This window comes from Aythya ferina, assembly GCF_964211825.1.
Source record: "Aythya ferina genome assembly, chromosome: Z".
In the NCBI taxonomy this organism is placed as follows: Eukaryota; Metazoa; Chordata; class Aves; order Anseriformes; family Anatidae; genus Aythya; species Aythya ferina.
Window position 1 is genome coordinate 633,146 of NC_140299.1, and position 69,600 is coordinate 702,745.

At 55.0% G+C, this 69,600-nt stretch overlaps 2 protein-coding genes across 3 annotated transcripts; both read right to left on the reverse strand.

Moving 5' to 3' along the window:
- Nucleotides 1-6,251: 6,251 nt before the first annotated feature.
- LOC311427199 (one cut domain family member 2-like) lies at nt 6,252-23,866 on the reverse strand. Of its 2 annotated transcripts, none has more exons than XM_084504362.1 (2): nt 22,541-23,864; nt 6,252-7,545 (listed from the first exon to the last, which is right to left on the reverse strand). In XM_084504362.1, the coding sequence occupies exons 1-2, from the start codon at nt 23,733-23,735 to the stop codon at nt 7,259-7,261; spliced, it is 1,482 nt and encodes a 493-aa protein (XP_084360488.1). In that variant the 5' UTR covers nt 23,736-23,864; the 3' UTR covers nt 6,252-7,258. The 2 variants fall into 2 exon arrangements, with proteins under 2 accessions (XP_084360488.1, XP_084360487.1); XM_084504361.1 differs by lacking the exon at nt 6,252-7,545 and adding an exon at nt 21,152-21,576 and having other exon boundaries at nt 22,541-23,866.
- Nucleotides 23,867-32,752: 8,886 nt separating this feature from the next.
- On the reverse strand, nt 32,753-40,240 carry LOC311427790 (alpha-N-acetylneuraminate alpha-2,8-sialyltransferase ST8SIA3). The gene is made up of 4 exons (XM_084505361.1): nt 39,993-40,240; nt 39,173-39,295; nt 36,512-37,069; nt 32,753-35,753 (listed from the first exon to the last, which is right to left on the reverse strand). The coding sequence occupies exons 1-4, from the start codon at nt 40,169-40,171 to the stop codon at nt 35,471-35,473; spliced, it is 1,143 nt and encodes a 380-aa protein (XP_084361487.1). The 5' UTR covers nt 40,172-40,240; the 3' UTR covers nt 32,753-35,470.
- Nucleotides 40,241-69,600: the final 29,360 nt, after the last annotated feature.

The following is a 69,600-nucleotide window of genomic DNA, read 5'->3' on the forward strand; positions in this document are numbered from 1 at the left end:
GCAAAATCGTTGCTTTGGTTCAAGCAAGGCACTCGTCCCGTGGTAATGTCACACTTTGCAAGTGAAGCATGGGTCTGGTAAGAAATGCAATCGCTGTAGAGGAGCCTGCCAATTCTGAGTATTTTCTGTGCCCAGCCCGTCACCGATCCTTACGGCGGGGTGGCAGAGGGCACGGCGTGGGGGTGTCGAGCACAGGGAACCGCTCATCTCCACCACACCGAGAAGGCATCCTGAGAATCATTATAGCTTTTTACTGAAGGAATATATATAGAGAAAGATACAAAAAGCACACTTGTCAAGTCCCTATCTTTTCCAATACAGACTTAAAAAAAAAGTGAACTAGGAAACAAAAGGCAACATTTAATTAAAGCGGAGCTTTTGTGTTGAGCCCTGGGCAATTTGTCGGTGGGGGCCCAAACAGCGTTGCTCGTGCTGAGTGCTTGGTGAAGGGCTGGAGCCTCCCGCACGCCTGCCCTGCGCGGCCTCCCCTCCTCGCACAGCCCCGCTGCGCTGGGACAGAGCCAGGGGCTGCAGGCTGGCTTTACGTCTTAGCCAGAACCCTGTGCCCGGCACCTGGATGAGTCTTTTTTCTCCTTTTAGCCTATCTACTGGCCCGTGCAGACCTTCTCGCTGTCAGCGAGCAGCCGGCCGTGCCCGCAGGGAAAGGCTGTGTGAGGAAGGAGCCGCGTGGAAGCAGCCGCACCTCGCTCCCAGGGCGGCGCCTTCAATCCTATCAGCGGGATCAAGAAACACACAGCAAAGGGCACCGCTTACTCCCCCACAGCCAACTTTTAAGTAATCACTTAGGAACACGATACTAATGGAGCTTAATGTATCTTTGTTTCACGGCTACCTTGAGAAAAATAATTAATTGATTTTCATCTGAAAACTGCAAATGATGACAACAGCAACGTGCACAGGGGCAAGCGGCTGCTGCCATCTGCAGCGCCCCGGGGCTGGCCGGGAACCCGCTGCCTCCCCTCGGGCTGAGCCGGAGGCACCGCGGGGCCCAGGGCTGGTCGCAGCGCCCAGGCTGGGTGCAGGGAGGCAGGGAACCACCTCGGCACCAAGCCAAGGCACTGCCGACACGCACACAGCCAGGGAGAGGTGTGAGGAGGCCATGGCTGGGCAGAAGGGAGCCCGTGGGGTGTTCTGGGTGCCTTGTGTCACGGTGGGGCTGCTTTCCACATCCCTGCTCTGCGCTGAGGGACGACGATGTGCCCTTGGTAGCCTGAACGCAAGCATCCTCCCTCAGCATCCCCCCTCCCCAGCTGCTGGCACCTACAGGAGGTCAAAGGATGGACAGGAGCTGCTCCTCCCAGCGCCTGGGGCTCTCTGAGCACAGAAATGATGCTTATTTTCCAGCTGGCCAGAACTCGGTAGACAAATCCTACCCCTTTGGGCTGGCTGTGCACAGGGGCTTTGCTAGCCCGGGGGCTGCTGGACCAGCTGCTTGCGTTGCCTTCCAGCATCACATCAGCCCTGACCTCGTCCTGCTGCTGCTGCCAGAGCAGAGCCACGGGCACCCCAGCAGGACCTCTGTGCACAGCGGGCAGCAGCCTTTCACCAAGCACTCAGCTGCTGAACGCGACCCGATCCATCTCCAGGCCAACACAGTGCTCCGGCCACTGGGATTCGGTCAGAGGGGCAGGGCTGCGAGGGCTTCACGGCGCCCAGCCTGCTCCGCTCAGCCTCAGACGTTTTTGGCTGGCAGAAAGGCAGAAGGTAAACACAGAAAATTGCATCCTCAGAATTAGCAGCTTCCACGAGAAGTATTTCTTTGGGGTATCTGGGTTGCAGCTGTACATTACTGTATGTAGGAGAGAGAAGTTAAAACTATAAAAGAGCACAAGCAAAATGCAGACCGCACAGAGAAAGAAATCTTTGGTATCTTTGGTATCATCAACACGATTAAAATTACAAATGGAAAAAGTCAGTGAGGTAGCCTCTTTGGTTCTCACTAGAAATAGAAAGGTTTTTTCTTTTTTTCTTTTTTCCTTTTTTTTTCTTTTTTCTCTTTTTTACACACACAGAAGTTCATTCTTGGAAGCAGCTAGTTTAAGGGTTTCTCTCTTTTTGCTTGGCATGTATTATTTTTCCCCCAGCTTAAGGTTTAAGAAGCCACAAAGTTCAGGCAAAGTATCTCAGTGTCTTTTCTTCCTATTGTTTCTGAATGCACAGTTTCAGGTTGAATATTCATTGCTTGTCCTCAAAATTTGCTCTGTTTTCTGACAAAAAAAACCATCTGTAGTGCTTTAAAGGTAATTCTAATAAAAAATAAAAACTATACAAGGGCATCCTTAGATGATGATGAATAAGTTAAATAAATAAATTATATTACGAAGTCTTTATGTGCCATAATAAAGGTATGTTGCACTTTCTGATCACATGGGAAGAGATTAACTTAAATAATTTAAATTTTTATATTTAACAATTAAAATCAATTAAAAGAAGAAGCTAAAATTAAAATCCTGTTTTATGTAACTTGTCATTTTCCTCCTGTCTGTAACAGAACTTGGCTGCTTTATGAAGCAAAACTAATTTTTAAGTGTATTTACTAACATAGGCTTGCATCTCTGATGCGCTAAGACAGTAAAATGGATAAATAAGCAAAATTAACCCCAAATTAATGAATGGTTGAATTAAATAGTTTTGAATAACTAACATTTGACCCTGATCCTGTAGTCTGCTTTCAGGCAAAACTCCCATTGAACTTTAAAAATAAAATGAAACTCCGTGGGATTTAGACTGAACAGAGATTTCAGGACCTACTCTAAGGCTAAACTAAATAAATTACATTACTGATAGATAATATACTGGGTTAAAACCCACAAGTGTCTGGAAAAAAATAAAACCGTTTTAAACTTTGCATTTTAAAAAAATTAAACAATAAAAATTCCCCTTAATAAATATAAAGGAGGCCAAGTATAAAGTTTCCTCGTGTCTTAAAAATACGTACGTATTGTGACAAGCAAGAAAAACATTGTTTTGTTTTTTTCCAAAGCTAACACACCCTTTCCAATACCATGTCATTACCGTGTTTTGTTTTGGAAGAGGTGATCCCTATTCCCTCACGTAGGATTGAGAGTAGTTTGCTGGTTTAGTCCTTCTCAGGTCTTTGGATTTAGCTTTAGTTAAGAGAGATCCAGAATAAAGCTATTCAACCGAAGTAATCAAGCACATTCTTTGTTCCTTCACAGGTGATTAAATAATATCCAGGGTTTCTTGAAAGTTGAATTCATCTTGGATGTGCCCATGATAGTAACTCCAAGTTCACAGTAAGGAAGATGCTGGGATACTGTCTGTACAAATTAGTCTCTCATATCAGAATAAATAAAAGGAACAAGTTACATTACACAGCTATATAGATTCATAAATATACGGTATATAAACGCAACATATCTGAGTTTTGTGTTTGTTTTTTTTTTTAAGTATGAACAGAATATAGCATATATTGTATGTGTGTACATACAAATATATCTACCCACAGCATATTTTATCGACACTCCTCTTCTGAGTCAGCTGCTACATAAATGCCTACAATAGGTGACAGTGAAATGGAAGACAACATGGGGCCATGAAAGATGCAGGGATAAAAAATGCAACAGCATTTTCAGATGTTCAGATGAAAATGAATTTTGAGAAATATGAAGGAAACACGGGCAGCTATATTTGCAATCCCTAGCACAGAGAAGGCTCCCACACGTCACTAAACAAATACTGTCGCATGGGCAGTAACATCTTCCTCAGTACTACTCGGTCAGCACAGTTATGTTGCTTCCAGTGTGAGACTGCAGATCAACATTTGCAAGATCAAGGCAAGAATTTAAGTCATAATATTGCATAACAAGAACTTCCACAGTTTGGAGATAATTAATAATTTCATACTTTTTTTTTGTTATAATTCAGTATTTGATCTGTACTTTGTCACAGCTATTGGTACGAACTCTAAAATGAAATAAAAAGAACAGGTTTTTGTTCATAAACTCCATGAGAACAGGACACACTCCTCCTTGCCTCTAAGGCATGTGGTACTCGAGAGGCTAAATCTGCCAGCCTGTGGCTGTTCCTAATGCAAAGTGACCCCAAGTCCTGCTCCGTGGCAGGGACACCGGCTGGCAAGCACACTCCTGATGTGACGCCCCAGACTTGGCTCTTCCGAGATACACTTCTCTGCCTTGCAATTGCAGTGAGCTAAGGGAAGGTAGGGAACGGCGTTCTGGGTTTTTAACCCGTGCCGTGTCCATTCTTTGTATGGGTACAAAGGCGTTATGGAATGGAATGAGAGAAAAGCAATCCGAAAAACAGCATTGCACAAGGCTGCTACGAAATGCAGTAAAAAACTTTCAGAATGAGAAATTTCCCACGAGGTCAATGCCACGCTCACGATCTGTACGTAGAGGCCAGGAGGCATGGACCCCTGAGATGTGAACGAGGGAAAAAGTGAATCTGGCCACAGCCCCCGGCCGGGCCCTCGCTCTGCCGTGTGCTGACAAACTCACACGCCTGGAGGCGGCATGCACCAGCCCAGACCTGAACCGTCTTCTTTGCAACTTTATTCCATGCCTGACTAGGAGGCTTTTTGGAATCACATTCGATCAGTCTGGGAAATCTGTGTTTAAGGAAGTTTTAATTCCCAGAGCTGGTACGTGCTGTCAGTTTAGCTGCTGTGAGGATCCTGAATTTACTTCTCAAAACTTTCCTGTCCTGAGCAGGCACGGCTTATTATTATTATTTTTTTTTCAAAAGTAAAAAATGGAAAATGACTGCAGCAGTTTGGCAAAGCAGTTAAAAAAGGAACTTTCATTTAAATGTAGAGATGGAACAAAATAATACCCTGGGCAGAGCTCTGCTCCCGAATTTGGTTTGCATGTCATGATTTGCATCATCGTGACTGTGACAACACAATATGTCAAAACAAATTACTGATTTGCCACATGAATTGCTGAAACCTCAGTTACGGTTCAGATCAGGATCTGATCATAATAAGCCAGGCTGTAACGGTGCTCAGCACTTACAGTGAAATAAATCAGTACATATATTGCAAGTTTTATCCCTGGGAATGAGGAAGAGGGTATATAGGTATTTCAACTGTTTTCACATAAAGGAGGATGGGTGTTCAAAGCTCTAAACATACAAGAGATCAACTCTATCTGACAAAACAAGTAATATCCAACAGACACGCTTTTTGTACGTGGCTCCGGCTAGAGCAGATGTCCCAGTTTAGTATCCCAACATCTTACGCTTGGAGTTCATGCAACTCCTGGAGAGATTCCGTGTGGGGCAGAAACAGGAAAAACATAAATAAACCCACCCTTTGTGTTGCTCAAAGAAACAGAATTGATTACCTTTCCACAGATCAATGGTGCTACACGCATTTCAGTCGTGCAAGAGGAGATAATGAACTGAAAAAACAGTTGTGAGAATCCTCATCTTTGGTATTGTAGCTGTTGAGGTTTTGGTTGCTCTGTTCCTTGTTCTTTTGAAAAAAACTGCATAGGCACAAATTAAAGACAATCTTCAACTTTAAGATTACTGAGTTGTCAAATGAAGCAGCAATCATACTGGCTTTACTTTGTTTTTGTTCTTGTCAACCCTTCCTTTGAAATCTGCTTCCTAAAATGTCCAAGATGTCTGTCAAAACACAGTGTGTTACTTGTTCGCTTCCTGACGTGCTTCCTTGTTTTTTTTTTATTTTTATTTTATTTTTTAAATGGAACAGTTTGTTGCAGAAGAAGTAGGTGCAGAAAACGTTTCTTTGGTTTCGATTAAGTAGTACATAAAAAAAGTCTCAAGTGTCTCTAAAGAAGCATGACAGCGCTTGGCTTGCTTTCGAACCCCGGGCCGTGCTCCGAAGGGGCCGTTCACTGGTAAGGACGCACATCGAGTGACCGTGGCCGCTCCGGCCGCGAGGATCGCCTTCGCTACTCGACGACTGCCGTGGCTGCAGCGAGGCGGCTGTGACAGCTCCGCCGCGCCGCTCGGGACTTTGCTCACGTGTTTTTGTCAGCGCTCACTTTCTGCTCAATCGTACAGCGAATGACCGTGAGAGATTGAGGAACGGGCTGGCGTTTGCGAGGCTTTCTGGTCTCTAAAAGAACGACCACGCTAACGATGACGAAAAGAAAACGGCGAGTTACAAATATCTTTGGCTTGCAGAAATCCTGTCTCTTTGGTGTGCTGTGTTCTCGGCAGCTTCGACGGACTGGTGGACGAAAAGAACTTAAAATGTAATGGGCTTAGATGGCGTATTTAAGTCATACGTGGCACAGCTAACATGCTCAATGACGTTTGAAGGGCTTGTTTGTGTTTGTTTTTTTTTTTTTTCCTGCTTGAAAGTACCATAAAATTCCCATAAGGATTTTCAAAAAAATGAACAAAAATACACTGAACGCTAAATACTTCTCAGTAACAATGAGACTACAAAGGAGAAACTAGATTCCTGGTAACTGAAAAGGGCTTATTAATGACCTAAAAAAATCTAGATCTTTCAAAACGTTGTGTTTGCTCCATGTACTGTAGCAGTTAAATTGACCTCCTGAGTGTGCATCTGCATTATGTACAAACACAGAATTTGTGACAAACTGCAAACTGTGCTTGAGACTTGTGTAGTCACATACTTTTTCGCTATCACCTTTGTAAATTAGAATGCATCTCAAAATAACAGCTGTAGTGAGTCCAGGATCGTACCTATTTCTATAGCTATTGTCTTTGTGCTTGATACTTTGAGCTCAAGTGACTTGAATTTTTCTGATCCAAGATCAAGCTATACTCACTGATTAAATCAAAGAAATTAAAAAAAGAAAAAAAAAAGAAACCTGTAAATTTGATCTTTTTTTTTTTTTTTTCCCTAAAACACTTAACAAAACCATGCCTGAGATTTAAAAACAGGTTCTTGGACTCTTTAGCGTCTCCGTGTCAGACTTTGTGCTCCGTTCTCGCGCGGCGGTGCTGCAGGGCGGTGCGGCACCGTGCTGCGCAGCGCCCGCCAGCCGGGGCTCGGGGCTCAGGAGAAACTTGCCTCACGAACGGCTCTCTTCCTTCAGACCTGCTTAGCCTGTCCTGAGCATAGTATTACATAGAAAGAGGTTAGTTTTTCACTTGCGCCTTCTAAAACTGACTAAAAGCCGTAAAAAGTGTCCTCTGTTTGCAGCTAGGCTAGGACGAGTTTCCGGGAGGATTGTGCTTTAAGTCACCAGTGAAGGGCCCCGCCACGCATCCGCTCGCTCGGTGGCTCCGCCGCGCCGGCCGCTCCCGGTCACGCTTTGGTACAAGTGCTGGGGGCCGAGGAGGAGCCCCCGGTGCTCAGATCGTCCTGCCACTTCTCCAGGCTGCGCCGCCTCGCGTTCATGAAGAAGTTGCTGACGGTGGTGAGCTCCAGGCCCAGCTGCTGGGAGATGGTGATCTGCATTTCTTTGGACGGGCGCTTGTTCTCCTTGAAGATGGCGAAAAGCGTTCGGCGCTGGAGGTCAGTGAAAACCAGACGAGATTTCTTCTGGGAGTTGTTCCTTTCTTTGTTCGGCTCCTGCTCTTTGCGTTTGCATGCTTGGGGAGGGGGTGGCAGGAGACAGAGAGAAAGAAAGGGTCAGCACGTGCAAGATGCTGGCAAGCCCGACCCCCAGCACCGAGGAAGCCGAGCACCCGTGAGCCTTCCTGCACCCGCTGCAGGGCGGCCACAGACCTGGTCCCTGCAGATCATCCCTTGGGAGCATCACGCTCAGCTGCGAGCTGCACTCCAAGAGTGCTCTGCAAGTGGCACCAGGGGTGCAGAGCTGAATTTCAGAGGCAGCACACTCGTGCCTCTGCTCACACGCCTAAAACAAGGATTTGGGATGGGCACCTGACTGTGAGGCATTTGGGCACTGGTCTCCAGCCCCTGGCAGAGCTCACCCCTGCGTGCTTATCATCCACACACCCGACACAGCCCCCAAGATTCAGATTTCTGCACAGTGAGGAATTTTTTATTTTTTCCACACTCTTTATGAAGCAAAAATCTGAGAAATGCACGGCAATGTTAGGATAAAAAAAAATAATTTCTCTGAATTCAATCTAGGAAGGAAAACACAAAGCACATCCTTTTCTTTTCACAACAGCTATGAAAAAGATCAATTATCTGGGGATACTTCCCTTGTACCACAGCATGTAACAACTCCGGATAATTATTTCTTAAGGAAACTGTACAGGCCTCCGTTCCACAAGGCGAGCTGCACCACCCGGGGAATTTCTACGGCAGACACTGAGGCAATACCACGGGAAGTCGCTGCTGGCGCATTCAGGATGAACATTTTGTCCCTGTTTTGGGACAATCAGTGCATCCATCTCCTCCACCTACAGAAGGAGGCCTGGATCCCCTCCACAACAATGAGGTTTAGCGCTCTGAAGGGGTTCCTATTTCTTTGCACAGCCCAGAGCACGCCCCAGTTGAAGCTCTCAGGGCAGCAGCTTGCGGTGACCACAGCTGGGGGAAACCCACAGGCAGCACAAATCCTGCCGCCCACCCAGCCGGGCCTTTTGTTTGTTTGTTGCCTCCAGGAGCAGACCTCTGCGGCTACTTTTTAATCCTTTACGATGTGTCTGTTGTTTTCTCCCCGACTGCAGCTGCTGTGTGCAGGAGAGCTGCTGAGGCAGGCGGCGTGCCGGGGCCGTGCATCGTGCACCGAGGCCCCGTCTCTTTTACCTCTTTGTTCACTAATCTGAAAAGTGCTCTGACTGCCAGCAGCGAGCTCCACCTTTAATGGTGAATTAGCACAGGTTTATGTGGATTAAGTTAGCTTCCAAACACGCCTTGTATCGAGTCATTAGCCTCAGAAATGAGGAAAGGAGAGGTCTGTGATTAGAGGGGGCAGGTCGCAGGCTCTGCGGCGCTGTGCTGCAGCTCCGTGGGTACAGCTGCCCGTCCCCGCGGCTCTGGCTGCCAGGCTGAGGGCCCACTGCCTGGGGGCCGTGACGGTTGACACCAAACCCAGCTGGGGCAGGCAGAGCAGCCCCCTCCCCTGCTGGCTCTCCCTGCCCTTCTTTGCTCTGGGGTGTTCCTGGGGGCTGGGGGAGAAGCGACGGGGCACTCCTCGGACATCTGTCAGGAGATCAGCTTCAGAGTAGATCCTGCATCTTTGATCTGGCAGGCAGCACCTGCACGTCACATAATCTCACTGCAGGGCAGTTGGGGAGAGGAGAAACACTGCCCTTCCACACCTTCCCCTCTCCTGGGGCACCACACACCACCCCTCCAGGACCAGGAGCAGCACCGCTGTGCCTGCCAGCAGCGCCGTCCTCTCCATCACAGCAGATCCTTAAGCAGCAATTACTTCATTTTTCCCAAAGAAGCTTGGAAGCATTGCTGAAACCAGGCACTGCGTTACACGGCACGGCACGGTCACACCTCACAGGGCACCCCACCAGCACGCCTGGCTCTTCTCCTCTCCTTTAGCTGCTCCCCGTGGTGTCCCCATCCCCGGGCTCTGTTCCCCATTTCTCTGTCCCCAGGCTCCTCCTGGCACATCACACAGCTCTGGCGAGGTGCCTGCAGCCACGGCATGGGGCTGGGGGCCAGCTGCACCCCGGGGCGCAGCGCAGGGTGAAGGCAGCCGGGAGCACCCGCGCCAGCGCCTGTCCAATGGTCAGGCTGGGGCGGCAGCACCGTGTGCTCGCTGTGCCAAACGATGCTAATGGGCCTCAGAAAAATCGGTATTAATAGCTGATCCGTATTTATTAGCACAGGGAGAACATCAAGTGCTGAAACCAATACCACTGCCGCAGCACATCCAGATTTAAAAATAGACTGATAAGGCTGTCTATGCGAGGCAACAAGATAAAAAAAATCCATATGTTGACATGGTTAGGTAATGTGCTGGGACACAATAAGTAGAGTGAATTGGTAAGTGGGCAGATTTTTAAGCAGATGTATTAAATAATTCTGCAGCTCTGACGTGTGAAATGAGAAGCTGGTCCAAAAAGTAATGCTCAGGCTCTGGAAATGTCTGCAGTTAAGCTGAAGGCAGGGCTGTGCATGTATACACGGCTGCGTGCCCGGCTGTGACGCTACAGAGAGCTTGGCTGCGCTGGGTAGGTAACGGGCTGTACTGGCCAGCTTCACTCCGTGCATGTGGCCGCATTTCACAGGATTTCTGCAGGAAGCTGGACTATTTTTGGTGTTTTGGCTGAGCCTGAACCTGATCTTGCACCCACTTTCAGCTGTGAAATCCAGGTGGCTGCAGTGGAGCTGCCTGAGAGGGAAGTCAGGGCCACTCAGAAAGGACCAGGGACTCGGCAGACCTTGCAGCACGGGTGGCAGGAGCATGAACCGCAGAGAAGCACGATGAGCCTGGGGCGCAGTGCTCAGCGCCACACACCTCAGCCCCAGCCTGAGGGCTCCAGAGCCTTGGGTGCCCTTTCAGGGACATCTGTCTTTGCCAGAGATCAGCTGGCCTCATAGTGAAGGCAGCTCCATGGGAATAAACAGGGCTGAGCCCTTCCCGACACAACAGAAACCTGGGTTTCTGTCAGAGATCAAATCTGAAATCCTCAAAGATAATACTTAAAACTGAGATGGTTTTCAATTGACTGGCAGGAGCGAGGAACATCTGGAGGATGTAATCCTCCTGACCGAGGTTTGGGCTCTAGTGCTGTACCCCAAGCAGTGTGTCAGAGCCACAGTGCTCTCAGGGAAACCCCTGCACAACAACCAGGGAGCTCGGTGGCTTTTCAGACCCCAGGCAGCAAATCCCCCGTCCCCAGCTCCCCCTCTAGTGCACGGTGTGCCCTGCTGCCCGCTGTCCCAGGCTGCTGGCCCCAGCGCCCCGTTCCCAGCTCCCCTCATTGGGATGCTCTCACTGCGAGTCCCCTCTCCTCTCCCTGCTCCTCCTGGCTCCTTTGTCCCTCAAAGCTATCTGCATCTCTGAGCCACCAGATAATACACTCCACAGGTGATGTTTTACTGCACGTCAGAGATGAAAAAGCAGCTTTTATTTTGGAGGGGCTGGATCTTTGCATTCGGCATTTCATCGAGCCTTTTGTCTGAGCCCCGTGCAGTGGGGAGGCGACGAGCACCTACCCTTGTGCTGCAGATCCTAATAGGTTCCGGGACACAGGGAGGATTCCAGTGGTTCCTAACATCACTAATTTATGTCCAGAGATACTCTGCGTATTACAGTTATTGGTATCTCATGATAAATAATGCAAAGGTATGTGCTTTTCAATGCATTCAGTAAATACTTTCCTTGAACTGTTAAGTTTGCTCTTGAAAAGGAACCATAAAGGCAAATGTTTTTCCTTGACATGCATTTATCAGAAGAGAAAAAATGGAGCGAGCACTCTAATAAAATAAAGTTATTACCCAGGAAACCTGCCTGCAGAAAGAGAAACGTTTTAATAGTAGAAGGAAGGGAAGCAGCCATCTTGATTCTAAGAGCAATTTGATTTATTAACTGCAGTTAATACTGGCTATATTCTATGGAAGAAAACAGATAATTAACAATAATTGAAAGCCATAACTGTGAAGGAAAAAGATTCATCCCTTTTGTCCATGCCGGAGTAAAGATGCTTTACATAGAAACAACACGAGCAGATTCGGTACCACCTCACCTGATTTTTATTCTTGGGGAAATGCACTGATTTAGAAGGCCCTAGCAGGGGTGCAGGGACGCGACACCCCTCTGCCGAGGCGGGCCCTTCGTGCCATGCCCCCCAGGAGGCACAGTCTGCCCTAATACTGCAGCTAGAGCTACGGGGGCACTCAAACACACTGCTCTCAGCCAGCGAGGTGGGGGGCTGGCGGAGCGAGGTCTTGCTGACGGGCTCAGGACCCCAGCACCCAGCGCAAGCGCAGGGAGGCGCGAGGTCAGTCAGGAGGCATCAGGAGATACCTGGAGCGTGCCCCCAAGCCTGCACCCTCCTCACTGCTAAATAAGTTTCCACAAAGATAAATATTTAGATGTTCACCTCCAAATACGCAAGATGCTCTATTGACTTTTGGTCAGCGTGTTTGCAAGCCCGGGGTTAAGCATGTGCTGAAATACTTGGCTAGATCCCCGGGATAAGGCGAGCAGAAGCAGCCGTGGCTGCTGGTCAGCAGCCGCAGCAGCTGTTCCCCCACCTCCACCTCTCCGTGAGAGCCTTTAGCATTCCCCAGACACGCTGTTTGGCAGCCCCAGGAGCACGATTCTGCCACAGCTCCCTACTTTGGAGCTGCTTTCTGAACTGAACGTGTGAGGCGAAACCTTCTAAATGGTCTGCCGCTTAGCAAGAGAAATAAGCTTGCTTCAGTTGCTGGTGTTCCTTTTACAGCAACATCTCAGTAACTGAACTTGCAGGCAGAAACACTTGTGATGATGGTGAAGCTGTAAGTAATGACAATAACATTTATAACTTGCTTGGAATTCTACCCTGTGATTTTTCACAGCTCCCCATGGCTTTGGGAGGTCATTCGCACAGTCAAGGAGCAGAATGGTGCTGTGGGACTGGTATGCCCAGTTAAAGTCCATCAGCAATAGCTCACATTTTGGTGGGCCCTTTGTGGCTGGCACACGTACAAGAGGCATTCACAGCAGCATCACCGCTGGGTATTCTCACATCTCCACTGGTCGGACATTGGGACAAAATTTATCATTCAGGCAAAGATAAATGGGAAATCCATTTATCGTTTAATCCAGTCCCTCACGCTAGACAGAGGGAACTCAGAAGTGACACTTTTTCAGTAATATAACCGGAGATCAGCGTGTCCCAGCTGCGATTCTCGAGGCTGAAGAACAGCATCCCGGGCTAGACCTCGCCCACAGGCCAAGCTGCCCGTGGGCCGTCGTTAAATCGAGCGATGCTACCGACAGTTCCTTTGTCCGCAAAAATACTCTTATTTTCAGCAACAATAACTCTCATTTTCCATTTTCTCCCTCAGAAGGGAGGAACCCAGCCAGCCCCTGCATTACGGATAGCTATAAATCCTGGCAAATACTCAGCGGCGTCGCAGCTGGTAACTATTGTCTTTAAAACTTGGGTCTGCACAGACTGAAGTATGGTGAAATTTAACTCTGGTCATTAAAAATGAATATATGGCAACTGTTAGCAAATGGCAGTGGATTCTACTGTGCCATTACTAGTGCTGAGTAAAGCTGTTAGAAAAGAGAGATTTATGCCGGTGTACACCCTTGCTGCCCTGCCGAGCCCGCCCGTCCCCCAGGCTGTGGTGGTCGTGGCGCCGGGAGCAGCCCGGCCGCAGGCAGCCCCGCGTGGTGGGACCCCCGGCCGGGAAGCCTGAGGAGCACGGCGTTTTACAGCAGGCAGCTCGGCATTTTCTCCTGACACTTCTTCTTGCTGAAAGATGTCCAGCTGGCCCCATCGCTAATGGCTGAAATACGCAGCTCAGAGCAATCAATTTGCAGCACGCGGCAGCAGCCTCACAAAGCCCAGGAGCAGCGCTGCGCCTTCTTGTATGCGGTAATAGTTTCTGTGAGCTATTTATGCATGCTCCGGTGGTCCGGTCCTTTTTATAGAAGCTGCTTTTGCCACATGTAGGCAAAAATTGACTGGCAGGGGGCTCACGGCTGCGACGGGCAGCAGTGCAGCAGCGCTCACCCAAAGCGTGCCCCAAGCAGCCCGGTGCTCGGGGGGACAGGCTGGGACGTGAGGGGATGGGGTCACCAGCACCCAGAGGTGGCTGTGGGGAGGAGGAGGAAGAGGAGGCAGCAGCTTGCTTGGGATACTGGGAACAGGTCAGTGAACCAGCCCGTGACTCGTGTCCCAAGGAACACAAACGCAGCACAAGTTCTGCTTCTAATCCAAACACAACCCCAACAGAAACCCAACGCCGCCCGCAGGTACCTCTGACTGCAAACCGACCGGGCAAGGAGGCTTTCACCAGAAATCTTGGAGGATGACGCAGCCTGCTGAAATTTTCTCAGAGCCACACTTTGTGGTCTGCTTTCACTGCAAAGAGACTCTCTTTGTCTTCACCACCTCTAAATTTATTTCCCTGCAGCTTCTCAAGGTAACCCACACCCTCAGATTGTCACTGTTTTTATGATGTTTTCACTTTAATGGCAACAGTGGCTCCGGAACTGCGAAACCAATAAACAAATGTCAAGAAGGAGCCAAGTAGAGAACAACATTCGTTTAACCCACAATAAGTCATTTCTCTATTGTTTGTAAAGATAAGCCATGAATATTGATCGCTCCTGTGCCATTTCAGATGGGTGTAGCACAAAGTCAACCAAACCAAGTTATCTGTCTGATGGAACTAAAAAATGTTTCTCAATTTGATTTCAGAGAGAACTCAATGTGAAGGAAATTTAATTATGCTAGTTACACTGAACACAATGAAATGACCATCAAAATGTTTTCCAAAGGTTTAAAACGTTTTTCTTTTGATATGATCCACTTAAAGCAACCTCTTCTATATCTGCGTTACTACAATCTCTTAAAAACTAGGCCTCAAAAATCAATTTGATTACCTCTCTGAATTAAGTATGCACAAATGAAAGCAATTGAGATCAATACAAATTAGGTTAAGTACTCCACTGTGTACAAAATCATTATGTAACAAGAAACAATTTGAATGAAGATGCAAATAATCACATTGTTAGGGTGCGCAGCCAGTGCACATTTATCTGCTCATTCCCATCTGCTACACACACATGCTGAACCCTCTTCATCTTTTTCACGCCCATGAACACCCTCTGAAGGCACTTCTCTAGAGCAGAAGCTGCACACAGACAGGCTGCAAAGGCAAGGTCCTCGCCAGCCCCTGTCCGGGCACATGGACTCGTGCAGCACCCCAGGCAGCAATCCCACACCCTGATGTTTCCTGCCAGGAATGTTTTTCTCGGTACTCCACCTAATTTTTCTCTCGTAGCTCTGCCACAGAAAGAACGCCTTTCTATAGCCGGGACTTGCATCCTTCAGCTATTTGAGAAGAAAAGATGAATGGATTTTGGGACTTTGTTCTTTTATATTGCTTTCTGGCATGTAGCGGGTCTCAAGCTATTTGTGTCAAACCTCTTGTAAATCTGCTGGAGAGCTGAAATTGGGCTGTAAATCCTGCAGGGCAGGGACTGTTTTTTCTGCACAATACTGCAACACCGATCTCAGTGTGGGATCTCTGACAAGGGCCTCTAAGTACTATTGTAATATACTTCCATCATTAATACAGAATAATAAATAATAGATGGGGTAGGCCAATTTATTGCACTCTAGGGCAGGAGGAGTGGAGGCCTGGTGAGCGTGCAGCGCGGTTTGAAGGCGCTCCTTGTCACCAGGTGGCTGCAGGCTGTAGCCGTGCCCCCCAGCAGCTCCTGCAGAGCAGCCCCGAGGTGCGTGCTGGTGGCCGAGGCAGGGGGCATCCTGAGACACTCGCCATCCAGCCCTCCCACCCGACAAACCCTCCTGCCAGCTGCCAAGGGAAGGAGCTGTCTCAGAGCTGACTGTGAGCGCTGGAGGTATCTGAAGGCATCCTCTCCAGCAGCCAGGGGATTTGCCTGCTCTCGCGCCTTGTGGGATCCTGCCCCAGATGTGCAAGCTCACGCTGAGGCTTCATTTCAGGACAGCAGCCTCTGAGATCTTGCTCCTCCCCACAGGTCCCTGTTATCACAGCGAGGGGTGCAACCACCCCGTTAATAGCAGTGATCCTTCAAAGCACTGGCCATGGCTATACATACATGGGGAAACTGAGGCACAGAGCAAGGAGCACACCTGTGTGAGAACTCAGTTGCCTAAACCTGAAATGTATGTCCTGCCCTGCCAGCACCTGGGAGATTTATGCGTCCTCTTGTTCTGAGGATTCTCCCCTTTGAATGCCCAAATAGTTTCCCGGTGAAATATAACGCTTCTCTGTGGCAAGGATTTATATTCCCCAGTCAGGGCACAAAACCGACGCCAGGCCCTCCCCGCGCTGAGCGCTCTGCCTGCTGCCCGTGAGCGATGCGCCCCCAAGAAAGACCCGGAATTTAAAGTGGAGGGAGGCAAGTAAACACTGAATAGGAGTCCGAAATCCTGGAGAGGATTTGGGTTTGAAGTATCTTGTCTTCATTATTTCCTACTGGTGACTTGAGGGGCTTTCCCCCAGCCGTGCTGCCCTGGCACGCCGCCGTGCTGCGGCTCCTGCCCAGCAGCTTCCACTGCAGCCCTGAGCCGAGCCCCCTGCGTCCCGCTGCAAGGGGAAGCACAGATCCACCAAGGGCTTGCTCCGTGCCTCCGAAAGCAGCTTGTTTTCAGAACTGCTGGCTCACGACAGAAAGCGGGAGATGACTTTTGACTTGTAATGGCTGCTATTGACAGGCACAGTTATGAAGAACCTGAGAGGGAAGGAGCAAAACTCCACAGGCTTAGCTGGGACAGCGAGACCTGTGCTGCCGCCCTGGCTCTGTGCTCCTCTTGCATTTCAGACAACGGCTGCTTAATGCAAAACGCAAGAGCAAGCCTTGGAGGGGTGCTGTTCTTTGCCACAAGGCCAGGTTCCCATTCCCTCCTTCCCCCGGGCTTGCCAACCCGCAGCAGGAGCGGGGTCCTCCCTCCTGACGTGCGTGGCAGGACCTGGGCAGGACGGAGGAGAAACCTGGCACTAAAGACATCAGAAGGACTGGGGAAAAGCCTTGGAAGCTTACACACAGCCTCTAGGGACCACCAAGCCCTTTCACACGGGCAGCCTGTGCCCAGGGCTGTCCCAGCACCGCGGTGTCACCGGTGCCCCAGGAGGAGCTGGGGGGTGACACCGGTGGCATCACGGCCAGGTCTGGTGGCAGGGGGACACTGCCCACCGAGAAAAGCAGCCGTGCCTGTACCCGGTGTGGCAACACGTGGGCATGGGAAGCAGGAGGGAACTGGGAGAGATGCGGGGCCAGCAGGGGAAGCTCTCCGAGGAAGACTTCCGTGTGCTTTTCCGCTGCCCTCCGCAGCTATGTGCTGCTTGCCAAAGCTTAATGCCTCGGCACAGGCCCTCGTTTTGAAACGTCCATTACGACAAGATGAGATCTGCTGGAAAATCACCACTACTCATAAATATGTTCCCTGCTTACTTAGAGATATTTTGGTCCCAGAGACAATTTGCGTTTTGGGAAACTGCCAGCCTCCCTTGCTTGTCTAATAATTCCTCTGTGAAGCATTTACCAGTGGCTTGAGTCCCCTTTTTCTCACAACGGAGCGGTTTGATTTTATAGCTCAGAAAACCCAAACAACCCCCAAACACTCTGATTTCTTTTTTGATTGCATTTCCATCCCCCATCAGTGAGTTACCTTGTTGATCTTATCACTGAAGCCATTTGAGATTAGTCTATTTTGTATGATTTCTGCGTACAGAAACCCTCTATAAATCAGAAAGCCTTTTATGCAAAAGGCTGCGAGATTGATAGGACTGGATACAAAATCTTTTTCCTTGGAAAAAAAAAGATGTCCTATCTGTCCCATCGGACCTAACATCTTCTCTGCATATTCACCTCCGAAGTATGATGGGGCTTTTTGTAGAGAAGACAGGAGACATGATAGCGGTCTTAAATACAAACAGATTGCTATCAGAAGAAAGGGAGTAATTTTTTTTGTGTGTGCTCTGCCTGTTGGGGATAAGATGAGAAGTAAAGGATTTGAAAGACAAAAAGGGAGATTAAGGCTACTCATTAAGGATTTTTTGTACCTGCAAGCCCTGGAAAAGATTGCCTAGGTAGCCAGGAAATCCCCACCGCCGAAGAAGGGGGCAGGCTGTGAGGACAGGTGGCATCCCAGTGCCTTCCAGCCCGGCCTCCCCCATTAGATGGACTCTCCACACACCTGCAGAGCCCTGTGGCCACTCTGAAGGCAGCCGCAGGGGAGCTCCTCTGAAGCAAGGAGCCTGCTGCTTTTAATGTTTGCAGGCTCAGAACAGGCGTGTTGGGATGCTGGCAACGAGCTCATCATCGCTGAGTAACCTCGCAGGGAAGGCAGGAAAAACAGCTTGCACCGTGGGGATGGCAGGAACATGTAGTGCAAGGGGGGGGGGAATAATACACGGAGTGACAACCAACTGCAACCGTGGTGCAGAAAGAGGAGCACGGGGTTTAAGTCAAAACGCCCCTATAAAGAGCAAGGGAAGAAAGAGGATCAGTTACTGGAAAATAAAATAATCCTTTTTGGCAAAAATGTTCTCTCCTTTACACGTTCCTTGTCACAAATAAATTGTGTCAGCTTTAAAATGCAGAGAAATACTTGAGTTTTGGGTATTTCAGTTCAGGTGGTGACAACTAAGAGATACTGGGAAAATGTAGTATGGAAATATTGAAGGACAGATCAGAAAAACTCAGAGTGAGTGATACATCCTGACAGACTGGTTGTTTCTTTTATATATATATATATGTATATCTATACATATATATATAAATGGAGAGGAAAAAAGAGGTAGAAATGCATTTAATAATGAATATGGTCAGATTTTTCCTTGTCAACTGGTCAAGAAACTGAGAGAAACTCCTTGCTTAACAAAAACAGTATTCAAATGTCTGCAGAGCAGAAACGTCCCCGGTGTCTTCAGAAATTACGTGGAACAACGAGATAGAGCGGGATATTGTTTCAGAACATTGGTATGTGAGAAATATAATTTATCACTCAGCCCCACAATTTACTGCATGGATTGTTCAAACATAACCACTAATCTATATCTGAAGAGAGTACTAATATTTCAAGCCACTAAACACCTTTCAAAGAGTCTTTATGCACCTGTATATTTAGTTTGACACTAAGAGATAGTTTTATACGTATTTAACACAACTGATACGGATGCTGTTACGCCTTAATTTTCAGCTGTGTCTACAGACGACAAAATAGTCTTAGATTCCAGAGGCAGAAAATGGAGGTGGAGTACAGAGGCAGAGGACAGACAAGAGCAGTGCGCCTCTAACCACGCCGCCCCGGCAATCACCAGCACTCAGCACATCGCAGTCCGAGGTGCTGGAGGTGCCCAGGGCAGAGCCCCCTGGTGCAGCCCCGGCCTACGGGGGCACAGAGCCAGCAGCCCCGTGCCCCTGCTGGGACCCCCATGGTTGCCTTGGCCAGGAAGAGACCCCAGTGCTGGGGGTCCCGGGGCACCTCACCCCTCCCCGTGCTCTCCCTGTGCCCTCTCCTGCTTCCTTCTCCCTCACCCCTTCCTCTCCCTTTGCCCTCTAGGTCTCTCCTTGCCCTCCCCTTGCCCTCCCCTTGCTCCTCGCCTTCCCCCTGCCCCTCCCCGCTCCCCGGTCCCCCCGCCCCGTGCCGCTCTCCGTGGTGCTGACGGCAGCGGCGGCTCCGCTCCGGCACCGGGGGCGCCGGGACACGGCGCGCCCCGCACAGCCCCGCACGGCCCCGATGAGCCCCCCCGAGCCCCTCACGGCCCCGCACAGCCCCCCAGAGCCCCGCACGGCCCCGCACAGCCCCGCAGCCGCGCTCGGGAGGGTGGAAGCGGCGCTGGCCCCGGCGGCCCGGGGTTGCACGGTGGGGAAGGAGCGGAGGCCGCTGAGCGCGCCTGCTCTGAATCATTGCTGGTGTTTGGGTACCCAAATGTGCGATCGGCAATAAGGGGATTCAGCAGGCAGGAAACGCGAGCGGGAGTCTCGGGGAGAAAGCGGCGACGGGGGGCCCGTGCCCGGCTCTCCGGGGCCGAGGGAGCTGGGAAACCGGCGGAGGAGCGCGGCACGGGAGCACCTGGAAGCGCATTCCTGCCCTGTGTACCCAGCAGGGCTCGGGCTGGCGATAAGGGGCTCGGCACCTCGCAGCAGGGCGGGCGGGAGGACGGGGCTCCGGGTGCAGCTGCCCTGAACCGCCGCTGAACTCTGCCCTCCGAGCCCGTGCTGATAAGCGCCCTGACGCACCCTGATCGCTAACGCTCTGCGGGCGCTGCCCTCCGGCCGCAGCAAACACCGAGCCCGCGGGGACGTTTCCGCGTGGGCGGGCGCTGCGGCGACAAGGCCGGGGCCGGGGGGCCCAGGAGGGACCGGGGGGGCCAGGAGGGGCCGGGGGGGCCCCGCCGTCCCCTGCTGCCCGCTCCTCGGCCCCGGCGCCCTCTCTCCGGGTCTTTGCCCGGGGCCACCGGAGCGGTGCAGGCGCGGCGGGCAAACCCTTGGAGCGGGGCTCTCACCGCGCGGCTTCCGTGGAGGGGAGAGCGGATCGATGGGATCGATGCGGGAGGTTTCCCCGGCCCCGCACGGAAGGAAGGGCTTCTCCTCGGCCCGGCGGCGGCGCCGTCTGCCCCGGCCCGGCGGGACCTGAGGGTGCTGCGGGGGCAGGCGGGGTGGCGGCGTGCGGCGGGGCTGGCCCGGGGCTCCCGGCAGCTCCCCAGCGGGGCTCTCTCCGTTTCTGCCTCCCCGCCGGGTGCCGGCCGGGCCGGAGGCTCCCGCTGGGCGCAGGGCTTTGCCCCGCTTGCGGCACATTGCGGTCGGTTCGAGGAGGATTTGGGGGAGCGCGGGGCAGGCGGCTGCTGCGCTTGGCAAACCGACGGGGCTTTCGGCTTATCCTGCCCAGAGAGGCTTCAGCAAGCCAACCGAGGGGCAGGGAGCGCCGAGGCGGTGAGGCTGCATTCACCCGTGGCAATAAAAGCTCCATTTCCCGAAGGAAAGGTGTGAAGGTTCCCCAGTCCCCCGGCCCAGCCGTGGCCGGAGCCGCTGCCCTGGTGCGGGCGGGTGCCGGTGCAGGAGCCGAGCCCCGGCGCCGCGGGGTTCTGTGGGCGGCTCGGCTGCAAGGCCCCGGGGAACCGGCGGCACAAACCCGGGGCCCGGCCCCGCGCACCCGCAGGGTGACCCAGCCCGCAGCGAAACCGGGTTGAGGCCGCGGGAGCGTGCCACCGGCCCTCCTGAAACCGGGCCGGCCTAAATCCCAACCCGGCCGCCCGGGGAAGCCCCGCTGGCCGCCCCCCGCCGCCGCGGCGCCCCGGGGCAGCGGCACGGAGACAGGCGGGGGGGCCGGGGGGAGCGGGGTGCTGGGAAGGCCGAGCACCGGCAGCATTACTGGAAACCGGCCGGATCAGGTTCCAGATCAATGAGAACTGGGTCCACGCGTTTATGTTCCCGTTGCCAGCATTAATGCTCTTTTAATCTTCTAAACATTATCTGCATCGATTTCCCTCCACACACGCGTTGGGCTGAGGAGGCGACACGGCCGCGTGTGCCGGCTGGGGCTGCCCGGCCCGGGGCTCTGCACCCCTAGGGAGCGGCCGGGGGAAACTGGGGGGCCGGCAGCAAGGAAAGGGAAACCAGATAACGGGGGCACCAAAACGGCGGTGAGCACGAGCAGAGTGCAGGCGGCACGGACCGGGAGCTCGGCTCCTCCAGGTCAGGGGCTATTTCCACCCCCTTCTCTCTTTCCGATTGCCCTCTCCGTTCTGCCGACACTCCGCCCGGGCTCCAGAAAAGAGGAGAATCGGCCGGTGACGAGCCGCACGGCCGCGGTTACGGATGCGGTCGGGAGGCAGGAGGCGAGCCCCGGCCGGACAGGGGCTGCGGGGACCCCCGGAGCCAGCTCCCTGTGCTCCAGCACGGTGCGGTGCGGTGCAGCCTTTGGGAAAGCCTGCGTTGTGTTTCCCCTCCGCTAATCTCTGCAGGCTGGCATCAACCGACACGGCAGAACGGCAGAGTTCCCGGAACAAACATCGCCAGGTTTCTAAAATGTGTTTGCGGACATGGAGCCGTCACAGCAGGCGGCCCAGCCGGACCCCCCCGCTGCACCGTGCCTGGGGTCGGTGTGTCCGTCCGTCCACACGTGCGCTGGGCGGCCCCGGGCCCGCCCCCTCCCATCTCTCGGGGTGCAGGGGGCGAGCAGCTCCTGCCCGCACAGCCCCGGGTCCCGCCGCAGCCTGTCCCCGGGCAGGCAGCGAGCCGCAGCCGGTGCCTCTCTGCCAACATCTCCTCCGCTCTCGGCGAGCCGCGGCGGTGCTGAGGTGCCGCGGACGCGCACCCAGCCGACGGCGCTCCCCCACCGCAGGGACAGCCATTTGTGCCGGTGCCCCCCTCGCCCCGGCTCCCCCCCAGCATCCCCCCAGCAGCCTCCCCGTGCCCCCCCGGCCGCTCGCCCCCCGCTCCTCCCGCAGAACAATAGAGCGCTGCGGCGCGCCCAGCCCGCGCCAGGGGGCGCCCGGCCGCGGAACAATGCGGGACCCCGCGGAACAATGCGGAGCCTCCGCGCCCGGCCGCGGAACAATGCGGGGCCGCCGCCAGCCCCGCGCCTCCCGGGGCCGCCACCCGCTCTCGGGCCCGGCCGCCCTCTCCCGGGGGCGCCGGGGGGCGGCCTCGGAACCGCCCGCCGAGGGTGGGAGGGGAGAGAAGGGGCCGCGGGCCGGGAGGAGCTGCTCGCACCGCCCCGCACGGCCCCGGCCCCGGCCCCGGCCCCGGCCCCGGCCCCGGCCCCGGCCCCGGCCCCGGCCCCGGGCGGGCGCTGCCCCGCGGGTGGCCGCGCTGCGGGACGCGGGCCCCGCACGGCGAGCACGGGCGGGAGGCGCGGGGGCAGGCGGGGCCGGGAGGCGCCCCCCGAGCGGGCCGGGACCCCCCGCGCCGCCCCCGCCCCCGAGGGTCGCGCCCCGCTCCCGCTCGCCCTCCCCGGGGCTCCGGCGGGCGGCGCCGGGACCTACCTGCGAGTCTTAAGGCTGACATCCTCTGGAACTCGGGTTCCTGCAGCCATTTCCACATCCTCCGGAAGGTCTCCCTGCCGGATTTCAGTTTACTCCAAGGCTTAGGGTTCCGTAGCAAGTCCGAGAGGGTCCCCTGAGACCGGCACAGCACCCGCTGGGCGAAGATCGCCTGGGGGATGCTGTAGCGCTTCAGCTCCGCCGTGATCCGCTGCGCCACTTCTTTGGTGTTGATCTCCTCCAGCTGCCCCGAGCCGCTCACCTGCGAGCCGGACGAGGAGGGCGGCCGCTCCCGGCCGGCGGGCAGCCCGGGCCCGTGGGCCGGCGGGTGGCCGGGGTGCGCGGCGGGGTGCATGCCGTTCAGGTGGGACATCATGGCCGGGGGCGTCGCCAGCCCCCGCGGCAGGTGCTGCTCGCCCCGGGCCAGCATGGCCGCGTGGGCGTCGAAGTTGGGGCCGAGCATCTTGTCGTGGCCGGGCGGCCCGTAGCCGTGCAGGCCCTGCTGCGCGCCGTGCAGCGCGCCCAGCCCGTTGCCCAGCGGGGACAGGCTCTGCCCCATGGCCGGCATCTCCTTGTAGGGCCCGTAGAGGTTGTTGACGGCGGGCAGCCCGCGCTCGTCCCGCATCAGGGCGAAGCTCCCGCCGACGTTGCCCGACAGGCGCTGGTGGTGGTGGTGGTGGTGGGCGTGCGGGTGGGCGTGCGGGTGGTGGAACTTGTCGGACACGGTGGAGATGGGCGGCAGGGGCTGCAGCGGCGTCAGCGTGGTGTAGGTGCCGCTCATGCCCATGCCGGGCGGCGAGGGCTCGCAGGGCACGCTCATGGCGTGGTGCAGCGGGATGGACAGCTCGGGCCGGTACTCGGCGGCGCCGTCCAGCAGCGAGGCCATGCCGGGCACCATGGCCGGCCGGGCGGCGGCCGGGGCCAGCTCCTGGTGCGGCGGCGGCGGCGGCGGCGGCGGAGGCGGCGGCGGGGGGGGGGGCGGCGGCGGAGGCGGCGGCGGCGGCGGCGGGGGGGGCACCCGCAGGGGCCCGGCGGGGCCGCGGCCGCCGTGGTGCGGGCTGGGGCTGCCCATCAGCTCGGGCTCATGGCCGGCCGCCCCGTGCAGGCTGCCCAGCGGCTCCATCGCCAGCTCGGGGTTCATGGCGCAGGCGGCCGGCGCGGCGGCGAGGCATCGGTAGGCGCCGCGCCCGCTCCTCATTCGGGCATGGGCGCGGCGGCGGCGGCCGCCGCGGGGCAGCGGGCAGCGGGCAGCGGGCCCGGGCCGCCCCCCCGACGGCCCCCGCGGCCCCGGCCGCTCAGCCGGACCCCCCCCGCCGGCCCCGCGCCATGTCCTCGCCGCGCCGCCGCCGCCGCCGTCTGCGGCCGCCCGGAGCTGTCCAGGGCGCGCGGCCGCTCCGCCTGGCCGCGCCCGCGGGGCGGGGCCGCGCGGACGGGCGGGCGGCGCGGCCAATGAGCGGCGGCGGCGCGGCCGGGGGCGGGGCCGAGGGGCAGCGCCGGCCAATGGCGGCGCGCGGGGCGGGGCCTCGGAGCGGCCCTTAAAGATGCCGCGGCCCCTTTGTAGCGGCGCGGTGCGCGGCACGGCCCGGGGACGGGGACGGGGACGGGGACGGGGACGGGGAGGGGGACGGGGACGGGGACGGGGACGGGGACGGCGCGGCCCCGACGGCACCGCTCGCCCCGTCCCATCCCGTCCCGTCCCGTCCCGTCTTGTCTTTTCCCGTCCCGTCCCGTCCCGGGGCTCTGCCGGCGGGGCGCCGATCGCGGCGCTCGACGGCTCCCGGTGCGGAGCGGAGCGAAACGGGGCTGCTGCGGGCGGCGGGACGGGGCCCGGCGGGGCAGCGCCTCCCCCACCGCGAGCACACGGACACCGGGCACCCCCCGCCCCGTCCCGTCCCGTCCCGTCCCGTCCCGTCCCGTCCCACCACCCGACCGCAGCCGGCAGCGGGCTCGTCCCTGCCCCGCTGCCGCTGTCCCCGTGCCCCGCAGGTGCCCGGGGCTCGCAGCAGCGCGGTGCTGCCCGGAGCTGCCCGCGTTGCCCCGGGGCGCGGCGCCGTCTGCGCTCTGCGGGGCTCCCGGCCTCTGCCCGCGGGCTCCTCGAGGTGGCTCCGCGGGTCCCCAGGGCCGACAGCCTGCCTCTGCCCCCGCTGCCCTCCCCCCCGGGGCTCGCGGTGCTCCCCGAACTGCTCTTTGGCACCGAGCTGGTGTAAAACGGAGCTGCCCCCGCCCCAGCCGCCCTGCTGCTGTCAGCCTGCGCTGGGAAAGAAAGAAACGGAGAAGGGAAAGAAAGCCCTGGCGTGAGGTGCCTTTGTTCGGGGCAAGTTATGCGTGAAATCTTTTTGTCCTTCCGAGGGGAAGGCAAAAGTTGGGGCTGATTTTGGGGAGAGAGGCGAGTGCAGCCCCCCAGAGGCGGAGGTGCTGAGGTGGGCAGGCAGGGATAAGCGGGTGGGCAGCAGAGGCTGACAGCCAGGTGCCGGAGGTGCACTAGCAGCCTTTGCTTTCCTCTTCCCTTTCCCCTTCCCCTTTCCCTTTCCCCTTCCCCTCTCGCAGGACGGCTCAGGCCGGAGGCACCTCGGATGCCATGCACTGCACCCCCTGCCAAGGCAGGGGCAGCTGCATCCCCTGTATGTGCTGTATGTGCAATATATAAATAAAATCACAGACACACAAGGAGAAGAGCAGTGGATACAAAAAAATAAAAGCAAGCCTGGCTAATTTGCAGTTGGGGTCCTCCTGCCCCGATGCCATCAGCTCACGCTGACCAGGTGCCGTGCCCAGCTCGCAGCAGGTGCATGGCATTGCCAGGGTGGGCTCTGCAGAGACCTTTTGATCCCTCTTGATCCCTTTTGCTTTCAGAAAAGCCATCTGCACGCAGGTATCTCAGAGGCCACCACAACACATTTTTATTAATTTGGGCATACTTCGCCTTTAGTCTGTGCTGGAGGGGCAAAAACCATGTAACTTCTGCAGTCCAGCAGGGACCCCAAGATCTGGGGATCGTATGGTGGCTTACTACAATTACAGGTGACTCTGTGTCACTTGGTTCTGGGGTCTGTCACTCCCAGCTGGCTGAGCCAAGGTCTCCCACATCTTTGAGACAAGGATGACCAAACTGGGATCATTTGTTAAGAGTGTGAGCTGAACGGGGCAGCTGCTCATTGTGAGAGCTGGCCGCAGTTACTCTAATTATTAATTGCTGGCTGCATTTTAGCTGGCTTCGGCTTACTTTGTTTGCTCAAAGTACTGCAAAGTTTTCTCTGCCCAAAATAAAAACGTCCTCGGGGGCAGCGCAGCTCTGCGCACCGGGAAGTGCAGGAGAGGAGGTGACCGCGGTGCCCCGGCTGTGCCCTGCTCCCCCAGCGTGGGACGTGGTGTGGGCACCGCGGGGCTTGCCCCTAAAATAGCTGGCACAAGCGGGCCAGAGGCAGTGCAGATAATTTTCACCTGCTTTTAAGCAAATATTGCAAGTGTTTTCTTTCGGTGTTTTGAAATCGCTCTCGCAAGCACTTTCTTCTCTGCGGAGGGCAGCGGGGCCGGCTCCAGCCCGGTGACGCCAGCGGCTTTGCCAGTGACACCAGTGGGGCTGGGCACGGCTCCACGGGGGACCCAAAACCAGCACTTTCCCCATCTGTGTCTGCTGTCCAGGCATGAAGTTCTGCTCGTAAGAAGCAGAACTCAGAATTCTTCCCGATTTTTCTCCTCCCAGACAGGATTTCAGTTATTTAGCAGTAAAAAGCAAGTCAGGCAATATGGGATTTGCTTCCTCCAGAGTTTTGCAGGGAACAGCTTAGAGGATAAAGCAGCTCTGAGAAAGCTGAATCCAGTGCAAGTGGACAAAGAGGAAAATGGTTCGGGGGCTACCCGGGGATGTGAGACCACAGCTGGAGCACTTGGTGAGCCCCAGGAAGGGGCTGAACCTCCTCCATCCCCATCACCGAGGCTCTGGGGCACCGGGGAGCCGACCTTGGACCTAGCAGCGGGAATAGGAAGTGAAGGATTTTCCCTCTCCCATTCCTGCACCAGGAGTTGGATTATGGGGAAATAAATCCCAGCCTCAGCAGCACGTGCAGGGCTGCCCTTGTGAGACAACTCTCGAGCAGCCACCAGCTCCAGTGCCCCAGGGCTCCTGCACATCCCCATGGGGCAGGAAGAGCAGCCTGGGTGCCAAGGGAAATCATGGGCCCTGTGGTGCCCACATCTGGAAAAAAAACGGGGAACCAAGAGGGGACAGGAGAAGATGGGGGCTGGGGAAGAGGAGTGGGGTGCTTGTGGGATCCTGCTCGCTGTGGGTGGGGGGGGGGACAGCCCCCACTGAGAGGGGCGGCAGGGCCACCCGCAGCATGGCTGATGGCACACTTGGCCGCCAGGGCCATGGTTAACGATTAAAGCTGGCTCCAGTCTGCAATATTTATCTTGGGAGGGGGAGGACCCCAGGTTGTTTGGTTTGTGGGAAGTGTTGGGAAATGGTGACGCTGGCGAGGAGGGACCAGGCAGGGCTGGTGTGCAGCGGGGTCAGCGCGGGGCGGGTGTCCCTGCGTGGTGAGGTGGGGACACTGCGGTGCTTGCCTGCCCCTGCCACGAGCATTGCCTGTGCCCACATGAGCCTGGTGTGGGCCACAGCTTCAGCGGAGAGAAAAATTGGGAATGCAATGGTTTGTACAGGTGGCAGGAGACACGCACAGGCTCACTGTAGAGGAAAATGAAAGGCACAGGCACTGCTGTGCCATAAGTACTCAAACCCACAAAACTTGCCAAGTCCTGCACCCTGGGATGGTGCAGGAAGAACAAAATTTTCTGTTTCGGTTTCATGGCATGCACTTTGTACCAACAGTGGCAAAACGGGCACGTCGGCAGGAGCCCACGAGGTCTTACAAGCTGATAGCAACCTGCTTTAGGCATATGCGCATTTATTGTCCTGACATAGTGACACACGTTTAAACCAGACTGAACAGTGTAACACGTATTGTAGCACTGATCCCGCGTTAACTGGGAGGGAACTAGATTGTGTGACAGCTGATCTGTTTCTGCAGATAAGCTTTTACAAAGAATTGCTGGGAACCGGCTCAGAATTTTAGCTATACAGGGGAGCACCGAAATTATCACTTCATACATAATTTTTGAGGTTGGTATCCCAAAAATAGCCCCTAGCAAGTGTTGCCAGACAATAAACGCTGACAATGTAGATCGATTTGGCAATTGTTTAGGTTTCAGCCGTGGTTAGAGGGAGAAAAATCCCGAACAGGAGATGTTAACAAATGAGGCACCACGGGCACGCGCTGCAGCCGTTAACTCTGAGCGTGCCTGCTGCGGGGAGGGCACGCTGCTCCCTCGCAGCCCGAGCCTGCTGCCGGCGGAGTCCACAGCCTGGCAGCCCAAACCCCAAGACCGGGGATCCCTGCAGTGCCCTGCCATGGCAGGAGGGCTGGTAGGGCTCAGGCGGAGGCAGGAGGGAGCCGGTGCACGCGGGCACTGCCTTCACAGGCACTGGGCTAGGCTGTAAAGCAGAATCTGTGGGTACAGAACGCTCTTATTGCTGGATATCCTCTTCATTTCACAAGGGCAGAGAGGGACCCAATGCCCACAAACTGCCTCTAATAAAAGACCAGAGAGCTAAAGCATCTTTTAATAGTGGGTGGGAAACCACTGTGAGAACTAAAAAATAAGCCGGTGCCTTCAGCAGCAGCGCAGCCCCTAAGTCATGCTGCTCCTGCTGGAGGGGTGGCCGTGATGTGGGGTCCCTGCATGTGCCACATGTGCCACACGTGCCATGCTGCTGGCTGAGCCGGTGCCTGTTACAGCCCCTTCCAGCTGGGGAAACGTGGCACTGGGAATCCAGGTGAGCGCTGCTGAAAAGCCCAGGGCAAAGCTCCTTTCAAGGAGCCGACAGGGAACCCAAGCAGGGTCGAGGCAAGCCGCAAGTCCTCTCTTGGCCTGGAAAGTGGCCACCATGCAGAAATAGAGGAGAAGCGATCGATCGGCTCTGACACAGCACAACGACAGCTCTCGGGGCTCCAGATCCACGCTGCGAGGAGGCCGAGCGGTTCTGAGCCCTGGCTGGAATCCGGTAGGCGTGCATCTGCCCCAAATGCCCGCTGACACAGGGGAACCAGAAGTCAAGGAGCTTCCCCTGCGTACTGTGTGGTCCCCTCGGCCTCCTGACCTCACCACACTGGCTGGGGGCTTTAATCACAGACCCTAAAATCCTGAAAAGCAAGCGAGTGGTGAGTAGTCAGGTGACCAAGGATGAATGTAAGAGCAGCACATAAAATGTAAGAAGAGTATCTGAGCCTGAGGCACAAATGAAAGAGCTAGCGAGGGAGCTCAGAAGTAAAACTTCGTGAGTTCATGGCCAGAAGCCCAAGGCGCGAGCTGTTCTGTGGCTCTGCGGGGAGGGAGAACTGCTGGCAGGGAGCTGAGGTAGCTATTGCTGCTTTGCCATCAGAGTGGGAGGAGGTATCGGGTCCTGCAGGGGTCTGTCCTAGCCAGGCTCTGCTCAGTATTTCCATTCCCAGCCGGCAGGACGGGCTGCTGGGGACGCCTGTCACACACAGCACTCGGCTGGAGGACGGGGTTAGCATTCGGGGTGGACTTGTGATGTGGTCCAGGCATGGGGGTGTGCTCTGTGGGCTGGGGGTGTGCTGGGACAGCACCGTTTGCTTTGCCCACTGACACCTTCACAGCCTGGGAACCTGCTGAGGGTTAATGTCATGGGCTGCAGTCCCCCACAGACAGGCATGGATGCTTGGCAGCGTTCATCCACACAAGTATTTCCATGGGCCAGTTACTCCTGAGTGAGGATTTGTGATGGGGCATTTTTGGTGTTATTTCCCATCAGTTTCATCGGCATAAAACATGCCTGGAGCTCGCACAAGAACCTCAGAAAATGAATCATCGGACCTGGTGCTCTCTCAAGGTCTGTTCCAACCCCTACAACTCTGTGATTCTGTGATCCACCAGCCTGAAGGGTAATTTGCACTAATCACCTGATGCAGAAGCAGCATGGGGAACCCGGGCTGCCAGCTGGGGCTGTGCAGCAGGGCCGGGGATAACGGCAGCGGGGCTGTGCGGGCGAGATCGGGTGCTAGCGAGCACCGCGCATCCCTCCTGGAGATTCATACGCCAGGCACGAGGCCAAGAAAAGCAAACGCCGTTTCATCCACTGAGCATCTGTCACGGGCATCTCGAGAGGGATCGGCAGCGGAGGGCTTGAGCCGAGACCCCGCATCCCCGGTGCCTGGCTCCTGCCTAGCCCCGTGCCTGCAGCACAGCGGGGGCTGCGCCGAGCCGCGCTTCTTCTGCTGGGGCGCAGCGTTCGGGGCACTGTCACATCATCTGTCTGGGCGTGTGTCCGGCCACACCGTGTATCCTGTACAATACGGAACGGGGGCTGATTAAAATGATGATCTGGTGCTCTGCAGCGTGTGCCTACGGCACGGAAAAGCCCTCCAATTCAGGCCATTAATTATTATTGACAGCAGGCAGTTAAGAAAATGCGGAAGGAAGAAGTGGACGCGGTTGAGTTTTACAGACTTCCAATGCACAATAAAACATTTTATTTAAAAACAATGCATTCAATATCGTGTTTTGGCACATGAGTCAATGTTGCAGGCACATTCACACCAAACAATAACATTGCTGGAAGATTCAAAATGAATCATCGCGTTTTTCTCCACAAACTATGGTCACGACGAGTATGCGCTACTCCTGTACAGAAAGACCCAGGCTCCTTGCTCACAAATGTGACGACGTATTTACATGCACAACGCACTGTGCAGGCCACATCCAAACCTCAGATGTGCGGCCACATCTGGTACAAGACGCGTCAGTCTGCGGGCCCGATCCTGATCGCTCTGAAGCCGACAGAGACCCTTCGGGGGGAGCAAGGCTCGCTGCCAGTTCTGCTTGCAACGTATCTCACAACATGTGCAGCTTCGCATGCCGTTCACCTGAGAGTGTACTCTGGCCCCTTGTGAACATTAGCCATTTAAAAATAAATAATACTTTTAGTATGGCCATTAAATAATGAATCCTTTAGTACAACTATGGCATTTTTTTTCTCTTTTTTTTTTTTTTTTTTTTTAATATTTATCTTTTTATCGAAAACAACTCCATCAGGCATTTGAATAAAGACACATTCATTTACAGAAAACCTGCTTCCTAAGCGATTTGTTTTTGCAACCTCCATTCCCAGTGAGTTATATTTCACGACTACTTGCTTTTTGGTATACTCCACAACTAAAACCGGTAGCCAAAACGCCTTTTTTTTTAAATGTATCCTGCTACCACCCACTGAAAAGATGCAAGCAACTAAAACACAAAAGGAAGATGCATGGAAGGAGGGCAGGTAACACGCGTGTCTCCATTCCTATGTACACCTGCTCCTGCCGTTCCCGCCCTCGGCTGTCCCCGGAGCTAGTTGGAGGCCTTCTCTCCACTTGGTAAACTGAAATGTTTTGTACTTACGAGTATTGATCACACTGCATTACGCATACTTTCATTTAGCTATATTTGCTTGTCTAGACATTCAGTAATAGTGTATATTTTCCCTGAACCGTCATGAATTCATTTAGATTGAGAGCAACAGGAAGATTTTGGGCCAAACAAAAGCGAAGGAAGAGTCTAGCCAGCACAATAAGGGATGCAGCTGGGATTTGCTGTCCTGAGGACGCAGGGCTGCAGCTGGCATCTTCCTGCAGCTGCGAGCCAGGCAGGAGCACGCTCGCTTTTTTAACAAAAATGCCATTTTCTGCCTTGGTTAAGGATCAAGCCCATAACGTGGGGTTCTACGGGAAAACCAGCCTGAAAGAGGGGCTTGAGAAAGAAGCCCAGCCCTGGCCCTGAGGAACCAGGAGGGTCTTTACCCTCCTGGGGAGCAGAGCCGCCCGCACAGCCTGCCCTTCCCCTTTGGTCTCTGAGAAGAGCGGAATTCAAAGAGATCTAAGGAAACAGGCAGAAACAAAAGATGCACATTTTAAAGATGGTTTTCCACATTGCAACAGCTCGGACAAAAAATATTGATACTAAGAAGCAATTTACTTTGGGCTGTATTGCGCCATTGATTTTGGGGCAGAACTCCCCATTAAAATCAATGATTCTGAAATGTTCAATGTGGTTCTGAAAAATCAATGGGGAGTTTTGCTTAAAAATCAATGATATAATATGGCCCTTTGTCAATAATTTTTCTGTGCTCCCATTTCCGAATATTTGCAGTCGTTTCCACGCTGCCTTCCCTGCACTCGGCTCCTCTTTGTGTCCCCGCGCAGCGGCACCGTGCCCTGGCCCCCCTCTGCCTTGCGCCAGGCCTCACTGCGAGCAGGAGAAACCTACGAGGTGCCTAAATTAGGGAGGCCAAGCAAAGCCCGTGCTGTGTAAGGCAGCTTTCCACCACAGTCCAGCACAGAAATGACGGCAGCCGTGGGGAGAACAGGCATGGCACGTGTGGGCGTCTTCCTGGCTTTATTGCAGTTACGGAAGTCGTTTACATTTAAAAAAAAATAAACTATGACAATTTAAAGAACTGCCTTGGGGCTATTTAGGGTTTTGGTTTCAGCTTCTAAGTTTACCGATTATCTTCTAACATGGGTGCTCTAGAGCAGTCGCTCTGAGCAGACAGAAGCCACGCGCTGCCAGGACAGACGGACGGAGGCCCCGGCAGTGCCGCTGCTCCTTCCCTGCCCCTCTCCCAGCAATGCCAGGGCAGGAGCTGCCCCCGGCCGCTCCCCTCGCTCAGCCACGGGAACCACTTCTGCTGTTCAGCCGCCAGCCCCGCCAGGACCCCCGGGGGTCCCGTGCGCCTGCCCAGCAGCCGCAGCCTCCCCGCAGGGCTGGTGTGGTGCCCCCAGAGCAAGGGCTCGGCCGGGCTGCGCTCCCTGCAGCACAAACAGCCCCGGAGGCACACAGATGGAAATACGTGTGTTTAGGCTATGGATATTTACTTGTGAGTACGTCTAATTTAAAGTAGTTATGTCATGTAAAGAACACGCAGCAGCCAAGCAAGACCTGCCAGTGCAATTTTGCCATTGAGAGCCAGCAGCTGAAAACCGTACAGAGTGCATTGGCCTCCACATTGAAGCAAATAGAATGATAACTGTTCATATTTCTTTGATTTGCTGATTAAAAATGACCTCTCCTGACACGAAGCTGATAGCCTGCCCCTTCATTAAAATACCTGCCACTAAGCAGTGGCCAGTGGGTGTCACAGGCCGGGCCACGGGGTTTGGGGGACCCTTTGCTCCCCAGGGCTCCCGGCCGAGCCGCACGCTCAGCTGCGCGCCGACCGCAAAGCAAATCACCTGCCCTAGCGAACATGCATCCACTGTGCAGCTCCACGGCAAATTATATCAGAGATGATTAGTTGCTGCACGTCATTAGCAATTAGCGCAGAACCCTTCCTTCCCCGTGACATTTCTCTTTTGCTGTTTTAGGCTGTGCTCTGGCACCCGGAGAAGGCTTTGTGGCCGGGCTCAGCTAGGCTGGGTGTTCCCTGCTCCTGCTCACCGCCAGCAGCGTTTTGGGCTGGGGCAGCCTGGCCCCTCGGCTCATTCCTGTGCTCCAGTGCATTCCCCTGGGCACCACACCGAGCAGGGCAGGGCTGAATGCCCGTGGGTGCCATCCTGCCACCCTCAGCACCGGGGGACCCCACGTCACTGGGAATAGCAGGGCTGGCTGTCCTGCTCTGCATCACCCTGACCGCGGCCCTCACCTGCTACTACAACACAAATAATAAATGGCAATATTAATAATAAATCATACGGCACCACATGGCAGAACACGCTAGCGTTACTACACAGCTATGTCTCCATAATCATGTCTGCTAGAAGTCACACTCTGCTGTACGAACAGTGGGGAGCGCAGGACGATTGCCACAGCAAGGAAAGCCGGAGATGCCAGCAGGGCCGATGCAGAATTACGCCCTGGGAAAGAGAACTTCGCAGGCAGGAGGTTTCTACACAAGCATGTCTGAAGTCACTCGTGGACAGCAGGCCGGCATGCCATGCCAGAGAGCATCCAAGCCCCTTCCACAGCTCTAAATGCCCACTGCAAAAGGAAAAGCCGGAAAATGCTGGATAATGAAATAGGGAAGAAAAAGGGATTTTCAAAAGGGTCTTATAGCTCTCCGTATTCACAGCCAGTGCAGAGGGATGGAGTCCCTCCTTGCTGGAATAAGCTGAATTTGGTCGTGTGGCGGATGCGGTGGCTTTTTCCCCCAAAGCACAGGAGATGCCTGCTGTGGCTGGAGGCAGATTGAGGGGCTGGGGATGAGACTGGGCTGGGAGGGAGCTGGGCAGCCCAGGGGCTGGTTTGGGGGCTCGGGGCTTCCCCGGGAAGGGGACCCCCCTCTGACCACTGTGGGCTGGGTGATGCTCCCAGTTGCTCCGAGTTTGTGTGCTACCGGAGCCCCCTGCCCTCTTCCTATGTCTGCGTGTGGGTACGGAGTCACTGAAAAACTAAAAGGTGCAATCTTAAGGGATGATTTTAAATTGTCTTTTGCATCTTCTTTCAGTGTATAGTCAGTTCTCAGCGTCATACAGAATAATATAAAAATGTTAAAATACTTTTAAGCATACTCGTTTTAATTAGAAAAACAGTTACTTTACAGGCTCCTTTATCCTGAGACATCATGGCCAAGATTTTCAAATATGTGACCCTAAGATTTGTCCTTTTTGCAAACAGCCTGATTTTCAAAGGTACTTGAAAGGCTGTGCCTCCCTTTGACCGCACCGACTGTGACCGGAAAACGAGGCCACTAATTCAGTTGTCTGACCGTGGACCTAGGGATGTAAATGGGGAAATCCAGTAATTGTATTTCCTGTTCCCTGTGCTCCAGCTACACTCGCTTCCCTTTAAAAGCCATTTTTTAGCAACTTGGAAGTCCTGATTTCATTCCGCTGCCTGCCTGGCTGGCTCCCACCCGACCCGCTCACCCTCGCGGGTGCTTGGTGGGGCCGGGCCATGGGGACCCCCGGGCACATCTCCACTGAGCGGCGTGGAGCACTGCAAGGCGTGGGCTCCCCGGCGCTTCCCTGCACTGCGGTACGGGCACAGGCTCCGTGTGCTCACAGCCGAGGAGACGTCGTCTCCCAAAACGTGCTTCACACCGAGGATGCGGCCTCGAGAGGGGCGCACAGCCTGGTGCCGCCCTGGGGCTCGCCTCCATGAAGTGGACACTCCTCAGAGACCTACGGCCACCCGTTGGGTATTCAGCAACCAAAATTAAAAGACCAAATAGTGTCACACAGATGTGAATGAAAATGTTTCAGTCGGTCTAATTTGGAGTAGGGAGTGGCCCCAACTGCCTTAAAACACCGGAGTATTCTAAGAGTAATACAAATGCCTAGCTAAAGTACAAGCCGTATTTTCACCTTCTCCGCGAGGTCTTAAAAAAATGTAAAATTCAGTAAATATGAAAATACGCAAGCTGTGGAAATTTGGGATCCGCGCTGAAGAACTCGTCAGTGATGATACACTGGGATTCTGGGTGGCTTTTTCAGTCAGCCACGCCAACTAGACGGATGCTGAGCTACTAATAGCAATGGATACGAGAGAAGCGATACCTTTTAAAATTAGCACTCCTAATTCTAATCTGAAAGGAACAATTGACTTAAGATGTTTAGAGGCATTTAGTGGAATGCTGAAATAGGAAAAGATTTTAAAACATACTTCATAGCGTATATATAAATGCAAAATATTTCAACTTTGCTGTGCTGCTGCATGAATAGCATCCACAGAATTTGATAAATGCTTCTGCACTGCTAAATATGCTTAAACCCTTTGATGAACAGTGACAAGGGTGATTAAAAAGCATCTTTATATTATGGAAAATATTTTAGGGTGGGTATTATTATTATTATTTTTTTTTAGAATTGTATCTGAAGAATGTTTAACTCAGATTTGGGCACTTTTTAGACAATCATTTGGCACTTCAAGATTAGGTTCTTAGGCACAATGCGACAAGGTCAGTTTGGCCAGTCCTTCACCGTGCATCCTGTAGAGCAGCTGGAACTCTGCAGGCAGCTGGTGGGACTCCTGCCACTTGGTTGTGAACTTTGTTCCTTTCTTATCATAGTAGTGGTATGGGAGGTCTTCCCTCGTGTTGGGGTCGAACCCGAACGGCCAGAATCCGTACAAGTGAATCTCTTCGCATATGGCAGAAGCAAGCGTATACATGAGAATACCTGTGCTCAGCCGCTTGGGTGACAGGTGTTTGTTTTTCCAGTATCTGTGAAAAAAAACACAAAGGCATGTTAGTATAGGGTACACATAATGCCATGGGTTTGCTGTAAGAAAAAAAGAAAAAATTACTGCATGGAGACTGTCAAAAATGCTGCTGCATGGAGACCATCGGTGCTCACAGCTGTTAACCCAAGCAAGCTAAAGATTGCTGTTCCGGTCAGTCTGTCATGAACAGGACTGCAGAACTGCCTTATTACCAGCCTGATTCTCTTCTGTGATCCCCTTCCACATGTCTTCTTATTTTTTAACCTGGAAAAGCAGTGCCTTATCCAGAAAGGTAGATTCATGGGCTCCTGGTCGCATGCGCCACATTTTCCTTGTATAAATCAGTACAGATTTGCTTGGATCTCTCTGCAGATATCTGTTAGCATCCCCAGTTGCTAGCTGGGAAGAGCAAGTTCTTCTATAAGCGGTGCTTTTCTCATGCAGAATCTCACTCAACTCCTCCGTACTCCTTCTGTCTCTGCGAAGCCCCGGCAGGAGCAGAGCCCATGGCAGAGCACACCCTGTGCGCTCCACCAGCCCACCTCAGATGTGCCTCAGTACAAATCCCTACAGAAATAATTGAAGCACTCTCTGAAGCAATAACAAAAGTGCGTTTGCTCTGAAAGCAGACGGTACCGGGCCCTGACTTGCCAGACAGGGCCCATCAGGTTAGTCGTGAACAGAAAAATAAATGCAGTTGTGTTTATATAGAGAGAAATATGTATTTTGACAAGTTAAATGTGAAAGAAAAACACACACCTGTTAACATGTTGCATTATATTTCCTGGCCAAGCCAACTGGACCTTTAGTTGCCCTCTGTGCTCAACAAAGAAGTCAACCAGTGTTCTTGTGACTGTTGCTGATGTGTGGAAGAAGAAAGCCGGGATCCACAGAATGGCTCCGTCGAGCTTTTTGAGACTTAAAAAGAAGTTGTTGCGATCCTGAATGGTCAAAAGATTGTTGTAATACTTCTCCAGGATGCTGGGGTTGAAGGTTGTGAGATTGGTTTTCCTTCCAACATCTTTCTGGAATGCCTCAGTCGGAGCAAAATTGCAACGAAAAACAAAATCAGATTTATCTATTTCTTGTCCGCACTGACTCCCGGTCAGGATTCCGCTGTTTCCAACCACGGCACAAATGTTGTAATGCTTATTGAGGATCGGAGAAACGTCTGGAAGCAGCGATCTGAAGTTATTGCTAATAGAAAAAACGTACTTGTGGCTGGAATAATCATAATGCATCAGCTGTCCGATCCGGACACTATTCTTGGTCAAAGAAAAATTTTTTATGACATCGACATGCTGAAGGATTTCTTGCCTAAAATAAAACAGAAAGACAAAAGAAACCATTGAGTTATACTTCCCCCTTTTCTGTGGTAGAGAGATTTACTTCCAGATGGATTTTTTTTTTTTTAATGCAGCAAAGCAGTTTCCTGAGCAATGTGTTGCAATGGCTTTAAAATTAATATACATAAATAGGAACGAGGGAGCTGGCTGCTCACCCCGTGCTCTGCTTGGCTTTACTGGCCTGTCCTGACTGATGCCAGCTAAGGATGTGTCCGTGTCTGCGGCGATAGTGTCAGGACTAAAACCTCGGATTCGCCACATAAGTGTGAGGAATGTAAGTAACAGCACACACTTCCCACGTTCACCTTCCTGAAGCGTAGGGCGAAACACATTTCTGTTTGTGCTGCGACATGCCTGGCGGAAGAGTTTGCTGCTGCTGCTGTTCTCTGCACACATTTCACTCGGTTCTGGACCACGGATCTCTGGTAATGATGGATATTGTGTTTGCCGTGACGCATTTGAAGCAAAACCAAGAAGTCCAGCTGAATTAACAGACACGTAGCTGATTTTTTAAATACAAGTATTTCTTGTGTTCCCATTAAGGAGCTTTGAGTCACAAAACAAGTGACAGTCACTGTCTCCCTTTATGTAAACATAATTCCTTAATGTCTTTTTTGAGCAAGCACGCCAGCATCTTTGCAAGGGTTATTAGGAACACTTAAAAAAACAAACAAAACCAACCCTGCTCAGGAATTTCCCTAGCAGGGCATAAAATTAGAAAACCAATACCACTTTATTTGCTCATGTTTATGGAAAACAAACAACCTTTCTTCCAGCTCGCATCCTCCAATGTCTAAGCATTAATGGAGTCCCACTGGGTACCCTAATTATGGGTTATGGCTGGCAGACAAATGCAGAGGCAGATCCTGAGGCATTAGCTAAAACCAGCAGAGGGGTGACACTGAGTTATTTATTAAGAATGAGCTGGTGGTGCCAGGAATGAAGCCACACTACGGGGGGGCACTGCTACACCAGCCGGGGAGATCCCAGGGAAGGGATGGGGCAGGCAAAGTGCCATCGCCTCTCGGATGCCCACAGCTCCTCTGGGGCTCCTCTGGGGCTCCTGATGGGCGGTGGGCAGCTTTTGGCAGCGCTGAAAGTTCATCGCCAGCCTGCTGTGCCCGCAGCAGTGCTGCCCCAGGACTGGAGATGTGAATGTGCAGCTGGTGCTGCAGGGCTGCGGTGCCCCACTCTGCAGGGCTGAGGGACCTGGCTTCACATTTCCTGGGTGGGATATGTGAACAGTCACGGTGCGGCCCCAAACCAGCAGGCATTCATCAAGACACAGCCAGAGCCAAGATGGCAGTAGCTATCTTAAATGGCTATGGGATGCTGTTTTCCTTAACTTCCCTGCTGTATATAAATACTGCAGTAAGGCCAATAAATACCAGAGGCTGGGCAGACATCACTGATTTCACATCACGGTGGGGAAAAGAAAAGCCCATTTTGCTCCACGTGAAGCACAGGGCAGCTTTGAGGCAGCTTAAGGAACCGAGAAACTCCTTCTATTGCCACGAGGCCGTGAAAGTCAGCGCACCCTGTGATGGGAGGCAGAAGCCAATGTGCCGTGAGGGCATCTCAGGGGGGTCCGGGCTTGGTGGCCCCCCGAGCTGCCCCCAGCCCACCCGGCCAGCTGGCACGGTGGCAGGAGGCAGAGCCGCACTGCACTTGCTCAGAGCTGCTGGCGGCTGGGAAGTTGTGCTGGGCGTGCTCTGCCCTCAGTGAACGTGGCACTTGGTGGCTGCTACAGGCCGATTTGTTTCGAGTTTTAAGCAGCCAGCCATTTATCTTGATAAATGACAATTTCTCTCGCACTCTGGGAAACTGGGTCATGTTCCGTTTGGTAAAAGGATGCGTGTTGCAGCTTGGTGTCCTGCTCTGAGATAATCAATTCCTCCACGATAACAGTAACCATCTTGCGAAATGCTCTGATTCAGCCTTTGTTTCTCACGGCTGGCGAATTACTCAGAACTCGGAGTATTTAGCAGCCCCAGGCTGCATTTTCTTACCCCCTCGGGGGAAGGGGATAACCTCAGGGAAGGTGAGAGGGGGCGAGCGGGCGCCGAGCGCTCACCTCTGGTGCGCGAAGGCGGTCCGGTTGAACACCCACTTGGAGGGCTTCTCCTGCAGCTCGTGGCTCAGGGAGTTCGTGATGGGCACGAACGAGGGGTCCAGGAACTTCAGCGCGAACTGCGACCTGCAAGGGAGAGCACGGACCCACACGGGCACGGGGGCACGAGCACAGGGGCACGGGCATGGGGTGCACACCCAGAGGCGCACACCCAGGGGCGCACACCCAGGGGCGCACACCCAGGGGCACAAACCCAGGGGCACAAACCCAGGGCACACCCAGGGGCACACGCAGGCCGTGCCCCGTCTCCAGCCGAGCCCGAGCCGGGGGCAGCACCACGGACAGCGCCGGCTGCTCCGCGCCGCTCCCCGACGGGCCGGGCCGGGCCGGGCCGTGCCCAATTGCGCCGGGATGCACCGTGCCGAGCCGAGCCGAGCTGCACCGTGCCGAGCCGAGCCGTGCCGAGCCGCTGCCCACCCTGCAGCCCCCCCGATGCACCGAGGATCCCACGCCCGGCCCGGGAGCCCCGCGGTCCGGGGTCGCCGCCCGCCTCCCGCAGCCCCGGGGATGGCGGGGCCGGGGCCGGGCCGTGCCGGGGGTCCCCGGGCTGCGGGGGAGCGGCGGCGGGGCCGGGCCGGGGCCGCGGGGCCTTCCCGGGGCCTTCCCGCGGGGCTCCGCCGAGCAGCGCCGCGGCTCCCCCGGCACCGGCTGCGGGCGGCGGGGAGCGGGCGCGGGGGTGCCGGGGGTGGGACGGGTGGGACGGGTGGGACGGGAGGGAGGGCCCCCGCCCCCAGGCTGTGCCCCCCCCCCAGGCTGGCCTCACCTGAATCCCGCGTGGAACATGTACATGCGGGGCCCCCCCGGGCCGGCGGCGCGGGGCGCGCCGAAGATGTTGTCCTTCTTGAGCGAGACGTAGCTGATGAGGGAGAGGATGAGCAGCGCGATGCTCAGCATCACCAGCCCCAGCACGCTGGCCACCCGCACCATCTTGCAGCTCCTCATGCCGGGAGGCGGCCCCGCGGCTGGGCGTGTGCGGGGGGGGCGCCGCGGGGCTGCATGGGGGGGGGCGGCGGGCGCGGGGGCGGCGGGCTCGGCCCGGCGGCGGGGACGGGGCCGGCACCGCCGAGAAAATGGAGGGAGCGAGCGAGCGGCGGCGCTGAAATGGCAGCCGCAAGCCCAAGGCCCGGCTCCCGCAGCCCCGAGCGCCGCCGGGCCCCCCCCGCCGCCCCGCCCGGCGCCCCCCGGCCCCGCTTCCCTCCGGCAGCCCCGGGGGTGCGCCCCGACGGCTGCCCCCGACGGCCCCGGGGTGCCCGGCCCGGCCCCGCGGAGCCCCCGGTGCCCTTTGGGATCGGGGCTCCCCCCCCGGACCGTTCCTCGGCCCCGTGCCCCCTCTGCCAACGGCTCCCGGCTGTGCTTTGGGCTGCACCCTGCAAACCTGCGGTGTCCCCAAACCCGCGGTGTCCCCAGCCCCACAGTGCCCCCAGCCCCACGGTGTCCCCCTGGCAGGAGGGCCGGGGGCTGCCGGGGGCTGCAGATGGCCAGTACAGCGCTGTGGGGTCTGCCTCTCAGCCTCGGTGCTGCAAAACGCACCCAAAGACCCCTTGCTTTCTAAAACCAAGGAGTTTGGGCCACGGTGCGACCTACAAGAGCCATGGCTGCAATTAACTGGCCCGTAAATGACCCAGCAACCTTCACGTGAACTCCGGGAGAGCCCCACTTCTGCAAACCGAGGAGCGTTGGTCTCCTACGAACACAACTTGTGCATGCTGCAGTACTTGCCGTGTTTCTTCAAGCTACATTTCTTTTTCCTTATGAAGCTCACCCCCATAGACAGCTCTGCCTCTGAGCCCTGAGTTCATAGAAGTGCCTTATAAATAATAAATATTGTCTTTGTAGCACCATCCTTGCTCTGGGCTATATCCTACAAGCTCCCCATGCATGAGGCTCGCTTTGAAGAGGTGGAACATGAGGAGCTTGCAGGGCTGGGTTTTACGTCACAGCATGGTTCTTCAGCCTTCACTGGGAATTTGGCCTGAGTATGGCCCGGAGGACTGCATCCCATTGCCCTGGGATCCTTGTGGCTTCGGCAGAGAGGGAAGAGGATGCAAATTGAGGAAATAATGCTGCTTTGATATACAGCAGGCAGCTTTCTTGCATGGCTCTTCACATGGTTTCCGATCAGCTCCTCTGCTGCTGTCCCCACGGTGCGTGCTGTCCTCAGCTTCGGCACGTCCACCCAGTGTGCTCAGGACATAGCACCTACAACTTTTTACAGTTAGATACTTTGGAAATCAATTCTGTAATGTCTAGCATTAAGTCTTACGTGGTTTCTGGCCACGCGTGTTGGGGCTGGATGCAAGCTCCTAGGGGTAGGACTACGCAGTCCTCACGTCCTTTCTTTTGGGGCGCAGGCGTGCAGCTGGAGGAGCAGAGGGGCTGCGGCCTGAGATGCAGCCGAACCTTGTCCCGAGACGCTGCACGGCACCGGGTGTGCTGCAGGAGGGCTGAGGGCAATGTGGGGCGCAGAGGGGAGCAGGGCGCAGCGCTGCGGGCAGGACAGGGCGGTGGCGGTGTGCCAGGCCCCTGCTGGCTCATGGTGCGCCCTGATCCCACCCGGCCTCTGTGCAGGGGACACCGGAGAGGGTGGCCGAGAGGTGCGTCGGCAAGAAATACTTAAAAAGCCTGTCTAAAAGTGCTCCGTTCTGACCCGTTTCCCTGGCCCCAGCCCTGGCGGGGCCGCGCAGCGGTCCCAGGGTGCTGTGCACGCGAGCACGTTGCAGGAGAAACAAAGGCAGTTTTTGCTTCAGATTCTTCAGAGATAGCAATATGTCAGGAGCCCCTAGAGAGGCTGAAAGTAAATGAATCAGTGCTAGAAAGTGAAGGATATCATCCGCACTGAATGGTGAAGAGGAGTCCTGAACAGTATCTTCATTGATTTTCCTGTAATTGACACAGAATCCCGGCTTGCCTGAGGGCTGCTGCGCGAGAGGAGTGGGGAGGCCCAGGTACAAGGAGCTGCCTTCCTGAGCCGCGAGAATTTCTCCTCAATTAGGTGGCTGATTTTTTGTGAGCACCTTTGAAAGAGGCAGTGGGTTGGCAAGCTGGTGTTTTCATTATTCACAGGGTGTTTTGCAAGCTGTGCTAAAGAAAGGGGGCAGAGGAAGATGTGCCTCGTGCTTCAGCATTGCCACTGCTTTCCACCAGCCTCAGCCTGGGGATCCGAGAGGTCTGTTCCCACCCAAATGACCCTGGTTCTGTGAAAGTGCTGGTGTCCAGGGCCGCAGCGAGTCGTTGGCTGCTGATAAATACCTGTCCGTAAGTGAGTGTGCTTGCTAGAAAATACAGCGGTGGCATACAGCAGGAAATTTGTAGGAATTACTGTTTTGATTAGATTTCAAGTCTCCAAGGAGGAATATGCCTTCCCTATAAAACCCCTTCTGCCTGCAGCTTTGGTACGGTGGCTCGAGCGGCAGGACAGACAGAGCTCCCCGCTGCTCGGACAGACAGACAGACAGTGCCTGGCGGGGCAGCCCCGGCTCAGGGCACTTCCCCAGCACATGCAGGACGTGCAGGCAGAGGAGACCTCCTCGCGTTTGGGGGTAATCCTTGCCCCAAAGGAGGAGGCAGGCTGCACCTGGGTCAGCTGCATCACTGGAAAATGTGTTACAGGGCCTAAAATCCCATCAGAAGTGGAATAAATCCCGACGTTAGTAGGAGGTTGGTTTTATGCTAGGGAAAAAAGACAGGTTCTAGCTGTGCAGCAGTGATGTGCCAGCTCTGGCACCAGACGCAGAGCCGAATTCCAGCTAAGCTGAGCTGCAGTTTGAACACATGAGGTTGATCATCGTAAATGTGATGGGGGAACCTCCTTACCCTTAATCTACCAGACATTTATGACTATCTGCTGCTCTATCAGGAATACCAAGAGGTGTTTTAGCTAATACATGCCTTCGTGATGGGCCAGATGGATGTGGGCAGTCAGTGAGGTTGGAGATAGCTCTGAGGTGGTCGGGTCCTGCCCCTGCCCCAGCCAGGGCAGCCAGAGCCACGGCCAGGATGCATCCAGCTGGGCTTTGAACCTCTCCTAGGATGGAGGCTCCGCAGCCCAGCACAACCTGCTCTGTGCCTGACCTCCCTCACAAACACACGTTTGGGTGCAATTTCTCATATTTTGATTTGTGCCCATTGCTCCTTGACCTGTTGCTGGCGGGAAGAGCCTGGCTCCCTCTTCTTTTTCCGTGTTTGGACACAGGGAAGCGATGTAATTAACGCCGTGAAAGGCACGGTGACATCTCATTTGCAGCAGCACTCCATGACCAGGGAGGGATCTCTTCTTTACAGTGCTTGGTGGTAACGTGTTCATCTGCCACTGCTAATTCAGCTGTTAATGCCCCCTTCTCAAGCTACAGCAAGCACATGTTTTTATTTGGTGCAAAGATTGGCTGTAATTCCTATTAAATTCTTCCTCCCCGGAGAAGTGGGGCAGTCAGGACGCTGGCTCCAAGCGCTGCGGCTCTGCTCATGCTTCCCCTTGTCCCCTCTTGCTGTGGAGCTGGTGGAAAAGGAGCTCTGCTTTCTGCAAAAACTGTGAGACTTTGTAGAAAATTCCCAGGAAATGTTTGCGTTGGGTGTTTTTCTTCTTGCGATGCTGGGTGACAGTCCCCGTGGACCACAGATCTGAAAGGAACGTCTGATTTTGGAGACCACCCTGCCACATGGCATAAAATAACCGCAGAGTGGATGGCAAAAGGCCTCTCCACACACAGCACGCGTGTGCTTGGGGCTGCCACGAGCCTGCACCCACCGGCTCCTGGCAGAGCTCCTGGAGGCCCTGCGGTGGGGCTGACAGAAAGAGCTGAGCTTCACGGCAGCCCACGGGTGGAATATTCCTCCAGACCGGTTTCTGATAATGAAAAACCAAAATCTCTGCAGCCAAACGCTGTCAATAAGTGCTTTGTTGCCAGTAAGGAAACAATATCCAACAGAGGCACATGGCAGGATTCTTCCTGATGCTAGGGAAGACTGCAGAAGAGGAGAAATGTGTGTGAAACAGGGACAAGGATTCAAGCAGTCAGAGAAGACAAGAGCTGATGTATCAGTGGAGCAGAAATGCAGATACGCTACATAAAAGAAAGCAGGAGCATCGATCTGCTTTCATGTCCGACAGGGGAAATACCCATCGGGTTGAGCGTGCACTTAGGAACGGTTCCCCCTTTTTGACTTATTCATACAAATGGGACATGGTCTTTTTAACTCTACAGGAAAGTTGTGCTTTGAAGATTTGCACCCGCTGAAATGAACCTTTTCAGAGCTGTTTTTCTGTCTCCTTCCCTTCTTTGAAGCCCATGCGTAGGGTCTCCAAGCAGTGAGGGCATCCTGGTCTGACTGACTGCACCCAAAATAGTTTTAAAGTCTCTTTAAAAACAAGTGCTTGCTAGCCTGCTGGTGTGTGAAGCTCTATGAATTTATTATCAGAAGCATTCTCCTTCCTCGGCTGCGTTCAGCTTTCGCTGCTGGTTTGTAGCATCTCCACTTGCACTGAAAATCTGTTCCCTGGGGAAGGAGGTAAAGAGAGAGCCACCTGCGACTCCAATCACGGGGCTGTATTAATAAAAGCCTCTCTCCCGGAGTCCCTCGCTCCTAAAACATTTGCAGCAGCCAACAAAGGCAGAAACTCGCTGCGAGCAGAGCTGCAAAGGGGACGGCACCAGCAGCTGGGGGCCTGGGGGACACCGAGGTGTGAGCGCGTGGCTGGGACAGCAGCGGGACACGTGCCTGAGACGTGGTGGGCACCTTGCAGGAGCCTGTGCCTGGTGGGGCACTGCACAAACCATGAGCCATGGGCAGTGGCAGCCACCAAGGACACGAGCAAGGAGTGCCATTGAGTGGCCACAAAAAGCACGCGGGTGCTGCGACGGGGAGGGCAAGGGCAGGGACGTGCACCCTGCCATCCAGGTGGCACCAGGCTGGTCCCAGTAGCACCAGTCCGGACCCGGTGGCACCAGGCTGGTCCCGGTGGCACCTGGCCGGGCCCAGCGGCACCCAGGCCATCTCAGCAGCAGGGCAGCTCCGCTTTCCCTGAGTCACTCTCTTGAACGAAGGCCCCGGTTTTTCTGCTGATGCAGCGCCTCGGGTATCTAAATGCTTTGTTGAACGTCTGCCCAAGTGTGCGTAAGTGCTTTCAGGTTAGGTGGCTGCTGAATTGGGTTTCCTTGGACAATTATTTTCAACATAAGTACCCAAAGCTTGCTTGAGCCCTTTTCTAAGTGCTTAAGTTATTATTTTTTTTTAAACCTGGCGCTGTATCCTTATACCTGTGGTCAGAACAGTCCCAGATAAACAATTATTTTAATTACATTTGCAAAAAGCACTTGCTGGGCACAAAGGGCACGCATCTCCTGACTTCACTACACACGGCATTTTCTTTTAGCCTCTGACCTCCCGCTTCTCCTGGTCCCAAGCATCTGCTCAGTGCAGCAAAGCCCCCAGCCAGGGCTGGCCCACGGTACCATCATCCACTGGTACCGTCAGTGAATTCAGCCCAAAGCCTCAGCAGGCAATGATGGCAGAAGAAAGAAATAATCTTGAAGGGCCAAAAGAGAGAAAGCGTCGTGCATGCGGCCACCTCCTCCACTCACTTTTGATGTAAATGCACGACAAAGGTCCATTAAGCAGGGCTGTACGAGCCGTGGGAGGTGGGAGGCACACGAGGAAGCACAAATGCCCTGGGGACACTCACGAACATGCTGAGGATGCCTCAGCACCAGCACAAGCACGGGACTTCCCTCACACCACCCGCAGCCCAGTGCCACAGCACCACAGGGGGACAAGGACACTGGGTCTGGGGACACTGCCGGCTCCTGCAGCCACGCTCACACTTCTCCTGGCTAAGCCACCAGGAATTTACGAGAGGCTCCAGGATCCCACACTAACGGCTGCTCCTGCCCCCAGCAAACTGTGCTGGTGGTCCCCGGGCAGGGCGAGGGGCAGCCCCCAGCATCCTGCAGCGATGTGCTGAGCCGCTCGCTGCTGCCCCGTGGACGCTGCCCTCAGCCTGCAGGGACAAACTCGGCATCCCAGCCCCTGGACGTGGCCCTCAGGGACGTGACCGACCGCTGGCGCTGCCCTGACCTCCCCGAGGACAAACATCTCTGCTACAGAAAATACTAATGAAGGGGCTGGGGCTGGGAAGAGTAACGGAGCGATTAGTGGTGTGCATGCAGCTGAGCTTCCTGCAGATTACTTGTATTTAAGCCTAATCCCCCGCATTGAAAAAAAATCCCAAATCTCTTCATTTTTTTATGGAGTGATTATCACAGCCTCCGGAATGATTGTGTAAAAATTAATCTGGGGGGATGAGATTGGTTTTGGAGCTGCGGCGCGGTGCCGGCCAGGCGGCTGAGCTGGTAAACAAGCCTGTGCCACGGAGGGGGCCCTGGGCCCACGCCGGCCCCCTCAGCATCGTGCGGGGCACTGCCGGCTCAGGATCAACGCGGGTGCCAGTGGGACAGGCTGTGGCAGTGTCCCGGTGCACTCGGTGCCATCAGAGGCTGCACGGTGCCCGTGTCCCCCGGCAGCCCCCGGCACGGCGGCGCGGCCACCCCAGGGCCCCGGTCCAAGGAGGTGCCTCAGCGCAGCGTCAGGGGTGCGCGCCGTCCTGCTGACAGGCATGATGGATCTGTAACTATTCTGAAGTGCTCCATGAATATTGCATGCAGATCCACTTATTGGAGCCTCCGCTGCAGGGGTACCTCGGACTGCTCTAATAGTGGCCGTCAGGAAATGCAAGCAGGGGAAGAAGAGTTCGAGATCAGCCCTTCTGCTGCCAGCCCACGAGACAGCGGCCAGCAGGACCGGAGAGCAGTGCGGGAGGGCACGGGGCTCCTGGCCCTTGTGCTGAGCCTTGTGGATGAGGCAAGCGTGGGCCTCAGTAGGGTTCTCACCTGGTTTTTCCCCTTGTGGGATTCCCGACCCTAAAGCAAGGTGCCCACAGGTTTGGGAAGCGAACCTGAGGAGCCACCCAGACTGTTTTTTTTTTGCATTAATTCACGCAGGGACATTTAGCCAGGAGTTGGAGCATTTGCCTTGCTTTAATTTTGTGCATTAATCAGCAGGAGAGGGGCACATTTTAGTTTGATGTAGATGGTCACCATCCCTTTCCCATTTACACCCATGTGGCTCCATTGATTTCATTAGGATCCGCCAGGCAGAAATGAGAGCGGAACTCGGGCCCTTAATGAAGACGGCTGTTAGTAAAGGCGGAATGATGGAAAATAATTAACCCTGCACGAAAACGCACGATGCTGAAAGGGAGGAATACATAATTTAGGAATCAGGAGGCAGTTCGGCAGTATTAATCGCAGACAGCATGTCTGAGCAGCACGACATGCCGAGAGTCGCCCCGCTCGCTGTGGACCTGGGCCAGCTCCGCTGCTGGGGCTGCAGCGAGGCTCCGAGAGACGCCGCGGGGCTGCCGAGGCTGCTCCCCGCCTGCTCCTCTGCTGGGCAGGGCCAGATGTGCTGCCTCCGCTGGCGGAGCCTCAGCCAATTCCATTAATTAAAGTTCTAATTGTGCTAAGGGAGCTCTGACCTCCGAGGCGGACCCTTGCCCTCGTTCACGAGGAAGATTGGATTATTCCTACCTCTCCTGATTGTCAGTGCCTTCTTTGCTGCTAAAATATTCTCCCTACTCCCTGATCAAATGACTTAAAAAGGCCAAATACAGGGCTTTCAACAACAATAACAAATACGCCGATTTATTTCAAGAGGCACCAGAACCAGTCATTCAATAGGCAATTTCTGGGGAGGGCTATAAATGAACGCTTCCCCCTGGCAGTGCTTTAAGGCTCGGGTACTGGATTTAGGAGCTCCTTCGGTGCTTCCTTTCTCTCACACAGGCAGTGCTTAGGAACCAGTGACTTGCCTTGGGCATTGGGGCTGTTCCCCACGCCGGGGATGGGGTCAGCCCTGCTGGTAGCGGGATCATTTCAGGCATGGCAGGGACAGGAGCAGAGCCATGCCCGTGCACCTCGCAGCCCAGTGGCAGGGGAGGGTGTTGAGGATGTGATAGTGCAGGAGTGGAGCTGCAGACGAACCAAGAAAATCCTCGGACAGCCTTCAGTGCTCACCGCTGTTGAAGGCAGTGGGCTTCAGCGCCTGAATCCTGACTGCTGAGCGATTTAATCTGATGAGACTGCTCCTTGCAGACCTCAGCCTGGAGACAGCGTCATTATTCAGGCAAACCTCAGCTTCTGAGGCCGGCCCCAGCCCCGAGCAGCCCAGATCCGTGCCCGGTGGGCACACCAGGAGAAGACGCCCGTGTCAGAGCACCCCACGAGCTGCTTGCTCCCGGCCAGCGGGTGCCTGGTGCCGGGCCCCTGGAGGCAGGCACACGGGGAGCTGGGCGAGGTGTGAGGAGTGAGCCAGCGGTCATCCGTGATAACGAGCAATAACGTCATTACGAAATTGCTTCTAAGAAAACAGTTTGTCTTAGAGCTTTCCTCTGCCAAGTCCTCCCGTTGCCGACAGCCCGCTGTGCCAACAGCATGAGGGAGCTCGGATCAGCACAGGGGCTGTCGGCGAGGGGCCTGGCCCTGTGGGGACCTCGGCCCTGGCACCGGTGGCTCCGTGCGGGTCCTGAGGAGGCAGCAGGTGCCGGGGTCTCCAGCAGCTCTCAGCCCTTCCACACCTTCCTGTTCCCAGCTGGGAGCAGCAGGCCAAACTTCACCCAGATAGAGATGTGCCCCTGCCATTAAAACATTACCTATTATCAGCCTCGGCTTCTCACAAATTATTTATGGCGGCGTGATAACGCAGCCAAGTGCAAAGGTGACACGAAGGAGCCGTTCAGGGTTTGGTGGCACGGCGAGCCCCGCCGGTGGGAGGACTTTGAGCCGTGGCTGGTGCTGCCACCGGGCACTGCGTGGGGACAGCTCCGGAGCCCCGTCCCACGGCCCCATACCCACTGCAGCCCCGCCGGTGCCCCCGCGCCCCGTCCTTCCCCTGCAGCCCCACTGCGGCTCCAGGCGGACGACACACGCTGCTGTCACGCGGCCTCCCTTTCTTAAATACTAAATCAAGGAATTATTCCTTAAATGACCGTAATTTTATTTTCTGGTCCTAGCTAATGAGCTATTTGTGTAATGAATCATAAATTACTTAGAGCAAGATCTTTCTTTTACTTAGAATGGGTAAAAAATATGTGGCTTCTCCAGCCCGAGCGGCTGCCCGTGCCCACGAGGTAGTGCATTTTTCCAGCTGAACCCTCAGATATGCACAAGCCCTAATTTTGCAGATAAACAGCTTCTATTTCATTAAATGAGCTCTGCACAGAATGTTTGTCTTAGTTATTTCCAGAAAATTAATTCATAGAACTTAATCTGTTTAGCATCTGATTAATGGGATTTTTAATCACCCATAATAATGATAATAAAAGGCTTAAAGCAATAACAGAGGAAAAGGTGTGTATTTGTCTTTGCTATCCCCATTGTCCTGACAGTCATCAGCGCTGTACAATAATTCATGATATTTGGCATTGTTTCTTTCAGACCTATTGATCAGATGAAAAAAGCAGATCTCGTTTGAATCTGATTCATTTAACCGTTTTTGTAAAATTACCTATTATCAGGAGAGGCTGCTTGGCAGCAGGCTTTTCAGTCTCCTTGAGTCGAGACACATCTGTACCGTTCGCTCCTGTGACACAAATACCATTAAGTCCATGTCTCCAATAATTAAATGCCTGCTGCATGACACCTAAAATCATATTTGTTGTCAGCCATGGCACGGGGTACAATAGTGATGTATTACAGCATAAATCCAGCGCAGGAGTAACTGTGCTGTGGCAAAGACATTTACCTCCAGAATGTTACTCTGGTGTATATTTGACTTTTATTTTGTTAACCATCTGAAAAATGTATGTCATGCAATATGCCAAAGCAAACAATGCCCATGCTATCCAACGCAAAAACTGCGCAGAGCAGCTGAAACCGGGCACACTTTGCTGGGAGCAGGGAGCAGCAGCTCTGGCACGCTCCCCCAGCCCTTGCTCCGTCCCGTGGCACACTGCGTGCCCGCTGCTGGAGGCTGAATGACTTTGCTGGACAAGGCATGCTCCATGTCTCCTGCTGACAGGTTTCTGGCTTTGTCCCCCCTCTTTCAGCCTGCTCGTCTGCTCCCTCCCCGGCACTGCCTTCTCCTTGCGCTCACCCTGGCCTCCATGCATGGCACCACACATCGGGTCACCATCGAGGCACTGCAAAGCCCCGCTGCCCTACATGTTTTGCTCGGGCTCTGCTTCAGGCTGTGCCTCGTGCTGCTCCACATGCCCTTCGTGTGCCACAAGGAGAGGCAGGAGTGTCCCCGGGATGCAGAAACAAGGGCAGGATGGAGAAGGACAAGTGGCTCTGGCAGCCCCCTGTCACGGGCACGCTGCCATGCATGCAGGGAGTGCTGGCACCTGCTGCAGCGAGGAACCTGCTCCTTTTGTCCCGCAGCAAGGTGAAACATGCAGGTTTTGCCATGGGGGGGTGAGCCGAAGGTCAGAGCGTGGGGGCAGGCTGCCCGCTGTCCGCAGGAGGATCGATAGCCCCGGCCCTCCACATGCACACGCCGCTGACGGGCAGCGCGGGAGGGCTGCGGGGCGGTGGGAGAGTGGCAGCAGCATCCTCTGCCTCTCGCCGGGCGCCTTCCCTCTCCCGGTCTGAAATTGGAAAGGAATGGATCGATTTTTTACTCTTTTCGGGGTGAGGGGAAATTGCAGAATGAAGATGACTTGAAAGAATTAGATGGATGGGAGTAACTGAAGCTCATCCTCCACGGGGGAGAAAAATGCAGCAAAAATGAGGGTGTTAGCTATCCATCCTTCAGTCAGTGTTTTTATAGGGAGCTCCATCACGGGAGCACCTGGGCGACGGGATGAGTGTGAGCTCTGCTAATGGAGGTGGCTGCGCAACTTTAATAATTCAGCACCAGCAGATATTCACATAGGCAAAAACACCGCGACGACCCCGAGAGCGGGTCGGCTGCGCCTCGCGCCGGGCTGTGACCGGGGCCCTGGGGGCTCCCCCAGGACTTGTTGCTGCCAGGGCAGCCCCAGGGCAGCGGGGTGGCCACGGGTGGCCTGAGGAGATGTCTCTGTGGCTGCCAGCCCTCCACCAGAGGAGGCAGAGGTCCGGCTGGCATCTCCGAGGCTCAGGAGCTGTGCAGCCACCTCCCAAGTGCATTTTTTCCTCTTGGAGCTCGGGGGGGCCGAGGGGCAGCGGCGTCCCCCTGCAGCACGCTGCTGCCCACGCAGGCTGCCGTGCACCCGCAGCCCCCCTCCCTGCAGAGCCCTTATAAATTCACAGCTTAGCAGGTTTCAGGCTGATTGCCTTTTCTCATGTTGTCTCTCTGTAAATGAGGCTTTTCACAGATGACAGATAGAGCTGCTCCTCCAGAGCATAAATCCTCAGCCCGTCCGAAGCACCGCCACCAACTCTTTAACAGCTTTGCCTCGCCGCCAGCCCAAAGTTCAGCCCTGCGGATGACACAGCCGCTGTGATGATAATTCCTCATCAATTAGTCCCCACGCCTTCCCCCTGCAATGTCTGCTGGTAAAGTCCAGCCTGGGCACGACCTTAGCCCCTGGATCAGCATCGCTGCAGAGCTCCCTGCCCTCTCCTCTGGCCAGTCCCTCGCTGAACAAGGCGAGGAGACAGATTCCTGCAGCCCCGGCCCTGAGCTGTGTTTCCCTCATCCGTTGGGTTTCCAGGAGAGCTTCTCCTTCCTCCCTGCCCTCGCAGGAGGTGCCCTGTGCTGGCCTCACCAACCTCTGCACCCGTGGGCTCCGGGTGCATCCCCAGCACCGCGGTGCTGCCAGCAGCCAGACCCCTGCCGGCCCCCAGCAGCCCCAAATTGCCTCCTGCGGGCAGCCCTGACCCCTTGGCAGCTCCGTGCCCCGCCACCAGCACCCCAACGTGCCCCTCACTCAGCACCCCCGGGGCAGGGTGAGCGCCTGGAGCCCTGCTCCCCGCAGCCCGCTCAGGGCACTAAGCTCTGTGTCTCGTCACGTTATCGTTTACTGCCATAATTTATCCGTTTCATCTTTTATTTATTGTTTGAGCGTCTTTCCTCGGGAGGATTTCAGGGCAGTTTGAGTCCCAAGGCCTATTTTTGCAGGCTTTCTGAGAGCTTTTCCCATGTTATTGGCCTCATTTATTATCTCCATTTCTCCTCTTGGTGCACGTGGATCCTCCCAGGGCTTTCAAAGCCAGCTGCTGGGCGAGAAGCCACCCGTGTAGCGCCGAGCTTGTCCTGTGCAGGGCCGGGGCAGCTGGGGCAGGGTGCCTATAGGCACAGGCTGCTATAGGTGTGTGTCCAGCTATAGGTGTGTGTCCAGCCCCACACACAGCGTGGGGAGGTGCCGGTGCTCCTGGGGGCTGCAGGCAGGACCCCACACCCCCAGCCCCCCATACACGCGCTGCCTCGGGCTCCGTGTCCCAGCCCGCCGCGTGCCGGTGGCTTTAAGAACCAAATTGCTGTTATTTTTTTCCTGCTGCACAAGACGTACACAGGCTGATAAGAGCAGCGTATAAAAGCTCGGTAATTGTTTTATAGCGCAAAAGCGAAGCGATTTCACTTTGTCTGTGCAAATCAAGCCACTTGCCCTGGCCAGAGCTGATGAGGAGCAGAGCCAAACCCTGTGGGGTGGGGGGCTATGGGGGCTACGGGGTGCTATGGGGCACTAGGGGGTGCTGGGGGGTGCTGGGGGGGTTATGGGGGCTGTGGGGGCTGCAGGGGTCTCTCAGGGGAGCCCCACACTGCTCGTCCATTGGGGTAGGGGCTGGAGCAGGGACAGTCAGACACTTGGCAGCATGAATGGGCAGGGCAGGGAAAGGAATGGGGAACAAATCTACTGCCAAAGTAAATTGCCACAGTTTAACTAAAATCAATGCTGCTATGCTGATTTACACCCGTGAGCATGTTGGCAAGGATGTGTAACCGCAGGGCACCCCGTGGCACCCCCTGCCCGTACACACGGAGCCCTGCCCAGCCCTGAGACCCTTCCCGTGGCCGCAGCTCGGGGCATTGCGCTCCCTCCGCTGCCAGGGGCCAGCATCCTGCAGCATCCTGCCACAGCGAGGGCCTGCAGAGGAAGACAAACATTTCGGAAATTATGTCCATTTTTAGAAGAGATCTGATTATCAACCTGGTCGAGAGCACGCTCACATTCCTGCCGAGGCAGGAGGCACAGCCCAATGTTCATTACTCTGCTCCCAGATGAACAGTAAGTCTCTGGAACAGTACTTACAGCCTGTAATAATATTACTGCTCGGTCTGCTACATGGTCCCTCAGTCATTTTTTCAATTAAAAAAGGACCAATGCTCTATTAACCTTTTGCCTGCTACTCCATTCTTCATACAACCGCCGGCCTGAGATTGCAAGCCATGTATTAAAAAAGGCATATATTACTGTAAACCATCTCCAAGTTTGCTGTCATTAGAAAGATGAAGCATCATTTTTTCATTGAAAAATATGAGGCGGTTTATCAAATTCACAACCTCTGAACTGGCGGCGAAATCTCTCTGTTACCCGTGCAGCGCCAGGTGACGCGCACACCCCGGAGCTGCGGCGGCCGGGCAGCGGTGTTTGCGTTCGGGGCCACGGGCTGTTATTGCCAGGAGCCTTGGGCAGGGGATGTGGGCACCTCGAGCAGGCAGTATAACCCAACACGTACTGCAATCCGGGCAGTGCTCGGGCCCCAGGGAGGCTGTGGGTCGGAGCAGCTTCCCTGAGCATCCCCTCACGGGATGCCGGGACCTCGGCACCTCTCTGGGCACAGGGCCCACGCTGGCCTCACCAGAGCCACAACACGGATGGGTTTTCACTGTGCTCCCAGGCTGATTTGTAGCTTTTAGTCCTGTTCTCAAGGCACCGTCTGCTGGCTGTAACTACAGAGAGCCGTCAGACAGCCGCTCGTATATAACAGTCCCAGCCCCAGTGCCCGGGGATATCTCATCCCTGCAGCCCCACAACGCACCCACGGGGCTGAGCCGTGCTGGGTGTCCCTCTCTGGGGACAGCTCTGCTGCCCCATGGAGCCGGGCTGTCCGTGCTGGCGGCCAGACCCCATCGCTGCCCTTGCAGGAACTGCAGGGCCCGGTTCACAGCCCTCAGACCGCTGGCTGCCGTTTGGCTTAGCAATGTATAAATGTTTTATACACTTACCATGAGTTTGTGCTTGGCTGCTTTATAATTCCCTTGGCATCGGAGGGAAAGTATACAAATTAACTGTAAAACTTTGGAGACTTCTTCCTCTATCGACACAGGGAATGTAAATTTGTGTGAACTCCTGATTTGTGCTTTCTCTTTCTGCTGACACAATGATACCTGGTTTTTCACCCTGTATTTTATCGCCTGCCCTTTTTGTTGCTGTAAATTTGTGCTGGCCTCCTTCACGCCGACTTGCAGCACGAAGCAATAAACATATTTTGCACAGCGGAGCTTGGCCCTGGGATGCTTTCTCCTTTAATAATGCACACTTAATTTTTGAATGCACGCCTGCATTAACCCTGTGCCACTGGCCCCACTATTTTACCTGCTGCAGGAATGAGGAGGAAGCTGCTCCTCCTCACCGTGCTGGGCTGGAAGCTGTGTTCGTGGTGCTGGGACCTGGCGTCTCCCTGCCTCCCACCCCCACGTACCCCCCACAGCCATGCCCCAGCCCCAGCTCCTTTAGCATCTTCTTTCCCTTCTGATCTCTTCAAGCCTTTCCACTGATAAATCCACTGGATGCCCTTTAGTGCCATCACATATGTATAATTTTCATTCCTTCCCTCTGCACCCATGGCTCTCTAAGTACCCACCCTCTCTGAGTCCATTTCTTCTCCAAGCTGAAGGCTGGCTCCAAGTCTCAGCCACAGCTGTAGCCAAAAAGCTGCCCATGCATGGGCTGCACCAGGGAAATGGTCCCGTCCCCAGGGCCGTGAGCATGTGGCCGTGTCCCTCCCCGTGTCTTTCCACCTCCTTCTTTCTTTCAAGCTGGACTCCAGGCCCTGGTGACAGCGGCCCCATCTGAGAGGCGAGGGGGTGCCAGCAATCAGCATGCAGCAACGTGTGCAGCAGCAGGAGATGGATATATCTCTCCGGCAGAAACATCAGGGCAAGCCCCCTTTTAAATTAAATGCACCGCGAGACCTTTAGTGCCGATCGGCGTCAGGCAGGCCCTTGTTTATGGCCCTCCCCGAGCCCTGCAGGGGCCGTGGGGCTGCAGCTCCCTGGTACAGGGACGTGCCCGGGACCCAGCTGGTGGTGCTGGGGCTGGTGCAGGGCATCCCACGGGAGGTGGATGGGCACTGGGATGCTCTGCCCCCCACCGTGCGAGCACTGCCCGGTGCTGGCAGGTTTTCTGGGGCTGCAGGGCTGGGCTGGTGCCCTCACACGAGCACCTCTGCAGTGCGGCTGGGTTAGGGTGGCAAAGCGTTGGAGCACGGCGGGGGCTCGGGGCAAACCCAGGAGCACTCCTCGGCCTGCCCCTTCTGGCAGCTGCGAGCGGAATCGGCTGCGATTGACCCGAGGAGCTCGCTGGCCGCGTTTATGGAGTATTGCGAGGGATAAAGTGCAATATATCGCAGCCATCCCCCTCAGCTCGGCCAGGCGGCGATCCGTCAGGAGAAGCACAGGGATGGCCGCACCAGGCAGCTCCCGGCCGATGCGGGGCAGGAGGATGCTCCAGAAGAGAAAGGTGCCAGGAAGGAAGCTCGCCGTCCATCTTACCACAACCAGCGAGCCCTTAGGATCTGACCTGCTGCCCCAGGGGCCAGCCTGCGAGGCGCCTGCTCCCAGTCCTCTCCCAGACAGGAGCACAGCCTGCAGGTACCGGCTGCCCGGAGGGTTTTCCCCTTGCCCAGCGGTGCTGGTGAGGTGCCTTATCTCGCCCTGCACGGCCCTCCCTGTGCTCCCAGCACCCTGCGAGCCCCAGCAGCCCTGGGCAGAGAGCAGAGCACCGCACCTCGACACGGAGCCGGCTCTGAAGTGCAGGCACACGAGAGAGACCTGGGTGCCTTGGTTCGATTTTCAGGATCCAGAAATAATGGTGTACAATACATTGTTTGCTAGAAATTACCCGAAGCTCAGCTCTTCTGAGATCGTTGTGCTGCACAGAAAAGAGACCCTGTTGCAATCAATAGGTTCTCCATGGTCTCTGACTGTCCACTGGCTATTATTTTACCGGGTTTATTTTGCTTACGGTCCCGGCTGCATCAATATGAGCATTCCAACTGTTCCTGGGTTTAATCGCTCTAGCAGTGATCAACGTGCTTTTTTTAATTTTTCTTTTTGGAAGATGCAGAGTGGGCTCTCTAGAGAGGAGGTGGTCCCACGTTTCCCCCTGATCACGCCGGTCTCTGCCCCAACCCTGCCCTGCCGTGGGGCATGCACGGCAGCGGTGGGGACCTGCGGATGGCACGCGGCACAGGCCGGGATTTGGGCAGTTCCTACGCACACACGCTTCCCCAGGATGTGTGAAATGGCTCAGAGCAAATGAGAGTCAAAGCAGTCAATCTTGTGCCCCATAAATTGGGAGATAACTCAATATGAATATTGCTATTGAACTTTCGTACTGCGAAGCCGCGTCGAAGTCCATAGATTGTTCATTATGAAAGGTCTTTGAGTTTCACTCGTTAATCCCCCGCCCTGCCCGGTGCTCGGGTCCGTCTGGAAGGTCTGGGGGGGGGACACGGACCCACCACCCTGGGGGCTCATCCCTACAGCTGTATTTTGGTGCTCTTGTGCCTCGTGCAGCTGGCCGTGCCCCCCTCTCCTTGCGGGTTAAGGCTCTGCCTTGTGCCATGGTTTTTGCTGCAGAAGTTCTCATATTCTCTAATCAGGGCACCTTTCCTCCTTTTCCTGAGAAGCTCAGCACATTAGGCTCTTTTAGCCTGTTCCCGCACAGTGTATTTTTGGCTTGCGAGTAATTTTTATGGCTATTTTCTGTTCCCTCCCCGTTCCCTCAACACCCTTTTGAGATGTGAGTACCACAACAGGCTGCCGCACTGCAATATCTGCCTACAAGTGCCACACACTGAGATAGGAGCCGCTCACCTCCTTCTCACCCACAGGTTTTACATTTAGCCAGGGCTTCCATTAGCCCATTTTTCCATGGGAGCTTTTTGGGTATCATGTTCCATTATGTATTCGAGGCTAAACACCTAAAAGCAAGGCGCTTTTCTGAGCTGCCAGGCCCTGCAGCAGCACCCTCCCGCTCGGCGCCCTGTGCGAGGGCTGTGTGGAAGCCTGTGGGTCTCTGGTGCCTGCCTTCAGGTGCTCGGTCCTCACGGCACGCTGCTTCCCGAGCCCCTGCCAGCAACCCCAGAGACAGATTTGTCCCAGTCCCTGCCAGAACCAGCCCTATCCCCAGGCAGAGGGGGCCGTGCAGGCGGCTGGGTGCCTGGCAGCACCACAGCGAGCTGGGGACGAGCCAAGGGTGCTGCCCGGCACGGGATGGGGGGTCACAGGTGCCTGTGGTCACCCCTCCTCGCCCCTTGTGCTCCTCCCTGAGCATCCGCAGGCTCGCGGAGAGGATCAATGTGCCTGAAGGAAATGTTATTTACTTTTTCCCCTGCACAGGGAGACGCCGTAGCCAATATCCCCGGCCATAAATTTAATTCAGGTGCTTGTGAGGACTAACAGTGCTCCTGAGAGGAGCGGCTCGCCGGGAGAGCTCGAAGGCTTCTGGCAGCTTGCTCCAAGGGGCAGCAGGTTGCACTGTAGGGTTTCGCATCACAGCACGCTGGAAACCAGCAGCACATGGAGCAACGCAGCCGACAAGCACAACAGAGCAAAGTCATTAGTAAAAAGAGCTCACCATGAGGAGCTGGTGTGGGCACAGGGCTCTCTGCAGCCCCCACTCTGCCCCCAGCCTGTCCCCTGTGCCCCCAAGCCCTGTCCCCACTGCTGGAGATGCTTGGCTCCCCCAGCCCGGGTGCCTCCTGGCCAGCTCGGACCCTCTCTGCAGCCCTGTGCCCCATCTCCCCCATCACCTCCCCACTCTCTGGGGGATTACTGGGATTAGCGGAGCCCTTCGCATTAGCCCTAAACCGCCCTGATCCCTCAACGACTCCCCTAATGAGATTGAGCCCACCTTTTGCAGGCTGGCACTGGACCCCTTGCCTACATCAGCATGAAGCTGCTGTGGGCATGGGGCTCGGCAGGGGATGTGGCCAGGGCCCCCCCGTCCCCACTGCCGCCCCCGGCTGTGCCGTGTCCTGCCGGTGTCCCTCCTGCTCCTTCGCCCCGAGATTTATTATTCTACAGTGATTGTGTTGAATTGCATTTGAAATCAATTAGCACAGGTACTCAAAGATGAATGTTCATGCTCTGAAAAAAGGTGATGAAAACATACCATTTAAATAGAAATCAATTTTCCTTTCATGTATTTCTTCCTAGCTGCTGCCCCAAAATTAATAGTTTTTAGATATTTGTGCACGAAGAGGAGCCTTCTCTCTCATAAAGCACTGCCCTCACCTCCTCCTGCCCACTCACGCTCCCGGGCGTGCTCTGCCACGGCAGCCTTTGTACGGCGAGCCCACACGAGGGGTTCTGTGTGAATAGGCAGCAGCAGCTAGGTCAGGAGCGGGTGTAATTGCCTCCTCCCTCCTCGTAGTTTAGTGACATCATTAGCCATTTCTCCATGGGAAACTATTTAATTCCGGCAATAATAAACACAGGAACTGCAGCAAACGAACCCCGGGCAGCTCCAGCACTTGCTGTTACCCCGTGGGCTGGATCTTTCCCCGAGCCCTCTCCGCACCAGTGAGGCCAGCGGCCGCAGAGGTGCCCACGGGGGCGCAGAGTGGGACCGTGCTGTGCCCCCAGCCGGGCTGTGGCAGGCTCCTGAGCACAGCACAGCACCTCTCGTCCTGCTGCCCCGGCTGCCAAACCCTCCATCTGGCAGGGCAGCACCTCACAGCCTCTGGAGCACCGGGCTGTGCAAGCTGCAGGGCACCGGGACGGCGGAGCTGAATTACCCCAGATGTTCCCGTGTCTGCCCCACAACCCCGTAGGAAGGCTATCCCAAAAAGCAACATTCACCAAAGGCCAAAGGCCAAGGAGTGCAAGACAAAAAGAAGACAAAAGGTGTGCGGCACTAAATTTCGCTGCAGAACGGTGGCAGGAGGACTCTCTCCATGTTCCCCAGGGAGCCCTTCAGGAGGGGTCTGGGTTTTGTGCCACCGGTGCCGCTGCCAGCGCCCAAACGCTCAGCCCTGCCCTTCCCAGGGTCTGCCCTCCGTTCCCACCTTGGCAGGACAAGCATCCTGCTGCACTGCTTGTCCGCGGGAGGACTAGCGTTTTAATGCTGTAATCATTTCATTTATTATCTTCTTTGGGCCGCAAAATCTAATCCCCAAATTTAAGCAAGCATCTGTCCTCCTCATTTACCGCAGAGACATCAAATTATTGTTCAGCCCCTCTGTTACATCCTGATCCCTTTGCTCCAGTTTTGTATCAGTATTATTATTATTAATCTCCCACCATTTTCCCCACCATCTGTTTTACAGCAGGAGTCCTGTGCTCAGAGCGGGGCAGGGGCAGGACTGGGAGCACTGGGTCCTGGCTCTGCTTCTGCCGGTGCGGTGCTGGGCAACGCAATAGGAGCAGGGCAGTGCTGAGAGCTGTCCTGGGCAAAACAAGCGTGAGGCAGGGTTAATCTGGGGAAATGCAGGGAGCTGGAGCTTGCCCTGGGGTCGCAGGGACTGCTGGCAAGCCCCACAACCACTGCCACCAAGTCGTGGTGCTGCCGTAGCGATGCCCAGGGCCACCACAGCCTGGCCGCAGGGAGCTGCTGCGGGAAGCAGCTTGGAAATCATGAATGTGAACCCCTGGACAGACATCGCCGTCACTGCCCTCATTTACATCTGCCTCGTGGTTTGGCTATTGCTGCACTATTTGTAAGAGAAAGCAGGTCTCCGGTTCAGGCCCCTTGTAGCATCGGTCAGAATAAGAACTGCTCGCCGTGCTCCCTTTGTTTCTTGCCTTCAGGTATTGATCAGCTTCTCCGTTTTTCCCATTCTCTGCTTTCTTCCTGCCGCGGTGTATTTCTGGTCGTGCTCCACGCCAGCAGCTCCCCCAGGAGCTGCTCCTGCTCTGCCTCCTGCCCGCAGCACCCGGAGCAGGGCTGGGCTGTGTGGGGCTGCCCCTGTGTCCTGGGGGTGGTTCATGCCTTTATCCGGGTCTCTAATCAGCCTTGCAGCTCCTTGGCATCTCTCTAACTACGATTATTCAAATTTGCTAATTACTAGGTTATATATTCTTTTTTAATTATTATTATTTTTAGATATAGATTTTGCAAGAAGTATAGATGTTTACCCGGGCTGTTCACAAGAACTGTTACTCACTGTTGGTTTTGGATAGGACGGCAAAACCTGAGATATTAAACCTTTCTGTGACACGGCACAGCGTAGAAGGGTAATTTGGGGAAATTACCCGGATTATGTTTGTTTATGGGGTTTTCCTTATGACAGACTACGGCCACATCCCCAGCCCGCGAGCGGCGCGCGATGTTATGAGGCATTAATAACATCCTCACATGCAATGCGTTTTGCCTGGCAAGCGCTCTCTGTCTTGGTTAGGAGTAAATGGCAAACCCGCGCCCAGGTATCTATTTGTCCTCCACCGGGTGTGCTGTGCGCATTTGATGCATTTGTTTTCCCGTGACTGTAATCTCCTTTTTGATTTCCTAATTTTTCCTTCTCTCCTCTGTGTTATTTGTTACCATCTCCAGCCGAGCGCAGACTAGTGTACTCAGAAATCAATTCGGTGCTGGAGTTTCAGTCTCAGAAGAGCTATATGGGAAAGGCCTGCCACCTTCCTGGGATGGCCTCTGACAGAGTATAAATCATAGCAGATTTTTTGCCAACATACCATATTTCAAACTCATAATCAGTCCACCATCACCCTTCGGTTTCCTTCGGCAGCGTGCTATCTCCTTCCAGCTGCGTGTGATTTATGTTCCCAGGTACTGACACCGATTGTACATTTCTAATCCTCTCTTGTATAATTTCTCTCTCCCCCATTTCCTTAATTACCCTCTTTCTGACCTTCCTTTTCCTTTCTTGCTCCTCCTCCGAGCTTGCTCTCGGGCTTCCTTGCCCTTCCTTGACTCCTCTCAATTTATGGCACTGTCGTGGTTTGTCCACCGACCTGCACCCAGCGCCGTGCCCATGAGCCCCAAGCCCAGGAGGTGCTGCTGCTGGGGACCTGCACGTTCCCAGCCCGTGGCACGGGGACCCCGATGCCTGCAGATGGGGCTTGCTAGGCCAGAGCTGGCGACAAAGATCCGCAGCAAAGGACACGGGGAATTACTCATTCAGGGCGTTTAAACCGCCGTGGCATCCCTTCCCCGTGTGTAAATGACTTGCTGACCCCGCTGCGGGATTTGTCATCTCCGCTGTCAATAACTCCCCGCAATACAAGTGATGGAGACATCCCATTTGTTCAGCACGCACAGAACTGGGGCCGCAGAGACCGGCGGTCCCCGGCACGGCGGGGCCGTGGCGGAGCAGCGAGAGCTTTCTGTACATCAGCTCCGGGATCGTGGGCCCAGGGCTGAGCGTTTGGTGCATACTGACGAGTCCTGCGAGTGATAACGGGGGCAGGCATCGCGTGGCCGGCTGACAGCATCCTGTTGTCACGGAGATGTGCAGCCCGCGGAGGGAAATGGGGGTTGTTCAGAAGGAGCAGGCGGGTTCTGAAACAGCAAGCTCTATCTTGGATTTTTTTTTTTTTTCCTTTTCTGATAAAAGCTTGTCGCTGGGTAGTGAGCAGCCTGTTTTATTCCTGATGCCCTGTGCTTGCGCTCTGCTCCCCAGCTGGGCCTAGAGGTCAGGCCATGGCTGGATGCCCCTGCAGAAGCCACCTCCTGGGCCACCGGGGCTCTGGTGTGGCACCTCCCTCCCTTCTAGCCCAGTTCTGTTGCCTGGGGAGGGCTCTGAGCAAACGTTCGGTTATCTATAGGAAATGTGAGGCTTCTGAAGAGAGCCACAGCAAGAGGAATTGTAGGAGATCATAGACCTTTGCCAAGGATGCTGAATTTTTAATGAAAACATTTGGAGAAATCCTACCACGGACCAAAGCATGCCTGAAACCTTGAGGGGTTTGTGCCTCACCCATCCTGCTGGCGCTGCTGCTCCCCCAGCAGCCCTGCAGCGTGCCGTGACCCCTCCAGCAGCGCTGGGCATCTCCACAGGCACCAGGGCCACTGCTGGGGGGAGTTTTCTGACCCAGCAGTCCAAATTCAGGCACCAGGGCTTGTGCTGGAAGCATGAAGGCTTCAGCCTTCCAGCCACGCACAGTGGGCAGAGCACTACGAGGGCTGGGACAAGCGAAGAAGCCCAAACCTATTCATTACAAGAGAAGCACGTAAAAGCCACTTCTGCTGCCTTCTGGAGCTTTCTGCCACGCCGGCTGGTGTTCGGAGGACTGATGAGAGAGGGAAAATCACAATAGTTAACTTTAAGGAAGTGCTGGAACATCTTCTTCATAATTAATAAATGAAAAATGTTACTGCAGCTGATCAATAAAGTTGTTAGAGGGAATTGATCGGATGGGGAACTCTTTTTGTGGGTACAATTTTTCACCTATTGAGAACAAAAGACTCCCCGGGGGGCTATCGGGCAGATCGACGCCGAGGAGCCTGACCCAAGTGGGGAAGGAACCGGAGAGGCGATCGGCGGGGCCCGGGACAGGGACACCCCGGGGAGCAGCACTGGGGCTGATGGCACTGGGAGCCACCACCCAGCAGGGGAATGTCCCCAGAAACAACGTGCTGGGACGGTTTTCCCACCAGGAGCCTGTCTGTCCTGCTCCCCGAGGCTGGGTCAGCTTTTCCACAACCAACCAGCCCGCCTTGGCAGGAAATGGTCCCTGTTTTGGAGATGGTAAAGTGATAACGAGCATCAAAATGGATGTGGGACTGACAGCTGACATCCTAGCATTTGCCTTGGAGAAGTAGTTTAAAGACATCTTTATTTATTTCTTTATTAAGAGGTTTGTTTCTCCTCTTAGCAAAATTGTATTTGGGTCAGGACAAAATTTGGGGCATTTTGGGGTCAGCTCAGGCCTTGCTGTGCTCCTGCTGCAGGCGGCACAGGAGCAGCCCAGCCCCAAATCAGGCGGCTGCTTCCCTGCCATCAGCTGCGGGTTCTGAGCCTGCGAGCAGGCAAAGACGTGCTGGGGCTCTTCACGGGTACACCGCAGGGTCTGGGTGTGAATGTCTGTGGGGTTTGCCCGGCGCAGGATGGGCCCCGCGAGCATCCCCAGGGCGGCTCCAAGGGGCCGCGCTCGCCTGGAGCCGCCGCGGAGCGCGCGGCAGTAACTGAGCTCCAACCTGTGGGGATCAATGAACAATTAATTACTGTCATCAAGTGGTACTCTGCTCGGGGAAGACAGCACACTTATATTTATCAATTACTAATTAGTAGCTCTTGCCTGGCTGACAGTTGTCTGTCAGCCAAGAGGAGAGCTGCCGCGTGCGGCTCGCGCAGGGGTCAGTTTCTTAGCGGTAATTAAGGATGGATAAACTTGTTTGGAAAGGGCTTGAAGCCTGAACTACAGCTGTGATTTAGAAAAAAAAAATCCTAACAATTAAGCCTGGGATCTTTAAAAGAGCCTTTAGATGTCAAAGCTGCTAGCATTTCACATGGGTTAAGTGCCCAACTCCCACAAGATCATGAAAATCCCAGCCCCAAATTAATTTTTCAGATGCACGTCGGCTCAGAAGCAAGGTGGCTTTGTTCCTCCCTTGCCCAGGTGAGTTGTTATGCCGAAGGGCCTGGGCAAGGGCAGGAGGGTGGCACCAAAGTTTTGTCAAGCTGTTGCGTTGTTTTTGGAAAGAGGCATAAACGGGGAGAGGTGCTCGAGGAAGGCTGGGTGTGCGGTGCTGGTCGCTGGTCCCAGCCCTGGCTCAGACAAGGTTTCTCATCCAAATGATGCCAAGTGCTGCTGTGTGTTAGTTGTTCTGGTAGAGTACTGCAACCTGACGGAGATTTTCTTCCCCTTTTGTGCCTTCATGAATGAGTTACCATTTAACCATCTCTTTCTGTTGGAAAATGAATTCCTTGACCCAGCCCATCCCAAGGAAATGACTCTTTAAACCTGACTTTGCTAAATCCTCTGGCTCCACGTCAAGTGGGTTATTGATGGTGGCAACTATTTTATCTGCTGCAGGTATGTGAGCCAAAAGCACACAGTGAGCAGGCTCACAGCAGCACCTTATCGCTTCGGCAGCGTTATCACCCCGGACAATAGCGGCGGGGCCTGGCTGCCGGGCTCCCCGCGCAGCCACACAGCCGGTTATTGTTTGCCATTCACTTGATCAAGCAAAACTCCTATAAATCAATCATGGCTCGGCTAATAAATAAATCTTTGATCAATTACTATCTGCGGAATGTGCGGACAAGGGTCAGTATCTCTGATTTACCACTTTTCTTGTGCTGAACTGTAAGATCAAAGATTAATGCCACGAGGGACGTCGGTGATCTGAATGCCATGCATTATTTAAAACTTCAGAGATAATAAAATTTTTTAGGAGATTGGCCCATTAGTTCAGCGTTCATATTGACATTTCCTCCAGTGTATTAGGAGTTTGGGTAATGATTTTATATCCCCCTTGGCTTCCTACTCGTTTTTCTCTGTCCTTTTCTGGTTTTCCATGGGGTGTGGGCCCAGCTCTGCCCACCAGCACCTGGATGCTCACCGCCTGCCCTCGGGATCGTGCAGCCCCACATCAGACCCGGCTGAGGGCTGCTCCCCCTGTAGCAATGGCCCTGCCTCGAAACAGAAAGGGAAGCACTCTGAAATGTGTCTGATCACTGCCGCGCAGAGGGCTGGGGGGCACGGGACCCCCGTGCTGCTCACCCGCTCCCACACCGCGGCAGAAAGCTGGGGCTGATCTCTGCTCCATCACTGAGCTGCATGGAGGTGTCCTGGCAGCCTCAGGGGAGAGCGCCCGTGGTAAGGACGCTGCTGGAGGCGTGGAAGAGCGCCTGCATCAGGGCTGTGCGCTGCAGAAAGCTGACCACGTGCCTGCCCTGCGTGCCTGTGACCTTCCACCAAAGCGGGTGCAAGAGGGGGATCTCCCCTGATGGTCTGCATCCCTCCCTCCTGCTGGCACCTGCCACTGAACCCCTCCGACCTGGGATTTCAGCAGAGCAGCACAGCCAAGGCACCGGGCAGCTTCCAAAATGGGGTGTGCACCCCCCAGCAGGTGAAGCACGGATGGGGACATTCCCAGAGGGCGTCCCCAGCAGGGCCAGCTGTAGGGACCGGACCCGAACTGGGGCTCACCCCTGCCCCACAGCAGCCAGGGGGATGCCACGGGGCTCGGGGCGGCCTCGGCATCACCAGGCAGAGGGGCAGGAGGGACCTGGAGGCGCACATCGGCAGCAGTTATCTCGCCTCCGAACAATGCAGCCCCAGCTCATATATTTTTCATTCCAGTTGAGGGTACAGTGTCAGCTGATGACCTTTGTCACACCCCAGCGCTTTCGGGGATGTAAATTAGGGGCTTTTTTTCCCCATCTGGACAGATAAGATGGACTCTCACTTGTACGTCTTGAAAGTAGATATTTATTGTGAGCCCACTGCTATTCTCAGCAGGTGGACAAAGATAATACTGTCATTATGTGCTCAGAAAATGCTTTGTAAAATTTGGTAAAGTATGCAGCGGACTCTGAAGCAGATAACATCTGCCTTAAAGGACTGTACTGCTGTAAACAGGGTTTAGAAAAATAGCACCCACTGCTTCTCCACGGGAGTATTGATTTTTGGTGTTGGAAAGGGTCAAATTCAAATTGCTGGCACAAAGAGCGGCTGCATCTCCTCCGCTGCGTGTCTTTTAACAAAGAACAAAGTCGTGCGACGGGAGCCAGGAGAAAGGAGGGCGGCAGCCCAGGGCAGCCGCTCGCCAGCGCGCCTTTCCCACGGGAGCCGCCAGCTGCTGCCCGCCGGGACTGCGGCGGCTGCGGGGACGGCTCCCGGAGGCCAGCGCTGCTGGGGGGCCCTGGAACCCCCCACCCACAGCCCCGGCCCTGCCGCAGCCCTCGGTGCGAGAGCAGCGTGCCGGGAAGCCGAGGGGCAGTGAGGTGCTGCAGCGGGGCCGGGGGTGCTGGCGGGGGAAGCGTAACTGCGGGACGTGCTCCCACGGGGGAGATGGGCCACGCAGGAGCCGGTGCCAGAGGAGCAGGGAGATCTTCCTGGGGCGGCCGCTGCCGCATCGCTCCTTGCAGGCAGCTCCAGCGATGACATTTTATTGCCTGACCCCGAGGAGCAAAGGCTTCTTCTTTTCTTTACAGGTCAGGAGCAGCCAGGAAGTGTCTGCCTCGCTGCTGGAGATCCCGGCTGAGCTGCTCGCGGGCTGGGAGAGGGAGGAAAGCAGAGCTGTGTGTCGTCCCCTTGTGCCGCAGCTATGGCCTCGATCCAGAAACAGCCTGGGGTGCCAAGGCGATGAAGAAATTAATCCTTCATCCCAAATTGCACAGGAGATTCAGGGCTGAGCTCTCCTGTGTCTGCCAAGTGCCTGAGATTATGGTACGGACAGGAACACCAGCTGGGAGGCACTGTGTGCTGCACTAGCCTGGTGTGCCATGGGACAGGGCACAAAGACGTCCAGCCCCAGCCCCTGCCCCAGCCCAGCCACCCCAGAGCCCACGCAGGCACCCAGGATAAAATTGCCTTATCTGCACTCACCGTGCCCTGCCTTAATTAGCCTGCCTAATCCCAAATGTGTGAACAGCACGACGCGGGTACACTGGGTGGGTGGCGAGGCGAGAAATGCAAACTACGATGGATGTTTTGTACCAACCAAGCAGAGCTGCTGGCGGCGTTGTTCTCTGCCCGCGGTGTAACCCAGCCTGTGGGCAGCACATTTTGGGAGCTGTGCCTGTCCCCCTTGGCACGGCGTGGTGACCCCACACCTGGGGCAGGGCTGTGACTTGGGGCTGGCCTCTGCCCGCTCCGTTCCACCTCAGCCCAGGGGCTGGGACAGGAAAGGGGCTGCTCTTCGTGGTGCGGGATGGCGGGAGGCAAGCGCTCGGGAACAAAATCGTGACGGAGCCCGTTGGAGCAGAGAGGTTTGTTTGTTCAGCACATCGATCCACTTTTATCCTGCGAGTCATCAACGTGCGCTACCCAAACCCCTCGCTTTTCCGAAGGAAACCGCTCCATGCCGCGGCCGGCCGCGCACAGGGGCAGAGCAGAGGTGTGAGTCCTGCTGCACGGCGGGGTCAGGGCACAGCAGGGACGTGTGGCCGTGTCCCCAGGGCTGGTGGCAGCCTGCAGCGGGCGCTGGGGACGCCGAGCAGCCACCGCCGGCCCTCGGGCGGCCGAGGAGCCCAAACCTGCTGCCCGGCGCAGCGCTGCCATCTCCCCGCTTTGTCAAGCAAAAGGCAGCGAGATGGCCTCGAATCCCCCACGCTGCCGCGGCAGCTGGGCAGAGTGGTGTTAAGCCATTTAAAAATCTATCTCCGGGCTCATTATTATGCAGAGCAATTTTTCATTCATCGGGAATCTACAGCAGCATTTTAATGTGAGAAGCTCCCTACTCTGTTTCTCTTCCCCTGAAGAAAAATAGCTTAATTTCTGCAGTTTGATAGATTTTCCTGATCCTTCAAACAGTAGAAAAAGACTCTTGAAAATCGGTCGTTGAACTATCCACAGGCATTTTATAATGGCCGTAAATAGGTCTATACTGAATAGCTCTCCAGGCATCAACTTGAATGGTGTCCTTGACACTGTTATTATTATCCTCGCTGAAAAAAAGAAAAGAAAAAAGAAAAAGAAAGTCTGGGAGCCTCTCCACACTGCGGTTTGCATGTCTCTGAGTTGTGAGAAGGCTGCAAGAGCGAGGCTCCCCTCGCCGCCCGGCTGCCCCCAGAGATCGGCGAGCTGTGCGGCTTTTCGCTTTGCAGAATTGCCATAAATTTCAGGGAACTTCATGCATACAGAAAATCAATGCACACGAGAAATTTTGCAAACTCTGGAGCAGATGAAGTGCAAGGAGGAGAAGTTTGGGGTGATTTGTTCTCTGGGTTCTCCCCTTTGTCCATTTTCAGTTGTCCACCTGACTCCCCGTTCGGTTGCCATTGGAGAAAGCATTTTTAAAGCTCCTTGTGCTTTTGCACCGCGTTGCTTTTAGCGAATAAACAGCTGCTGAACGTCAGTGTTGGGATGGTTGTTCTTCAGGGATAACTATTTTCTAGCATTGCAACATGTCTCTGCTTTTGGCAGCTGCAAGACAGCTTCAATGGTAAAACAAACGTCGGCTCTCGTCCACACCATCTTCAAACTTTTCCCTAAACCCATCCCCTTAACCTTAGTTCTCGGGGGATTAAGTCTCATGTCACGAGAGACGCTGAGGAAAAGCTGGAGGTTAATCAGTAAGAGCGATTTTCTCAGAATAAATAAGGTGCTTTCATTTCTTTGAAAGCCACTCTGATTTTTCCAGCCCACTCATAAGGCAAAAATAGCGTGCCCTAAAAATGTCACCGTGCTCCTGCAGATTTATCTCCATCGGGACCCTGCGCAGCGACGAGCTGCCTGCCTCCCGCAGCCGGGTGTGCTCCCCGGGCCCAGGGGCTCGGCAGGGAATGGGCTGGGGGCACAAGGTTTAGGGTGAGGCTGGGGGTGTCCGTGGGGTTCGGTGCTTTTATAAAGTGCGGTTAAGGAAACGCTGAAGCTGCAAAGAGATAGCAGCACCTCCTGATGTTTATTGAACAAAAAAGTAGTTCTTGTGATGCTCGGAAGCCAGGGAGCTCGAAGGGAGCTGGGATGCTGCCTCTTCTCTATAGGAAGGGCGGCGAGGACAGGCCTGGGGCGAATCCCCCTGGTACGAAGGCACTGGGCAGCTCGGTGTCAGGCTGGCCACGCATCACATTTATCCCCCAGAGAACAAAGAGCGAGGCAAGTCTCTGGATTAACGTTGTGCATCCAGTTCTGTCCTCTCTCCCGCTGTATTTTAGCACTGCTGAATGCCAGCTCTAACCGCAACGAAGGGGCTCGACACCCCTGCCCCAGTTTCAGCAGGAGCGATGGAGCTGCAGGGGATGGGTGCTGTGAACGCCAGCGTGTGCTGCGCGCCGAGGGAGCCTCTGGGTCCTCGCATTGCTCCATGCAAACCATTTAGAAACAAAACAAGATAGCAAACACAAATCAATTCAATTGTCCTAGAATATGACAGGTTGACTTGCGACCTGTCTCATCTGGTACATGACAATGTTGTTTGCATCCTATTAAAGCGGATGACTTGTGCACTATTTATACAGAGCAGAGGTTCCTTTTGATGACAGCTTTTGAATCATGGCTCTTTCTTCATCATACAATTCACTATGAAACCCCTCCACCAATTGACATTGTAACACGAGTGTCACTATACAAAGCAGTTTATCCTTCAACACCAACAA

Coding starts and splice junctions, on each gene's coding strand:
- LOC311427199 (XM_084504361.1), bottom strand. CDS start 23,735: ATGAGGAGCGGGCGCGGCGCCTACCGATGCCTCGCCGCCGCGCCGGCC. Junction 21,577..22,540: donor GTCAGCCTTAAGACTCGCAG/GTAGGTCCCGGC, acceptor AACACATTTTAG/AAACCTGGCGATGTTTGTTC.
- LOC311427790 (XM_084505361.1), bottom strand. CDS start 40,171: ATGAGGAGCTGCAAGATGGTGCGGGTGGCCAGCGTGCTGGGGCTGGTG. Junction 37,070..39,172: donor ACCGCCTTCGCGCACCAGAG/GTGAGCGCTCGG, acceptor GTTTTATTTTAG/GCAAGAAATCCTTCAGCATG. Junction 35,754..36,511: donor ATAATGCAACATGTTAACAG/GTGTGTGTTTTT, acceptor TTTTTTTCACAG/ATACTGGAAAAACAAACACC.